The sequence below is a fragment of the Tenrec ecaudatus genome, chromosome 1 (genome assembly GCF_050624435.1).
Source record: "Tenrec ecaudatus isolate mTenEca1 chromosome 1, mTenEca1.hap1, whole genome shotgun sequence".
Taxonomy (NCBI): Eukaryota; Metazoa; Chordata; class Mammalia; order Afrosoricida; family Tenrecidae; genus Tenrec; species Tenrec ecaudatus.
This window is the reverse complement of record NC_134530.1, coordinates 223860884-223913526: the sequence shown is the minus strand read 5'-3', so window position 1 is coordinate 223913526 and position 52643 is coordinate 223860884. Positions and strand designations below refer to the sequence as shown.

The window sequence follows — 52643 nt, the reverse complement described above, 5'->3', positions numbered from 1 at the left end:
TGAAATACCATTCTCATCTCTGGCTGTGTTTTTCCTTCCGTCTTTGATGTGTCGCCATGGAAGGTGGGGAAAGCGGCTGTGCCAGCTAGTTCAAGGGCAGATTCCATGGTGGGGGCAGATTATTTGAGGAGGAAAAAAAATAATTGACAAAACAATTGGGAAGTGATGTTGGTTATTTGGGTTTGGGATGGGCGAAGAGGGAGACAGCTTGACTCTAAACAATCGGCCAAGTATGCGTTGCTTCCTACCCGGAGTGGTGGCCCTTGGCCACTGTTGGCCTTTGAGACTGGGCGTTCTCCGTTGTGAGGGCTGCCCTGTGCAGTCTCCTGGGCCCCTGCCCATGATTAGATGCCAGTAGCTTCCTCACAGCAGTGACAAACAAAACTCTCCAGACAAGGCCAAATAACCCTTGGTCCAGAAGAGAAGCACTGATCTCCATGTTTCCTGCTGATTCTCGCTGTGTCCCGCACCCCCCCCACCCCGCCCCCTGCCTCCTCCGGACCCCTTGTGATTTGGCCTCACTCCACAGGGCTTTTCTGAGAGCAGGGAGGGAGGCTGGCTGCATCTGACGGAGCTCAACCCTTGGTCCCATGGGCCTGCCAGCTCAGAGCAGCCCAGGAAGCACCTGCTTTTTCATCTGGATGCTGCTGCCCACTGGACTGTCCTGCCTGGACCACATGCTCTACAGCTGGTCCAGGTCTTGGGATGCTCATGGCCAGGGGTACTCCTGCCTTGGCATCCGCCCCCCCAAAGCAAGCTCCCAAGTCAACATGATTTGAAGGCGATGATTTCACATATCTCCCCCTGCCACCGCACACCCCCCCCACACACACACACCGGCAGTCACTTTCTCTCCTGAGTAGGATGGTGGGTGTATGTGTATGTGCCTGTGTGAGAAAGAAGCAGAGTCAGGGTATCAAGTGTCTGTGTGACTTGGGGGGTGGGAGACGGCCCGGAAGGGCGCCATCTCACGTCTCTGGAGCCCTCCGCTGTCACTGTGCTCATGCTCCAAGGCCCTCTCATTTCCCCAGGCTAATTACACGCCTCTTTAATGAAAGGAAATCGTTTCTCAGCTGAGCTGGGAAACCCAAGTCCCTGGTGCCCCCTCACCGGGGGTATCATGGGAAGGCTGGGGAAGGAGGCAGCTGCTCCTACCTCTCGAAGGAGTGCCCAGCCCGGAAGTGGGGAACACTCCCTTCCTCCCTGTGTACCTGCCCACCCCCCCACCCCCCCACCCCACCCCCGCTCGCTCAGCGCACAGTGTGGCTGGGAGGTGGATGCTTTGACAGGAGGGGTGGCGGGGACTCGCCCCATGTTAGAAAGGCCCTGAGGAATTCGGGTTTCTGATGCACTGTTGGTGGGGGAGGGAGTGGGACTGCCCTCCACCCTGCTGGGTACAGCTGCTGGGGAAGGAGCCTGGCTGGCCGTCCAGAGGAGGGAGATTGGCTGAGGGCCCAGCACAAGCTGCCGGATTCTTCTCTCCCCTCAGGGACTCCCTCAGCAGCACGGTTGGTCGGTTGGTCGGTGGTTGGTCAGTCGGTCCATCTGGGAGGTAGCTTTGGGAAACGGGTCCATGTAGGATTATAGGTGAAGGCGATGGGGGCAGGAAACAGCTGGCCTGCTGATTCCCTAGAGAAGCAGCTTCCAGGATGCCAGGGCTCTGGGCACCTTTCCTCTTTCCACTACTGAAGGGAAAGAGGGAGAGAGAACATCACACCCCCATGCCTGCCCTGCCACTTCGGAGAGACATGGGCCTGTGGAAACACAACAGAAGCATTCACTCTCACGCCTCTTCCCTGCCCCCATCTCTGGCCTCTCCTCTCAGGCTACCCCAAAGTTCTCAGTGCCTTCCGCTGACCTCTCTGACCCCCGACTTCAGAAGGTAAGGAAAAGGGCCAGGTGGGGAGCCTAGACTGACAGCGATCAAGGGATCAGGGAGGGGCCTGAAGGTGAACTTGAATGTGGGGTCCTTCCCTCACCCCTGTGGCAATCTTGTCCCCAACAGGCATCGGGTCACTTCTCTCATTTATTCTATTTTCACAGCATCCAGCCCAGCACCCGATGAAGAGATCAAAGGAGGACATGGGGAGACTCCATGGGGACAGGGACATTGGGAGCTCCTTGAGGCAGATTTGTCAAGTCTTTCTTTTCTGTAGGGAAACTGGGGCTGAGACCAGGGGAGCCTCCCGCATTGTGGTGTGAAGCAGTCTACGGAGAGCAAGTGCCTGCACTCCCGCTTGCCTTCCCCAGCGCCAGGCACACGGACCCCAGCCGGGGAGCCAGCCAGAGTGCGCCTGCTTTGCATGGTTGCTGGAGGAACAATGGGTTCCTGTCGGGGTGAGATTTTTCTCTTGCAGGGTACTAGTCCCAGTAGACTAGAGAAACAAATTCATAGACACTCATGTGTGTATAAGAGAGAGCTTTATAGACAAGAGCAATTGAACATTGAGAAAACAGCCCAGCCCAGTCCAGATCACGTCCAAAAGTCTGATATTAACCCATATGTGTGATACCAGTCTATAAAGCCCTCTTCTGACTTACAAAACACATGCAATGATGCTGAGTGCAGGACGATCACTGGCCAGTGGGCGGGATGTCTTGTGGATCCAGTGGCATTGTAAGCATCTCGGCGCTGGCAGGGGTCTCCATGCGACTCAGCTCTGAGGCTCTGACTGCCACCAGCCTGTCTCCATGTGGACTGTCAGCTGCCCTGTCTCCCAGGGAGTGAGCCAAGAGAGTGTCTCCTGCCTCCAAGGAGGAAATACAGAGTTCCCAGAATCTTCAGGAGAAGGCCATGCCCACACAGAGGCCTCACTGGCTATGACCCAATTGACAGGCTGGACCCCACCCGTTCACTCTTAATCCTGTCAAACTGACAAATGATTATACAGCTGCGATGGCAGTGGTGGTTGAACATCTGGTTAATGGTGCTGAGCTACACACTGAAGACCGGTTGGCACAGCCCCTTCTGGTGATGGGTCTAATGCTGTGGTTTGGTAAAGTCAACTCAAGTCCAGCCAATAGCCACCCTTTGTGGAACAGAATGAAATGTTTCCCGGTCCTGCACCATCCTCATAATCGTTGCTGTATCTGATATCAATTTTACCCCGAGAAATGTTTTTTTTTAAGCAGCGTAAATATTCCTTCAGTTGTATTTTGAATTTGTGTGTGTGTTTTGTTCTATAGAAATGTTTTCACCTGGGTAAGGTTCATGTGACTCATAGCAGCCCTGTAGGACAGGGTGGCACTACCCCTGTGGGTTTCTGAGATTGTCACTCTTTATGGGAGCAGAGAGCCCCATCTTTCATCCCAGGAGCAGTTGGGGGTTTTGAACTTCTGACTTCGAGGTTAGCAGCCTGACATGGAACCACTACGCCATAGGATTGCCATGAGTCAGTCAGAACTGAGAGGGCAGCAATGAGTCTTGAGAGGCTGGTGGAGCCACTGCCATGGACGAGAGGGTAGGCAGCTGTGCCGGCACAGAGGGAGCGGGGTGGTTCCATGGTCATGTGCTCGGCTGCTGCCGAAGAAAGTCCTGGTAACCTGCTCCAGTGGACAGAGCCAAGAGACCCCCGAATCAGCTGTACTCTCTCCTAGGGGGTGGCCATGAGCCAGAGTCGACCCCTCTTCTAGCCTACTCCCCTACCTCCTCTTATCCCTAATTCCGGGCAGCGGAATCCTGATACACAGTGCTCCCTGAGTCACTGCTCACGCACAGGGACTGGGTCAAGTTCATGTCCCGTATGCGCCCCACCACCACCATCCTGCTCTTTAAGGGAAGTAAAGGAGTAATACCGAAAGGGGAAAAAACAAAAGCGGTTGCCATGGTTTTTCACCGTGATTCCCAGGGATCCACATGCAGCCAGAGTAGGGCTGGCTGGGTCTTTTAGGAAACAGATGCGCAGGCTTCTTCCCAGAACCCAAACCACCAGCCTTCAGTTCAGCGGCAGAGCGGGTTAGCGCTGTGTAGCATCGAGGAGCGCTGACGGAGTGGTGCTTACCGGAAGCCCTTGGACAGGCCTGGCCCAGCAGCAGCAGGGAAACCCTGAGCGAAAGTAGAGAGATGATATTTGGCTGTGGGATGGACTTGCAGCAGACACCTCTGTGGAGCGCCAGTGTGGTCTGGAGACACACAATAGGGCCCTGCATCTAAGGGGTCGCCTGTTCAGTAGCGCTGGCTGGGTACCCCAGCCTCTGGCTCTCACTACAAGGTGAACTTCGTGTTTCATCCAGGCATGGACAGCGACAGCTCTCCCTGGCCCGAGGGCTGGGGCCCCCTGGGGAAAAAGCCCAGGAAAACCATTCACCAATCTGCCCTCCCCAAAAATCCCAAGCCCCGAGCAGCCAAAGGCCTTGGTGCCTCCAATGCCTTCCAAGAAACTGCCTCACACCACCTCCTTTCAGCTACCTTTGATCTGGCAAAGATGCTTAACCTTTTGATCCCATCATGAGCCTGTCCCCAGCCTCAGGCCACTGAAAAGGAGAAAGAGAGCCTTCTTTCCTGTCCCCACTCACATTTCCACAGAAGAAAGATCGCCTCTCCTTTTGGCTCTCCACTGTGTCAGAGAAAGGGAATCAGGGCCTCTTGACATTTTGTCAAGAGAGGTCTGGGCTGAGCCAGAGGCCAGAGGTGGCCAGAGGAGAGCCTGTGGCCTTGGAAGCCGGTGGCCGTGGTGGTGACGATGCTCCTCAACCCATGGCCTATCTCACTGTTCCCTTCCCACTGTCTTTGGGGCCGTCAAGAGTGATGGCCGTCAAGAGTGATGGTCCTCCTGAAGTCAGGGTGGGGAGGGAGAGGTGGAAGTCCATTTCCCTTGGACTCAGCCTGTCAAAATGAGCTCGCCTCTCCCCATTCAGGGTGCCCGAGCCACTCTAGGGGACACAGAAGATGTCCTGTGCTGCTCCAAGGGCACTGGGTTCATTGAGACTCCCCCTGCCAGAGGCAGGCCACCGCCCAAAGCGATCTTGTACAAAGCTGGTGCGATCAGGTCCATTGCTCTTCTCTTCGCACCGGGATGGAACTCCTGCCATCTCGGCCCACTCCGGCACTCACCTGTCTGAAAACTGGCCTGACTTTGGGCCTTCAGACTCTGTTGTTCTGTGTTTCTAAGGTTTTCCTCTCCGATCTTGATGGGTTGGCTTCTGTGATTCTCAGTATCCATATCACTTGCCACCTCCTCAGGGGCCCGTCCCCCAGCCCCCCACGCCCCCCACTGGAGGCCCCCCCGCCGCCGAGAGCATCAGCTTGTTCACTTGCTGTGCAGTCGTCCGCAATTACTCAGTTTTGAGCCTGTTTGGTGTCCCTGCTAGAACCTCTTCCACAGCAGAGGCCTTCCTCGTTGGGTTGGCCCATGTGCCCCAAGCCTCGACAAGGTGACTCTCTGCAGTTGAAGTAGGGCTGGGGAATGTCCACTTCATGGGCAGGATGCTGGCCGGAGAGGCCCGAAAGAAAACCCATCTGGATTTGAATTTGAGGGGCCTTCCAACAGTTGCTGGAGAAATGAAGCTAAAAAATCATGGAATCTTTCCACTGACTTCTTGAAGGCCCCGCTCCCCACCGCCCCACCCTGCCAGCGCTGTGTATCACAGTAGATACATTGAGTTTGATTTTACTTCGCTGTCAAAATGAAAGCGCTACCCCGCATCATCTTGAGGACGAGGAAATCAGTAACACCACCACCTAGATACAGACAAAGAACCGGGTTAAAAATAAACACGCACGGTTAACTGAGGACAGGCAACACACTGGGGGGCGGGGGAGGGTGGGTGTGGTTACATGCTAATCTTGATTCCTTCCCTGTAATCAACGAGAGATGGGGGCTGCCTGGGGCTGCGGTGCTGCGTAAGGGATTGCTGGAGCAGGGGCAGGATTCTGCATGCTGCTGTCACCGCGGGTACAAGACACGCTTGCCAAAACGCACAGGGCTGTCCAGCCCAAAGGGCGAAGGCGCACATAAAGTGAGTTTTCACGCGTTCCCGTGAAGAATGGCATCTCAGTATCGGTGTGCAAAGGCAACGCACTAGGGCAAGCCGTAAAAAGTGGGGGACCAATGTAGTATGCAGGACAGACAAGTGTACAGAGACCAAAGTCTGCCGGTGGTTCCCGGGCTGGGCAGAGCCTCATGCCACTGCACACAGTGTCGATCGGAGTCGGGACTGACCGAAGGGCATCTAATCTCCAACCGGGGCCGAGGAGGGACGGAGAGAGCATGTGTGCAGGCGGCTCCGCTAGCTTCTGTTGGTCTGCGGAGTTGTGTCATGTATGACCGCCCTGGGGATCGAAGACAGGCGCGCGTGTGCGTGGGAACACCCCATACTAGTCAGACTAGTCACTCGTCTTCCTCCGCAAATCTCACACGGTTCTGAACAAGTAACTGAAGCCCACCGACAGAAAATCAGTCCACCTGCTTCTCTGGAAGCGTTGGCCCGTACACCTTCATTTCCTCTCCGTTCCTTCAACGAGTGCCATCATGCTTTGTAGTTGAGCTGGTGACACCAGGCCACCCGGAGGGGGAAGAAACAGAGACTCCCGCCTTCCTTTGCCCACCTCACCCTCACCCTCACCCCCACCAGGGGTCAGGCCCAGGCCCAGGCATGAAGTGTGGACTGGTACCTGCGTAGTAAACGGTGGGAAAGCACCGAGAGAGAAACACACTGTGACACATGAAAACGCCATGGAGACAAACGTGCAGTGTGTAACATCTTGTTAGACAGCGCGATCACACCCCTTTGTCTCCAAGTGGTCCCTGGTTACTGTGCGTGGTGCCCCAGAGAGCAGAGGGTGCGCCTGAGACCACGGGATTCCCAAACCTTCACGAGCTGGCTCTTCATCGAGAGAGCACGTGGACCCTGGCGGATCCAGGAAAGAAACGGCCTTTTCCTACGTGGGAGATGGGGGACAGCGCGAGCCTTCCTGCTATATCCTGAAAGATCCTGCTCCCAGGCCCACCCAGCAGCATAAGCTGTAGGGCCCCCAGGAGCCTGAGGGAGCCTGTGGGGTGACGCACATGCCCAAGCCTCTGAGGAAGGAGCCCCTTGCTCATAGCAGCTCCTGTTGCCCCTCTTCTCTTTCGGCTTAGTTTTCTCTCAAGAAGGTGGGGAGGTGGGGCGGTGAGCGTGTCCAGGCCCCTGCGAAATCTGGTCTCAGGGGCCCCCTCCTCCGAGGCTGTCACCGTGGCCAGTGCAGGCGCTCCAGTGGAGGGAGGGGCGGCAGGAGAGCTCGCCCTTTGCCTCCTGGAGATGGCAGCCTGCTCCTAATGACAGGCCTCGCTCCGTGGAACTTATAATCACCTTGGGAGGCTCCCCTTCTGGCAGAGACACCACACCGGGGCTGAGGGGGCCCAGGAGCTTGTGGGAGCTGATGGCTGGCCTTGGGGGTGGGGATGTGTGTGCAGGAATCCACTGCAGATGCAGACTCTGCCCATCCCCGAGCCTGGAGCCTCATGCTGGGGAGGGATGGGAGCTGAGGGAACCCGGCCGCTATTCTGCGAGTCAGGGCGGGGCTGAGCAGAGCCTGTCTCTGGAAAACCACCATTTCTATGAAGTCCAGAAAACTGAGGCCAAGATCACCCCTCTACGGAGGAAGAGGTCTGCTTTCCCAGCGCCTACTTCTCAGGGAGCAAAGGCACATGGTCCTGTCTGCCCTGTCCCCCACCCGGAGTGCCCAGCAGATCAGTGGGCATGACCAGAAGACTAGAGGGCGAGTCACTTAGCATGTCTCTCAGTTCATTTCCCTCCTTTTGGTCATGCCTGTCTCCCCAGGTCACTGTGAATATCCGTTGGCAGGTCACACGTGAAACTGCCTAGCAAAACATACTGCTCTGTACGGAATGTCCACCCACGGAACCAGGGCCGGTCCTGGAGGCCACCCCGATGGAAGAGGCTCAGCTCCTACACACACTAGCACACTGGTTCTCCACCTTCCTCAGGCCCGGCCCTTTCAGACAGCTCCTCATGTGGTGGGGACCCCCACCATAAACTTATTTCCGTTGCTACTTCATCACTGTCATTTTGCTACTGTTATGGATTGTCATGTAAATATCAGATATGCAGGTTGTATTTTCATTGTTACAATTTGGACATCATTAAAGCATAGTGATTCACCACAAAAATGATATGAAATTATATATTGTGAAATATTTATTCCTAATGACAAATAAATGAAATTTTGTCTTGAAGCATGGTGTGACATGGGTAACAGTCTTCACACCGGGTCCTCGTAGGTGGGCATGTCTATGTGTGGAGACAGATAGAGGAGCGGTGTCTTGGTTCCTAAGACCATCAGAAATATGTGTTTTCCGATGGTCTTAGGTGACCCCTGTGAAAGGGTCACTCGACCCCCAAAGGGGTCTTGACCCACAGGTTGAGAACCACTGTACTAGTGGGACATAGGCCAGAGAGGCTTAGCAACTTCTCAACGGCAGGAGCACAACGGCCAGACAGGCTCCAGTCACTGAGAGATCACATGCCCTCCCAGGGATGAGGGAGGGAGGCCTGTCCCAGAGCTGGGGGCCTCGCAGATGCTATCACAGCCCCCAGTGTCCCCCACGTGGCCGACAGCCCCGCTTGTGGTCTGATCTCAGCATCTCCGTCTTCCTGCCTCAACCCTGGCAGTTAGGCTGAGATCGGGGTCTGCTTCCGGCCTGGGCGCCTAGCTGCTGCTCATCTGCTGGGGGTGGGGTGGGGGAGAGAGTGCAGTTTTGAATTTGTGGACCTTGCTTCTCCACCTCTGTGTCCTTGTGTCCTTGGAAAGGGTTGATGAAATTATAGACACTTGCAGGTGAATGAACCCTGGGGAAGCCCCAGCTGGGGGGAGCGGTCCCGGGTTCTAGCGCAGCTCTGCCACCCTGTGGCTACGAAGCCCCTGAGGAGCCCCCTTTTCTCCAGTGCTGTATCCTCATCCTGTACCTCACAGGTGGACGCTTCCCCGGTTCCCCTCTCTAGTAGTGAAGAGACTGAGTTGAAGGTGGCCATTTACATGAAACCAGTAAGAACCAGTGGCCACTGGTTCCACTGTTACTCATGGCGACTGCCCGTGCGTCAGAGCAGAATGTGCTCGATAGGGTTTCCAGGGGCTTTTGATGAATCAGAACTCCAGGCCTTTCTTCTGTGGCACCTCTGGGTGGGCTTGAGCCCCCAGGAGCAGTCCAGCACAAAGACTCCGTCTGCATGCAAGGGGTGCTATTTTTATGGAATAGCGAAAGGGAAGTTGACACAGATGGAGCAGGAAGATGGGGCCAGAGCCAGGCAAGGGTTCGGAGTCAGGGGTGGGAGGGACAGAGGGAAAGGGCCAGGGGGGTGACGATTGGGCTTGTGTGTCAGGCTCCATACCAAGTGCTCTGGAGCCTCCTGCCACCCTCTGGGGAGGGCATTGCTGTCCCTATTTTTACAGGGAGAGGAACATCTGCCTGAAGTATCCAGCTAGCAGGGCAGAGTTGACCAGCCAGCCTGAGTCTGGGAGCTCTGCACCTTGTCGGATGCCTAGAGAACCCCTCCTGGGTGTGGACATGAGATGACGATGGGGCAGGAAGAGAAGAGTCCGTGGGAGCAGAGGGAGGGAGCGAACGACAGCAAGTATCCCTAAGTGCCTGGCCCTGTGCCTGGCCCACAGGAGGTACTAGGGCTACTGCTGGCCCCCACGGTGCTGTCACACGCTGACTAGCTGTCGTGGGAGCCTTGCCTCGTGGTCCTGGTGGTATGAAGAACTTGTACCACTGTCCCTGGGAGCCCTGGATGGGGCTCTGAAATGGAAGAAGCCAAGCTAAAACCAGCCCCGGGGCCGTGGAGTTGATTCCGACCCTGGAGAAGCTGAGCATGGCAGGGTGGAAGGGCTCCATGGGTCTGGCCGGAGCAGAGCACCAGGCCTTCCTATCACGATGCTGCAGGGCAGGTTCCAGTCGCCCACCTTTCGCTGGCCAGCTGAGAGCAAACCTTCTGTGCCACCCAGGGAGCTTAGAAAGCAAAGGAAGTTCAAAACCCACCGGGAAAAGATGGACTATAACACTGAAATCACCGGGGTTAGGGAAGAAAGAGGGAAAACTGGATAAAACAATGCATTGGAAAATCTTTTCAATTCATCTTTTTGTTGTGGCAGAGAATACACACAGCAAAACATAGGCTAGTTCTTCATTTTCTACAGGTGCCGTCCTGGGAAACCGATGGCGTTCAGCACTCACAGCCCGGCCTGCCTCACCCCGCAGTCGCCATCCAGTCTGTGGGGTTGCTCTCCTCACCTGGAGCTCAGGTAGGCAGGTCTGTAAAACAGCGCAGTGCTCCAGGCACACATTCTTTATCAGCTTAGCTAAACTGCTGTTGGCCTTTTTTTTTCTCTCGCTGTTGGCTTTTAAGAACTGTTCAGTGGACATTTGGGGGTTAAGGTTTAAAGATGGATTCAGGGCAGTCGTTTTGGGAGTCCATCCAGCCTCCGTGGCAGGAAATAATACTTAAATGGGAGGAGCGTCAGAGGGGAGGGAGACAGCGAGCTTGCCCTGACTCCTTCCCAATCCTCAGGTCTCTATACTTCCTTCTCAGGGCACAGGGTGTCCACACACCTGGGTGGAGTTCCTTGCTTACTTGCTGTTTTGCCTGCTGGACCATCTGCTCTGGAGGGCTGGGGATGGATGCTCTAGCATTTTCTCACTTCAAATCTTTTGGCCAAGCACGCTGGAGGGTGCTCAATGCCTTCCTGCGGGTGTCCTCGGTCTCTTCCTGATCAGAAAGGAGGAAGAGCCTCTCCCACCAATCCTTCCTGCTCTGGGGGGGTGCTCTTATCTTGGGGGGCCTGATGTCACTGGCTCAGACACCCGGGTTCAAGCCTGTTTTGTTCCTTCCCGCAGGCCCGCAGATGAGTTGTATAAAAGCGGCACCACACCCCGAGGCAAGAGGCTAGTTCACAATCTAGTTATTAATTACTCACTTGCTTATTATCTTGAGCATTGCATCAGAGCCGTGAGAATGCCTCACTTAAATTAGTATCAGCAAAACCCCCACCCCACCCCAGACACACACAGCACAAATGTCAGTTCAGTAGTCAATCCAGCCCATAGTCACCCCAACCCCGGCCTATTCCCCACAACCCCTGGCACATTAATGCCACCCCATCCAGAATGGGGAAAGCTACCCAGCCGTCTTAGACTGGGAGGAGACTAGGGGAGAGATGGCAGAGATTTTGCACCTGGCCTCAGACACCCAGACCAGTCCCTTTTTTGTTGTGACTCTCATCCTTCTTGCTGCAGTCCCAGGGTGCCTGGCACGTCCCTCCTTCTCACTGATTGAGTAAACACTATGGTGGGGGCGCTTGGTGGTGGGAGTAGCAGGCTCCTCCTCCCTTTATCCCTGCCTTACAAACCAGATCCAGTCGGACAGAGGAGAAAAGGAGCCAGACCTCCGGGCCTCTCCCCTTGTGCCCTGCTGCCCCTCACTTGACCCCTTTATTTTCTCCACTCTAAAAGACGAGAGTCTCAGCCCAGCAGCCAAATCCCCTCTGAGCTCCTCAGCCTCCTGAGCGGGGCTCTGTCCAGACCTGCTGGAGTGGCAGCTGCTGGACCGGCAGGAACACGGTACTGAGATCCGAAAGTGAGTCTGCTCAGAGCCAAGCACCCCCACGCTGCCCTTTGTGCAGAAGGCAAGGCTCAGCGCACACCAGGCCCCGGGGCCTCAGGCTCGCACTGGCATCTGCTCTGGCACCCTGGGCAAGTGATTGGAGCTGAGCTTCTCCGTCAGGGTTAATGGTGAGAGGATGCCTGCCAACGTGGTTCATAAGCCCTCCAGTACAGCACAGGAACAAGCAATGGGCACGCACTGTCACCAATGCTGTTGCTAATGGTTGTCGAGGGGATTGTGATGCATGGTGCCCCCAGGTGTGCAAAGTAGAACTGCTCTGCTTACTTGGATTCAAGCCAGTGCCCTGTCATCCAACCTGTGGAGCTGGGGGTGGGTCAGCAGTCCCTGCAGCTGCCTGTGTCGGGGAGGCCTCCAGTCTGACATCTGAACCCGTGAACTTGGATTCTGCCCATCTCTATGACTGTGTTAGTCATTTCTTTTGACCTTGACGTCGCTCGACAGCAGTGGTTCCCAACCTTCCCAATGCCGAGCCCCTTTCATACAGCTCCTCATGTTGTGGTGACCCCCACAACCATAAAATTATTTCCATTGCTACTTCATAACTGTTATTTTGCTACTGTTATGAATCATGATATAAATATCTGATATGCAGGATAATATTTTCATTGTTACAAATTGAACATCATTAAAGCATAATGATTCATCACAAAACAATATGTAATTATATATTGTGAAATATTTTTCTTTTAAAAAAATCATTTTATTGGGGGCTCATACAATTCTTATCACAATCCATACATACATCCATTGTGTCAAACACATTTGTACAATTGTTGCCATCATCATTCTCAAAACATTTGCTTTCTACTTGAGCCCTTAGTATCAGCTCCTCATTTTTCCCGTCCTTCCAGCTCCCCCAGAAATATTTATTTCTAATGACAAATAAATGAAATTTTGTCTTGAAGCATGGTGTAGCATGGGTAACAGTCTTCATGCCAGGTACTCGTAGGTGGGCGTATCTGCGTGTGGGTGGACGTGCCTGGAGACGGATAGAAGAGCAGTGTCTTGGAACTACCATATATACTCAAATATAAGCCGACCTGAGTATAAGCCGAGGTACCTAATTATTACCTGGGAAACCAGAAAAACTGATTGACTCGAGTATAAGCCTAGGGTGGAAAATGCAGAAGCTATTGGTGAGTTTCAATAATCAAAACAAATGAAGTGGGGTAATGTATTTAAATATTTATTTTAAATAAAAAACATAAATAAAAGGACAACGGTCATTTAACATTAGTAAACCATCACAGTTTAAGTGGAAAACAGGTTCAATAAAAACAATAAGGTATCAACAATGATACCTTAAGAGTACTATTCCCTGAGCTCAATCAGCAACCAAGCTAAAATGTAAAGAGTTAAAATCCTTCAAAATTGGATTCATCATCATCATCCATATCCCAATGCAGAGCTTCAGCTGGTGTGAGGTCATCATAGACGCTGTCCTCACTGAGATCCATCATCACCATCACTGCTGTCATTTTCATACAAAGCGCAGTCTTCACTGCCATCCATAGCATTACTAATACTACATTTCTGGAAGGCACGCTGCACCATGTCATCTGGAAGGTCTTCCCATGTATCTCGAACCCACTTTGCTATTAACTCTATGTCAGGCTTCATGAGATTTCCTCCTTTTGTTAGTCGGGCTTGACCAGATGACATCCATTCATGCCACATCCTTCACACACGGTCTTTAAAAGGCTTATCCAAAGATACATCCAGAGGCTGCAGTACAGATGTAAGCCCACCTAGAATAACGGCTAATGTAACTTTACTAGATTTTGCCAATTTTTTTATGTCATCTGATAGGTGGGCTCTGAACATATCTCAAACAAGTAATGATGGCTTTTTCTTTAAGGCTGCTCTGGGTCATCGGTTCCAAATTTCTTCCAGCCATTTTTTTTGTTCTGTCCTCATCCATCCAGCCTTTAACCTGTGCACGCACAGTGATTCTTGGTGGGAAATTGATCTTTTTAGGCAAGTTCTTCCTTTTACAAATAATGACAGGACGCAGCTTAGTTCCATTAGCCAAACATGATAGAACAACTGTAAAGTGTTTTTTTTTTCATTTCCTGTGGTTTTGAGAGAAATGTTTTTTTCTCCTAAACTTGCCACAGTTCTGTTGCTTGGAAGATCAAAAGTCATGGCAGTTTCATCCATATTCCCAATATCTGCCAGGTCATAATTATAAATCCTTCTTTGTTTTATAATAAATGACTGGAATGACATAATTTTTTCTTCAAAGTCTTGTGGCAATTTCTGGGATATCTTTGTTCTTTGTCTCAAACAAGTAGGCCAAACCTATTCATGAAGCGGGTACACCATCCTGCTGACGCAGCAAATTTTTCAACGCCTGGTGTTTTATATTTGTCATCCTTAGCCATTTGTAGAGCATGTATGCGATTCCCATGCGTGTTACGCAGTAACCGTTTTGACGACACTCCATAACCCATTTATGCAATTCACTCTCTAGAGCCCCATAAAAAGGCGTTAAACCACGACGAGCTCTTTTAGCTTTTGGAATCTGTTCCAAATCAGCCTTCATTTTCTACCACTCCCTCACTAGCTTTTCGTCAACACAGAATTCCCTACTTGCAATACTGTTATTGCTCTCTTCTGCTCTGGACACAACCTTCATTTTGAAACCAGCCTCATATGACTGGCGTTTTTGTTTTGGTTGAAGAGTATCCATTTCTAATAGGATAAAAAAACAAGACTTTGAAAAAGAACTTTCATGGTCATGCCCTGGCGGTGGATGCAGGATGTGAATTAACCCAGAGACCAGAGGGGAGAGACGGAGCGCAGCCACAGACACATCCTTACCAGTTCAGCTGCCGCAGTAAGTGAATCACTGCAGGTGCTTCTGCGAATTGGAGCCGTCCACGTCATAGGATGGCTCTGATTGGTTAGATGTGAGTAAACAAACATTCAGAGCCCTGCAGTGTCAGTGGGGCTTTGAATGAACAGCGGAGAAACAGCAATCACCCGCAAGATGTTACACTTCGCTGGGGTACCACTGCCCCGTGTATAAGCCCAACCCCAGTTTTTCAGCACATTTTTTGTGCTGAAAAACTCGGCTTATACACAAGTATATATGGTATGTGTTTTCTGAAGGTATTAGGAAACCCCTGTGAAAGGGTCATTCAACCCCCAAAGGGGTCGCCACCCACAGATTGAGAACCGCTACTCTACAAAAACATACATAAGCAACCATGGTTCTTACTCCTCTAGAGAATCCAGCCTAAGACAGTAGCAGCCTTGCAGCCTTCGTACTTGCTGGCATGGTGCTGGGTTGTTTCCATGCCCTCTTTTACTTCCTGCTATCTCCATGAGGGCAGAGAGTGTGTCCCTCCCCAGGCCCTCTAAGTGACACTTAGGATTCCGCCCCTAAGGCAGACAGAACAAGCAGGAGTTGAGATCCTTCTGGGAAACGATGTTTGTTATTCAACAGCCTGCATTATTCCCAAGATTCTCTCTGCAAAAAAAAAAAAAAAGTTGAGGCTCAAAGGTTAAATGACTTATTTTCAGGCCTAAAGCGGTCCAGTTCCTAGCGCAGTGCCTGATGGATGATTGTGATGTAAGCAATCTTGGCTGGATGAGCATCCGACTGATTGGATGCCCAGGAAGTGGACTTGGGTCCGAGTGTAGAGCCCATGCTGTCTCTGGGACTAGCGCGTGCCCCGTGAGAGATCTTCATGGGGGTGTGGAACCGAAGGGGGGCAATGCTTTGTCCCCACTGGCTGTCCCTGCTCATTCTCCAACGCACCCTGGTTGTCAGCCCCTCGGGCTGTCGAAGCCAGAGAGTTGACTCCCTGACATTCACAGTGACATAATCACCTCATCGCCCCAGGCATTTCAGAACCCAGCTCAGAAAACAGAAGTGTCTTTCCCACTTAGGAGATTTGGGGGAGAGGGGGGTCTGGTTTGTTCTACTCCTCTGCCTTAGTGCCCTGAACGCTCGCTGCCCAGAGTCTAACTGCATTCTCCATCCTTACCGGGGCTTCAGTTTCTAAAACGGAGCCCTTGTGGCTTCTGTGGCAGAGGGCCCCGACTCCCTAAGCCTTTTGCTGATGCCCGTGACCTGTGGGGCCCAAGTTTGCCCTCTGAGAGGGGGCTGCACATGTTCCACTGGTTTCCAGACCTTATCTGGAGCCTGAAAATCCTACAGCATCCCCAACATGCTTGCTCTTGTTATTGTGTCTGCCTAGGAGTCCACCCCTGACTTATGGCAACCCGCGCACCTCAGGGTGGTGGTCCATTGGGCTCTCCGTGGCCAATGGTTCAGAAGGAGAGCACCAGGGCCCTCTTCCTAGTCTGTCTTAGTTTGGAAGCTCCCCTGAAGCCTGGTCGGTATTATAGTGACATGCATATCTCCACCAACAGGCGTCCGAAGAGCAGTGGGCAGGCATGGAAGGCGAGCCTCCCACAGGGAGGAGGAGAGCTCAGCTGCTGAGCCACACTGTCCTCTGTCCTCGCCAGCATGCTCACGCTCCGCCCAAATGGCTTGGAGGCTTCCTGTGCCGGGTGAATCCCCTTGCAGGCCATTCTTCCTTGTCTTGACAGCTCAAGGCATCTGCCTTCCCATGAAGCTAGATGTACACTTTGAGCCAACTTTCCTGACACCTGAAGAAAAGTCACCTCTCTCCCACAGGAGGGATAGGCTCCATACTTTAGCCCCTCTGCTCTCTGCTCAGCTAGATAAGTCTCTCTGCCTTGGACAGACATCTGATCTCCCCTGACCCCCTACGGGCCTGGGGAGGGCAGCGGGGGACACGGCAGGAGGTGCAGATCCAGAGAGAAGCTCTCTTTTTAAACAGGTCTCTTACTCTCAGAGGGAAGTCCCCTGGAGGTCAGGGACCCTCACAGAACTTGTTCACTGTGTTACACGTTTCCCAGTCAAATAACAAGGGCTGGTCAGGATGGGGGACCATTTGTGCATTGCTGGCGGGGGGGGGGGCGCATTTAAAATTGGGAAACCATTTGATAGCACCTCAAAAACTAAACATAGATTTACCATATGGCCCAGCCATTCGCGACTCCTGGGCCTATGCTCCCGAAGACTTGAAAGCACTGTCCAGACAGACAGGACAGGTACACCCGTGGTCACTGCAGCCCACGTGGACGAACAAGATGTGCTCTGCAGCTTCGTTCAGCCACAACGAGGAGGGGAGCTCGGGCAGCCGTTGCACAGGAGCAGTCTGCTCAGTGTGAGAGGCTGGTCACGAGAAGATAACCCCGCTGCTACCGTGAGCTGTTAGGGTCACTCCGTGCACAACAGAACAGAACAAAATGGGCCGTGGTGAGGACCACTGTGAGGCACAGGCATTTATTAGCTTCCTTCCCACCTGGAAGTGCTGCTAAAACCTGTTCAGCTTCATAGCAACACGGAAGCCACTCCTGACAGACAGGTCGTAGCTGCACAGGAAGGGTGTTGGCTGGCAACCAAACCCGGATCTCCCCCTCTCCCCGCTCACCCTCCGCCACCAGTGCTCTGTGAGACAGCAAGAATCAGCAAAGGCAAGACAGGAGGCCACTGGTGATTTGCCACGGGGGTCACTGCTTAATGGACACTGTGCATCTGTGCCCATGGATGGTGGTACTGGTGGCCCAACATTGTGAGTGCGGCTCCTGTCATTGACTTCTACATTAAAAGTGGTTCAATGACAAAATAATCTATAAATTATCAATGGCTCATGAGGGAGGGGGGAGCGGGGAGGGAGGGGGAAAAAAAGAGGACCTGATGCAAAGGGCTTAAGTGGAGAGCAAATGCTTTGAAAATGATGAGGGCAAACAATGTACAGATGTGCTTTATACAATTGATGCATGTATATGTATGGATTGTGATAAGAGTTGTATGAGCCCCTAATAAAATGTTTTATTAAAAAAAGGAGGCTATGTCTACAAAAAAAAGTGGTTCCAATGGCACATTAGATACTCATATCTCTATCAGTCTGTCTGTCATCTATCTATTTCTCTATCTAACTTGGCTGCTAACGGAAAGGTTGGAGGCTTGAGCGCCCCTAGAGGTGACGTGAAAGAAAGACCTGGCAGACCTCCTTCGCATTTAGGGGTTTCAAAGAGTTTGGGGGCATTTTCCACTATCTTTGAAAAGTTTGTGGATGAGTGGAACGGAAAGCTAATGGGGTCACCCCAGGGCCTTTTGGACGCATAGGTCCTCACTTGTTTGGTTTTTCGGAGCCCTGGAGGTGTAGTGGTTATGCACCTGGCCACCAACTGCAAGGCCAGCAGTTGGCAACCACTGGCCGCTTTGCAGGAGAAAAGTGGGAAGAGTGACAGTCTTGGAAACTCACAGGGGCAGTTCTATCCTGTCCCCCATAAACCCTGTGGCAGTGAGCTTGGGCCCGGTTTGTCTCTAGCATGACAGGAAAAAGGTGAAGTCTCCCCTGCATAGGGTGCCACTCAGCTTGGGGTGTTCCCATCAGCCTCTGTTCTGTGTCCCCAGCTGGACAGACAACCAGGGCGATGCCAGGGCTCTGCCACTTAGCGGTGGCAGTCCAGAGGGGGCACACGTGACCTGAAGAACTAAAAGTCAGCAGTCCCTTGTCTTCTGTGGGAGGTTTCATTTCCTTCTCTGCTGCCCCACAAAGCGTCCCAGTGGGTGACTGTGGAAACAGCTTCAGATTAGGCAGTGTGAGTACAAGCCCTCCCGCCTTCTCAAATTTGGCTCCATTTCACCTCTTTTTCACGCAAAATGTTTTAACCCTTTCAGCTAAGGTACACCCCCACCCCATCCCAGGAAAGGAGTCTGACCCCACCTACCCCTTTGAACAGTGGTGGTGTGTGGGATTGGACACAGGGAGGGCAGACAGGGCAGCAGGAGCCCCTCTTCCCGCTTTCGTCCCCATCGTCCATTCGTGTCTTTGATCAATTCTTTTCTTCCAACACCCAAGAGTCATCTATAATCCAGCTAGAAAAGCTGAGGCTGGCAAAGATGCCTCCCCCAGCCACACACACATCGCTTTCTTGCTATGAGAAAACCAGCCTTCGCTTTTTGGATGATGTCGCGCTTGTTTTTTTCCCAGAGATCTACACCAAATGCCTTTTAACGATTCGTCTTGGTGCCATCGGGCTTTACGGAAAACGACTGTGAGAAGGCAGAGAGCTCTCGTACGAGACTCTTCTCCCATCCGCCTTCATGGTTCCAGCTTACAGAACTACCGCGCGGTCATCAAAAACGAACGAGGGATCTTGATGGCAGCCCATGACGGCCCCTGGGGTGTGGAGTGGGACTGTGCTCGGGGGGAGCACCTGGCAGGAGCGGCTCTCCAGGGCTGTCTCCGGAGGAGCTCCTGGGTGGGTTTGAACCACCACCCGTGGATCCCGACTCAGAGCGACTTTACGCGCCGCACACCGAAGCACTGCCCAGGCCTGCGTCAGCCTCACACTTGTTCTACGGTTGGAGTTCATCCCTGTGGCAGTCCCTCTTATCAAAGGCTTCCTTTTCCCCTCAGCCGCGCTAATTTACCAGGCATGATGTCCTTCCTCAGGGACTGGTCTTTCCTGATGACATATCCACAGGACATGAGATGAAATCTCACTGTCTTTGCCTCGACGGAGCATTCTGGCTGCACTTCTTCTAAGACAGAATTGTTTGTTCTTTTGGCAGACTCTGACAATTTCAATATTTGCACCAGCACCGTAATTCAAATGCACCAATTCGTCTTCGGTCTTCCTTATTCAATGTCCAACTTTCGCATGCAGATGATGTGATGGAAAATTCTATGGCTTGAGTCAGGTGCACCTTCAGACAGTAGTCAAGTACCTAGCTATTTATGACACTAAGGACTTGTAGGAAATGATATTAGTGAAATACTATTACTACTAATAATATAAACTTTATTGGAATTTCACTAGCTTTTCTACTATTGTTTCTTTGCTGTTCCAATACCCAGCCAGTGTGTTCCATATATGTATGTGCATCAATTTCCTCAGCTCGCATTTCCCACTTAGTAAATATCATAAAAACATTTCTCCCAGTCCATTAAAATGATCTAGGTCAACATCATTTTTAATGGCAGCCTAGTGTTCCATGGATTTTCCATAATTTATTTAGCCAGTGTCTTATTAGACTGCATTTAAATTGCTTCTGGCTTTTCATTATAAGAAAGAATGATGACATGAGTGTTGTGCATAGCTCTGATTGTTTCTGCAAGAAAAATGCCAGACATGGGATTGCTGGGTCCACGGGACCCACACCTTCTTAACCCCCATCTCTTCGCAATCCACAGCCAAGATTGATTCCTGTAACGTACGGCCCTCCTGAGCAAAAGGCCTGTTCGTCTCTCAGAGGCAGGCAGATGAAGAAGCGAAGCGCTCTCCAAGGGGACCACAGCCCTGGGATGATGGAGATGGTGAGAGGAGCCTGGAACACAAGGGAATTCCAGGACCTTCCTGGCTTTCCAGCCTTCCACAAGCCCCAGCTGGGTATCTTATCTCTGTAGGATGCTCCTGAGGATACTGGGAAGGGGCTGAGGCTGGGGTGGGGCAGAGCTCTAATGCATCTTGCCAGCATCTTTGGTTTCTCCAATATTCAGCCAGACTATTAGCAGTTCCCCAGGGATGGCCTTACTCCTCACGTCATCCCCCATTTCCTATAAATGGAAAGTGGCTAGGGAGTAGGGCATGTGTGTGTGTGTGTGTGTGTGTGTGTGTGTGTGTGTGTGTTGGGGGAGGGGTGGGAGGGAAATCAAGGGACTCCATGGTTTTCCAACCAGGCCTTCTAACTGGTTCATTCTGCTTCAACCCCCTGCTGAGAACGTACCTTCCCACCCCAGACATACTGAACTAGATACTTTGTTAAGATGTATAACACCTGGCTCCAGATCCTGTTTTCGAAGCTGACACGGTGGAGAACCAGAGCCCAGAGAAGTTACTTCCCCATAACTACATAGCTTTTAGAAAGACCAAACCCAACCCACCGCTCTCAAAGCGATTCCGACTTATTGTGACTACAGATCAGAGTGGCGCTGTCCATAGGGGTTCCAAGGCTGTCATTAAAACAAAGCAAAGCTTTTTAGGTCCGCCATTTCACATTTAACAACTTAAAAGACTGATCAAGCCCTCCAATAGCTTGCTATGCCCCTCTTGATTGGCCTCCCTCTGGTGGTATACTATCTTCTCCACTGGAGTCAACACCTGGCTCCCTACCCTCTAGCCTCTAGCTTTGCCTCCGCTCCCTTGCCCTGCCCCCATCCAAGTCTGTTACTTTTGTTACCAAAACCTTCTCTTGAGCTTTTCTTTACAGTATTTGTCCTTCTGTGATTGACTTACGGAGTCCTGATGACATAGTCATGGGTAGGGCTGTGATCAGAAAGGCTTGGAGTCTGAAGCCACCAAGCCACTCCTTGGGAGAAGGATGGGGCTTTCTAGTAGAGTTATAGTCTCAGGAACCTACAAGGGCAGTTCTACCCTGTCCTGTAGGGTCGCTGTGAGTTGGCATTGACTTGATGACATATTCTCCAGGGCTATCCATGAAAGGAGGGCTGTAATCTTTATGGAAGCAGACTGCTACCTCTTTTCTCCTGAGGAGTGGCTGATGGATTCAAACCGCCGACCTTCCGGTTAGTGGCCGAGTTCTTAACCACTATGCCACAAGGTGACTCTTAGGGAACTAGTAGTATGAAACCATACTCTTAGGACTTTCTCCTGAGATACCGGGAGGAGGATTTGCTGGCCCTGTCTTGTTTCTAGCCCTGCGATTTAGAAGGGGCTGGGGGAGTGCAGGGGGCCGGGACCCATGGGTCCGACTGAGAGAGTGCCTCTGATTGTGTATCTGAAAATGAATGGCACCCATCTCTTGGGTTGTCCTAAGAATTGAATGAGCTAATGCATGACAAGCATTGAAGACACACTCAGTAAAGGTGATCTTATAATGACAAGGCTGCACCATCAGAGCAGCCAGGCAGGGCCTGGAGAATGCTTCTTACCTGGTTGGAAAGGAAGGGTAACCTGGGTTGGGGAGGGGTGAGGGGGTAGACAGGCTGCTGGTGGGATCCAGGACCTCACATCAGGATGTCTGCCCCGTTTCCTGAGCCCTCTCGCCACCCCTTCTTCTCCCCCACAAGGTCACCAGGCAAAAGGCTTGCAGGCCTCTGGCAAGAACCCAGTAGCTGGGTGGGCGCTGACTTCTCTGAGGGGGACAACTCTCTCCTGCTCCCAGGAAGCTTTCCCAAAGGCTGGAAAATACCACGTTGACTAACTCCGGACCCTGTAATTTTCCAGCTGACCTGAAATTCCCCCATTCCTGCCCTCTTTCCTGGGACAGAGGGGACGCCAGCTCAGGGACCCAGGATTCCACTCTAATTTCTCTGTTGTGCCAGCGATTTGGGAAGGAGTGGGGGTGGGGGCTGGTGGTTCACCTGCTGGAGGTGTGCGCTCCCAGGAGGCAAAGCTCAGATAGTTTTCAAGTTAAACTTGTTTAGTGACTCGGAGGGTGTCTGAGTTTTCTCTGCCCCCTCCTCTCTCTTCTCCACTGACAGCCGGGTCCAGGGCCTCCTTGGCTCTCTATAGTTCCCTTTCTCTGCCTTCCAGCTGGAGGTGTCCTGGAGACATATCATATGGTAATGCCCCTCAGAGCCTGGGGTCAGGGCCAGTACTGGAACCCAGTGCTCCAATGTCCAGCCCAGAGCTACCAAGTCCTTCCCCGTAAAGGTAGCTTCCTGGAATTTGGTAGTAAGGGAAGGTGCACACACTTTGGGTATCTCTCCACCCCCAACAGCGTTGCCAGGAGGATAACAAGACACAGTGTGGTTTCCCCTCCCCCCCCCATGCCAGGGCCATCCTAAGCCTCCCCACTGCTCCCTCCCATCACAAGCAGGTATCTGTCTGTCGGGACTTGGCTCAGCATCCTGCACAGCACGAGGGGACATTTCACATGCTTAAGGAGAACAAAGTTGGTGTGTGATTTTCGGGGGCAGGAAAGAGGGCTAGTGGGGGCTGAGGATGCTTTTGGGGGCTCGGAGACCAGAGTTCCTAAATCGGGAAGCACGGGCCATCTCATTCCTGAGGGGTCTTGGGCAGGTGGGCTACAGATCTGCCTGGCGAGAGGCTGCCCAGAGTGGCACGCGTGGGTAGAGGTCGCACGCAGGCTGGCCGCTGGGTAGCAGCTTCGACCTCCACGCTGTGGCGGCGGGGGCGGCACGCCGTCCAGTCCATCCGTCTGTCCGGGGTAATGAGAGGGCACTTAGGGAACCGCACGGGGGCTGCCCGTCCGTCCGTCGCGACCGCGGCTACAAAGGCAGTTCTGAGACCTCCAGCTTCCCTCCCTCGGGGACCCGCCCGGGGACCCGCCCCACCCCTGCACGCCCCCGCCCTGTACCCCCACCTCCGTCCCTCCCGCCTAGCCCCGCCCCCTCTGGCAGCCCCAGCGCGCATGCTCTACCCCCCCCCCCGCGGAGTAACCTGGAGATTTAAAAGCCGCCTGCTGGCGCGCGTGGGGAGCCCTGGGGAAGCTCGCACGCGCTGGCCCCGGGTGACAGCCGCCGCCACGGCCAGGTAAGAGCGCGGCCCCTCCCCTCCCCGCCCGGCGGCCGGGGTCCCCGCGCGGGCCAGGGCGGGGCGCCGGCGGCCGAGCTCCCGCCGTCGCGTGGCGGGGGGCCCGCGGGATGGGGCCGCGCCGTGGGCGTCCCGGGCGCCGCGCTCCGCCGCCGGCTCCCCGGGGAGCCCGGCTTTCTCCCGCGGGGGCGGGCGGGCGCCGGGGGCGGGCGGGGAGCGGCCCCTCGGGTGCCCGAGCCGGAGCCCGCGGCGGCGGGCAGAGCGGCCGCACGCTCCCGCGGCCGGCAGCCTGGGCGGCAGAGTTTTCTTTGGAAAGTTGCATTTATTTTCTTCCCTGTCTCGGCTCCACCGGAAAGGGGCAGGATGAGTCACCGCGGCGCGCACAGTCCGGGGGTTTTGGGGGAGTCGGGAAAGGGGGCCGGGCGCCGCGGGGTCCCCGGCTCCGGCCGGCTTTCGCGGGGAGACGGGGTGAGGTGGGTTCTCAGGGAGCGAAAGGTGGCAGAGCCCGTTCGGGTGGCGGCGGGTGTGAGGCCAGAGTGGGCAGCGTTGAGGCTGGAGTGGGTGTGGAAGCGTTCGTCGCTGGGCTACCTCCCGGCCTCAGTTTCCCCTCTGGGATGGGACGGGGGAGGGGCGGAGAGCCAGGCGTTTCCTTCTCGTCGCTCGCCTCGCCTGCCTCCCCGAGCACGTGTGGGGACGGTGAGTTTCTGACTTTGAGCACCCTGGTCCACCTGATGTAATGGGCCTCTGATCTCAGGGCTCTGAGCTTAGGCAGCAGCACAAGCCCGCGGAGACGCCAACCCAGGTTGCTGACGGATGCTCCCAGTGAAGGTCAGCCTTGGCCAGAGTGGCCAGTTCTGCAGGCACCGGAGCCCCACGTGGCGTGGCTGGGCCATCCATCTCTGCCTCACCTTCTGGCCCCCAGCAGGCACTCTTGACCCGCTCGGCTCCATGGGCTCTCTTCCCAAGGGGCCAGGGTTGGGGGTGGGCAGGGTTTGGCATGGTGGGTACCTGGGGAGGACTTGCCCTTCAGCTGTTACACAGACCTGATCCCAGTGGAGCGGAGACTAAGAATAGCCCAGCTGCTGTGTGCTGCCCTGGAGCCTGCAGCAGGCATTGCCAGACCAGGGCCCAGCCTGAAGCACGCTTGCCCCCAGGAGACTTGCTGGGGGGCGGGGTGAGGCTCTGGGGGCCCCTGGCTGCCTTTGTCCTTTTAAAGGCAGGGTGCCTGGGAGTTGCTCACCTGCCCAGTCCAGGTGCCTGAGGAGCAGCCTGGTGTAAAGAGGCTAAGGTGGCCGTGGCCCAGGGAGGGGCCGCCTGAATGGGAAAGTTCCTGGAATCCGGAGGAAGCAAGGGCACAGAGCAACTTCCCCGAGAGAGTGAGTGGGACGAAATTGGAGGTCACAGACTCTATTGCTGGATCCATCCCATCCCCTCATTCCTCCCTTATCTCCTCCTCTCTGGGCTAGTCCTGGGGCCAGGGCTGTGTTTTTCTAAGAGGTTGCTAAGAAAATGGGGCTGTCCTCAGCTGGATGAGCTGGAAGATAAAAATACAGCTGTGGATGAATATACAGCTGTGGACACACAGACCCCCATTTAGTGGGTGTGTGTGGAGGGAAGTTTCCTATGTACTCATGGAACTTGTGGTGAGTACCCTTGGTCCCTCCTGACTCTGAGTAACCCTGGGAGTGGGGGTGGGGTGGGGGTGTCAGGAACAGCTTCCCGGCCACTGGGCAGTGAAGGGTGATGGCGTGGTGCTCTCTTCCACAAGGATCCCCTGGCCTTAGCGGCCAGGCACTTCTGAGGACTCCAGATGTGCAGCTAAGCACTATGCATGACCTGGACCATCAGAGTCTGGGAATAGCGTTGTGGATCGCAACCTAGACTGTCAACAAGACGGGATCTAAATGTTGGCTCTGGAGTGTTCCAGGCAGGTTAATCTCTGTCCTCAGTGTACCCACCTGCAGGAGAGGGTGATGACAATAATAATTCCTACCTGACAGTGTTATTGTTATCATTAACGATTAGGTCGTGAACTTAGAGAATTTAGCCAAGTGCCTGATCCACAGAAATGCTCAATCAGTGGGTTAAGCATTAGGCTGCTAGCTGAAAGGTTGGCAGTTCGAACCCACCAGCCACTTCACAGGAGAAAGAAGAGGCTACCTGCCTTGGAAATCCTATAGAGTCGTTTGCCCAACAGAGTATGTCTGAGTCTGTATGGACAGCGGTGCGTTGTGACTAGTTAGTATTCACTGTTACTTATTACCGTTGGGTGGTAAAACGATGCATGTGCTCAGCTGCGAACCCAAAAGGCTGTTAGTTCAGTCCACCCAGACGGACCCTGGAAGAAAGGCCTGTCAATCCACGTTCTGAAACGCCAGTCATCGGAAACGCTGTGGGACACAGTTCTAGAATGACACATGAGGGCACTGTGAGCCAGGATGTCTCTTACTGCCTGTCACCTCATGAGCAGCAGCACCCAGCCTGGGACTCCCTCTTTTTTTTTGGGGGGGAGACCTATTCTTTTTAAAAGTGGGGGAAACCTGCCACAGATCTTTGATTTGGAGGAGTCAGTTTGGGGAGTAAGAGAATGGGCTTTGGAACCCTGCTGCCTAGTCTGAATCCCAAATTCCTCCTTGTGCAAGTTCCTTAACCTCCCTGAGCTTCCATTCCCTCCTCTGTAAGCTGAGGAGACTAGTACCTACCTCACAGTTTGCGAGGATTAAGTGAGCTGATGTAGGTAAATCTCTAAGCACAGCAGCTGCATGTAAAAGGAGCCTGATAAATGTCAGCTGCTGCTGTTTGGTGACAATGGAAGCAATCATTGTGGTTTGCACTTAGAAGCCAGAGGTCCTTAGCAAGGGGATTGGACCATAAAACTATGTAGAAACTACAAATGACACACTCGCAGTCGAGTTGAACGTGTGGCTGGTGCAAAGAACACATCAGAACTGGTCTGTCACCTGTCAGTCATGGTGTGGTTATTGTCTTTGGATAAGTCTTGAAGCTCCTACCTGCGGTGCCTGCTCTCTGAGTACCATGAAGGGAGGCAGGCTATTGTCTGTCTTGGAAGGTAAGGTGAAGGAAGACTTCTCTGCAGAAAGGTTATTTTGTTGTGACCTGTAAGGCAGTGGTTCTCAACCTGTGGGTCGTGACCCCTTTGAGGGTCAAATGACACTTTCACAGGGGTTGTCAGATGCATAACAGTAGCAACATTACAGTGATGAAGTAGCAACGAAAATCATTTTATGGTGGGGGTGGGTCACCACAACATGAGGAACTGTATGAAAGGGTCAAGGCATTAGGAAGGTTGAGAACTGCTGCTCTAGGGAAACTGGATGCAGGGAAGGGGCCTGTGAAGTTGGGGTTCTGCTCTCCCCTTCTTCGTTCCCCAGGCCCTGGTGGTGTCTGCTGGCTTCCTGGTGTCCAGAGAAGAGCCCAGCCTGGCTTTCTCTCCACAGTCGGCGGCCTTGTTTGTTGGACAGCAAGGGCGAAAGCTGAACCAGTTGGTACCAGCCCGTGTCTCGAATGCCGATGCCACTTGACTTCCAGCAGTAGGGCTGGAGGGTTGAGCATTGTCCAGTGTATCAAGTGTCCCTGGCTGGGGGCGGGGCTGGGCAGAGCCATCACGGGATGGTCCTGACTAGTGCTTCCTGCTGGCACCCATTTTCTGCTCTGCAGTCTGTGCACGCCTCCATCGTGCCCCTGACCCCAAGTGAGTGACTTGAGGGGCTCCTTGGCTCCTGATGGAGGAGGAGATGGGCCAGCTTACCCGCTGGCGTGGCTGCCAGTGTCTGTGACATGGAGATGATGACACTCACCTTGCGGGGATGCAGTAAGATTCCATGTGATCGTGCGCCTAGTTAGCAGAATGCCTGTGCAGACCCATCAGGTGCTCGATGGGTGTTCTCACCCCCTCTCTGTTCATGGTGGAGGTGATTCTTTCTGGGCGGTGCGGTGAGCCCACAGCCCCTCTGTCACTGAATTCAGCGGGGTTCCCCCCTTTCCTCATGCTCAGTGTCAGGTCCCTCCTTACTTCTTAGCTCATGTGGACTTTGAGCCTGTAAATAGTGTCAACCAGGAGCAGTTCCCCCCCACCCCCAATGTGGCAATTGAGCTTCCCACTGAGTGCCTGCCTTGAGCTTGGCCCTGCCTGATTTTAGGCACTGAGACCAAAACACATCTGGCAGGAACCCGGGCTCGGCATCACCTCTGAGCAGGCCCCTGAGCAAGGCTGTGGTCTCCGCTTTGAAGGAGCTGATGGCCTGGTTTGTGGCAAACCAGAGACCATGAGGACCAGGTGCTGTTACTGAGCTCCAAGGGGAGCCTGGCAGTCAGGACTTGGGGGAGGGTGGTCCTTGATAGTTGGGCTCCCAGGGAGCCCTGGAGGAGGTGTGAGGTTTGAGCTAGACAAGATGCAGGGGAGAGTGAGAGGTGGACCAGAAAGGGAAGTCACTGGAGCCCGGGGACCACTTTGGAAGCAAAGGGAGCCCAGTGCTAAGGGAGACTTCTACCCGGGGAGGGGTGGTGAGCTCAGGACAGCTGGGCCAGATCTGAGCTACAATCCCAGGCCCTGGGCTTTGAGTCTGCTGTTCTATCTACTGGAAGACTTGGGGGTGGGGTGCAAAAGGATTAGCATGTCCCAAGGCTAATTAAAGGGAGGTTTGTGCCTCTTGGAAAACCTGGGAAGCAAGGCCTGGAAGACCTTGTGGAACACAGTTCTCAGTCACCCCATCAGTCACTCACCTGCACGGGCGTCACCCCCCACCAGATTTCATCTAGAGGGCCAAACCTCTGTGTGTGTGTGTGTGTGTGTGTGTGTGTGTGTCTTTCTCCACACAGTCCTACCTGCTCATCTTTCCAGGCTCAGCAGTGTGGCCACCTCTTCTAAGAAGCCATGGGAGAACAGGTGCCACACCTCGGACTTCTATCTTAGCACCTGCTCTGTCTGGATGCACTGATGGCATGTCTGTCTTCTAGCCAGGTGAGCTGTGAGTAGTTCCATATCCCTGGCACGTCCCTGGTAGGCTTGCACGGAATTAGGACACAATCGGTGGGTAAATGGATGGGTGGGTGGGGGATAGGTGAATGGATGAATAGGTAAATGGATGGTTGAATAGAGGGATAGGGGATAGGTGGGTGGGTGGGCAGGTGGATGGATGGATGGATAGGTGGGTGGGTGGACGGACAGATAGATAGATGGTTATTTAGATGGGTCTCAGTGCTCCGACCTTCGTTATGGTAAGTGAGGTTGCACACTTTGAAGCATACTTTCCACAAAGGTGGGCAAACTATGACTTGTCATTTAAAAATGTCTCTTTGGGAGGCCCCCTCTCAACGTACCATTGAGTGGCTTTTTTAGAGGACACACTTTCATCAGGCCTGAGTGCTGATTTAGAGGGCCCTGGGTGTCCACGGGGCTGGTCACAATTCCTAGAGGGTCGGAGGACTGACTAGCAAACTGTGATCCTGGCTAGGAGGGACACAGCAGAGTTGGGACCAGCATCCCGCCCTTCTCCTAGCCCAGGTCGTTGCTGGTTTGCAGCTTAACCCAGATCTTCAGTTCCTTCGTGTCTCCTTCCTGAATTGGCTGGGCAGGAATGGGGACTCTGGCCTTATCTGACCTGGGAGGTTCAAGTTCACTAGGAGAGAAGCTGTTCGGGTTTCATTTTGCAGGAGCTGTAGCCCAAAGTGGGAGAAAGGGGGAGGGAACATCCATCCCAATGGCCTAGGTCATCAGTTCTCAACCTGTGGGTCGCAACCCCTTTGGGGGTCGAACGACCCTTTTACCGGGATCGACCGATTCATACCAGTGGCAAAATGACAGTGATGAAGTAGGAACAAAAATAATTTTATGGTTGGGGTCACCACAACATGAGGAACTGTATCAAAGGGTCGCAACATGAGGAAGGTTGAGAACCACTGGCCTAGAGACAATGCCAAACTCTCATTCTGTCCCTCCCACGTTTTTCCTTTCCCCCACCCTCCATGGAGGTATGTCTTGGTGCTACTTCCACCCTGGGCAAGGAACCATTTATTGTGGCCCAAGGAGGGAAAATGTTGAGATACTAATTTCTGCCAGGAACAGAGTCCAACTTGGGGAGGGCGTGGGGAAGAGGCAGTTCTGCCCCCAAACATCCCAGTCACCCTTCACTTGAGGTACTGTTGACCTTGGCACTGGCAGGCAGGTTAAGGATGGGCTAATGTAGCTAGGAGCCCAATTCTCTCTGGCTCTCCTTGCTGCATTGCTGGGACGATAAGAACCACTTTCCCCTCTTCCCGCTGTGTACTTGTCCCCGTCAGTACCCTGTGTGCACCTGGGAGGACACCCGGTCCGGGGGCAGGGGAGTGGGGTTGATGGCTGTGGGATCACATAGCATCGGAGCTCTACAGAACCTAAGATGTCATCTCATCTAACTCTCATTTTACAAGCGTGGGCACGGAGTCCTGAGGGGCAGTGGCTTGTCCACATCTCACAGCTCTAAAAGCAGTAGAATGAGTTGGGAGACCAGGGAGCAACAACTTGGAGAATACACACTATCCACCACATTGTAGGTGCAGACTTTGTTGACACGGTGTGTCCTTCGCCATGTAGGGGCGCTCTCTCTCTCTCACACACACACACACACACGCACGCACGCACACACACTCCAAAGTTGCTGAGACACGACTGTACGCTCCTGGCTCCCAGAAATGGCGCATGGTCTGGGTGTTCTGGTTCAGCCACTCTGTGCTTGTGCAACCTTGGACATGTTAATTTTGCTGTGACTTCCCATTACATCTTTCTGAAAACTGGAGTCTTAAAGACCTGCTTTGCGCGATTTGCTGGATCAGTGAGAGCGGAGGTATGTAAAGCACTTAGCCCAGGCTGGACCCTTTGGGGTGTCATCCACCTTCATTATTTATCCTGTGGCGGGGTACCACCCTGTCTCTAGTGGTCAGATGTCTGCCCCACCCCCACCTCGCTTCCCAAGCTTCTGACACCAGACAGGTCTGCTGCAGTGACCTCCCCTCACCTGTTGGAGCCAGCACCTGGGGAGGTGTTTGCATTCTTGCCATTCCTGTTCCTGTTGGGGGCCCCAAAGAGGCATGCTCAGAGGCATGCTAGTTCTGGCTGCGGGAGGCCATGGGTGACAGGCCTGAGGGAACTGGATCCTTGGGAGCAAAGGCAGCTTTGTCTCCCTCTGATCATTGCTGTTTCGGTTCAGGAATGAGAAATCCTGTCTTCTCCACCATGAGAAAGCTTCCCCACAGCCGCAGACAGACCCGGCCCTTGGTGTGTCACCCACGATGGCAAGTCAGAAGGTGTTGCTACCAGAGGTCCAGTTCATACATGCACCCGTTTATTCCAAACACACGTGCTTACGCCTTTCTCTGTGATCAGTGGATGGCTGCAGACAAGTTCTCTCAGTGACACACCTGTCTGAGTCTCTGAGGGTCTTCACGAAAAAAGCGGGGGGGGGGGGGAGAGATCATCTTTCTGCCATGGGAAAAATGATTTTGAGGTCAGGATTCGTACAGTTTTAAAGAAAACGCAAGTGGATAGCTTCCCAAACCATTGGAACCTTGCGTCGTGTTTAAGGAACGGCTCCCCACACGCCAGACAATGGTTTCTAGATGGAGCCAGTGTTTTCAGGAAGGGGAGGGAGGGAGTGAAGACGTCATCCTGGACGAATGAAACAGCCCTGTCCAGCCTCCAGAGACTGGTGGAAGACGACTGCGGGGTGACCGCTGATGGGGCAACGTGGAAGTTGAGCATCAAGCCTTTCGGCATCTTCTGTTTGAAGTGCGCTTCTTGGCCTGAGCAAGCTTTCGGCTCAGCCAACAAAGGGCAAAAAGTATGTTGGAAGATCAGCTGGCTCAGATAGCAAGATGGAAGCTAATGAAATGATTTTATGGAACAAGTTGTAACCGGGGATGAATCTTGGATTTGCCAGTACAATCCAGAGAGCAGGGTCCAATCAAAACGGGCTTCTGAGGTGATCCTCTGGGCCAGTTAAATTGAAGGCAGACAGGTCAACTCAGCAAGTTTTGATGAAATTGTGTGTGTGTGTGTGTGTGTGTAATTTATCGATATATATACATATTTGGGATTTACACATATAACATGGAATATATATGTATATTCCATTGAGGTATTTAAAAAATCATTTTATTGGGGGCTCATACAACTCTTATCACAATCCATTCATACATCAATTGTGTAAAGCACATTTGTACATTCGTTACTCTCATCATTCTCAAAACATTTGGTCTCCACTTAAGCCCCTGGCATCAGTTCCTCATTTTCCCCTTCCTCCTTCCCCCATGAGCCCTTGATAACATAAATTAGGATTTTGTCATATCTTACACTGACTTGATGTCTCCCTTCACCCACTTTTCTGTTGTCCGTCCCCCAGGGCGGAGGTTATATGTAGATCCTTGTCATCCGTTCCCCTTCTTTACCCCACCTTCCCGGTATCGCCACTCTCACCACTGGTCCTGAAGGGATCATCCGTCCTGGATTCCCTGCGTTTCCAGTTCCCATCTGTACCAGTGTACACCCTCTGGCCTAGCCAGATTTGTAAGGTAGAATTGGGATCATGATAGTAGGCAGTAGGGGGAGGAACCATTTAGGAACTAGAGGAAAGTTGTATGTTTCATCGTTGCTACCTTGCACCCTGACTGGCTTGTCTCCTCCCCGAGACCCTTCTGGAAGGGGATGTCCCGTTGCCTACAGATGGGCTTTGGGCCCCTACTCCGCACTGCCCCTCATTCACATTGATATGATGGTTTGTTCTTTGATGTCTGATACCTCATCCCTTGGACACCTGGAGATCATACAGTCCAGAGAGGTGTTGTCGATAGATTTTCCCGAAAGGACACAGGATAAGGTCGGGGAGGTTGGGAAGAAGTTTTGGGAAAATAAACTGCATGGTGAGAAAAATCAGGAATGTCACACTGAAGGATATTTTCCCCCTTGTGACAATGCACCTGCTCATGTTGGGGTAGCAGGGGCTGTCCTGTGAGAATTTGCTTGGGATACCTTACCCCATCCACTCTACAGTCCTGACCTTACCCCATTCAGACTTCTTTTTGTCCCTCAAACTCAATATTGAAAAGAGACATTTGATATGGTACAAGTTGAAGAGTAAAGCGGATTCTTGAAGGGAAGGGTGAATGAGGTGGCATCCACCTAGATGGGAAGGTAGATGGCAGAGTGGTCGCTTCACATTTTGATAGCTCTGTTTAACAACACTCCTTTTATAACACTCTTGGACTTGCCCTTAAGTATAAGGAGCTTTGGTGGTACAAAAGTAACATGCTTGACCTTTGCACCCAACTCAGTGGCTCCTCAGAAGGACTTGCTACTCTGCTGATAACTCACTGCCGTCAAGTCAATTTCGACTCCCAGTGACCCATATGGGGCAGGGTAGAGCTTCTCCTTAGGGCTGCAGAGACTAGACCAGGGGTCCTCAAACTGCGGCCAGGCTGCCAGGTGTTTTTGCCCTGTTTTGTTTTTCACTTCAAAATAAGATATGGTCAGTGTGCATAGGAATTTGTTCATAGTTTTTTTTTTTTTTTAATTATAGTCCGGCCCTCGAACTGGTCTGAGGGACAGTGAACTGGCCCCCTGTTTAAAAAGTTTGAGGACCCCTGCTCTAGACCCTGACCAGTGTGGATAGCTTCATCCTGCTTTCAGTGGAGTGACTATTGGGTCAAACTGGGCCACGGTGGTACCACCAAGCCTCCTTCCATACAGAGCACGCTTGCAGAGACCCTGCGTGGCAGTCTGGCTTTGTCACGTGGAATGAGTCGGCATCCACTTGAGGGCATCTCACAGCACCTGAAACACACTGCAAGTCTATGTGACCTTGGCGGCATTTGCCTAAGTGTCCTGCCCTGCCCTGTGGCGTACATACTAATTGTAACCCCTTGGTTGAGTGGCCGCCGGAGGACTAAACTCTTGCAAGAGTGCCTGGCACAAAGCAAGCGTCAATGTTCTTAGCTCCATGATTAATTGCAGACGAGGAAACTGAGGCTCAGGAGGGTTAATTAACAAGGTCACGCAGTTACAATAAGTGGTGTAGCCTGCGTGCAGACCCAGGTCAGGGTGACTCCCTAGCCCAGGTCACCCTGCAGGATTGGCCAGGACAGCGCTGTTCTCAGAAGTAAACCTGGGTGTCTGCACTCCCTGTCTCCATGGGATTGCCAGGTGCCCCCCTGGAGCCGGGTATCAACATCAGCCACAGCCCAGGATGATGGGCTCACTTTGGCCAAGGTGAGGGTCAGCTTGGCCTGAATCCCTGACATTGGGGAGGGGAGGGGAGGGGAGCAGGCCTCCCAGTCAGCTCCTGAGAGACTGTCTCCACGTTCCTTCCCTCCCCTTCCCCCATCTCCTCAGGCATTTGTCTCCTTTCAGAAGCTGGACTGGGGCTCTCCGACAGGGCAACAAAAGCAACTTTCCCCCAAGCCACTGCCACCTGTCGGGTTTTCACACGTTGGGGGTAAATGGGGGGAGGGAGCCGCTGCCCTTTTCCCAGTGTCTACGGTGTGGCCCCACTGCCCCCTCCCAAGGCCTGAGATTCTCTTTGCTGCCTGGTGGTGTGACAGGGCTCGGGAGCTGGAGGGGGTGGGGGCCAGCAGCAGCTGGAAGGGGAATTGAGTGGGAAGGGGCCGGAGCTGGCAGCCGGGAGAGTTTGATGGATTACTCTGCAGGCCGAGAGGTTTCTCCCTAATCCCCCTTTGTGTCCCGGCCTGCAGCCCCCACACTCGCTCTGACAAGCTGCTAAGCAGAAGGCTTCCAGGGCCCTCGAAGAAAAGGCAGCTCAGCAGGGTGAACGCTAAATCCCTGGCCTCAGGGCTCTGGGGGGCTGGGAGTGGGTGCAGGAGCTAGGGAGCAAGCCCAGGGCAGTGTCCCCACTCTGGGCCCCCCATTCTTAATGAGGATTCCCAGGAGATGGCCCGGCAGCCTCCTTCCTGGGAGGGCTCTTAGGTGGGAATGGGAAGCCTGGGAAGGTGGTGGCCCTCAACTGCCTACAGAGTGGCTGCTCTCTGAAGCAGGTCTTCAGGCTTTGAGTGTTGGGCCCAGAGCTTCCCGATTGGCCTGCCCTGTTGGCTAAGCCACACTGTTGCCCTCTCCCAGACAGCCCCCCTCAGGTCTGTGAGAGCGGCAACCCACCTGATTTCTAGGTCCAGCACATCAGGAGCTTGTCCCGACCCCTGGGGGAGCCTGCCCTGTGCGGGTACCAGGCTCGGTTCTGCAGGCCCTGTGGGCGGAGCTCACTGGGGACCCGGCGTGTGCCAGGCTGAATTTAGTGAGGCGGGGGGGGGGGGGGGGGGGGCTTGGAGTGGGAATTGACTCTATGGCTTGTTTGTGTGTGTGCTTTTTTACATCCCAGTCTCCTGGGTCTGAATCAAGGAGGAGGTGCGAGGTCATCTAACCAAACTAGAGACTCGGCTTGGGGCCTGGCCACGCTCAAGTTGGGGCGCGGGGCTCCCCTTGTCCCCCTCCATTTGGCTGCTGATCCCGGGGGTGGGGTGGCTCTGCGCCCTCAGTTCCCGGAGCTTCAGCCGAGGGTGGGGTGTGCTCGGGAGCTTGGCGGACGGACGGTGGGGGGGAGGCGGGACCCCGCCCCCTTCCCAGCTGAGTCATTATTTCTCGTGCCGCTACCCCGCCCCAGCCCAGCCCGGGTGCCTTTTGGGCGGGAGGGCACCTGCTTGCTGGCCGCGCGGAGGAGCGTGCGGTCCGGAGCGCACGGGCGGGCGCGTGAGAAAGCGGCGCCGCGGGCTTTGTGAGTGTGGCGCAGGGTCGCCCAGCCGCGGGTGGGATCCGGGTGGGGCTGCGGCCGTTTGATGTGCCCGGGCGGGGTAGGGCCGAGGCCGCATAAAGAGCCCATAGAATTGCTGCCTGCCTGCCGCTGGCCGTCCCCGGCCCCCCTCCCACCCCCCTGTCTGTCCGCAGAGGGAATCTGCGCTCGCAGCCCCACCTCGGCGTGCGGGATGGCGGGAACCCCTTTGAAAGCGCTCAAAGGCCTCTTTATTGGTCCCTCGGACCCTCCCTTCCCGCAGGGAGCGACGAGAGTGGGCGCCTTCTCCCCCGCCCCCCTCTCCTTGTTCTTTTGAATTCTAGAGAAACTTCAGGCCAAGTTTGTGCCTGTTGCTCAGTTTGGCTTCCTCCTCCCTGCAAGGGGTTCAGCGTGAAGTGGGGGCAACGTGGCAGGCAGTGGGGTGCCAGACTGTGAGAGGCCCTCTCTTCTGACCTCTGGCCCTAAGCCCATAGGAATTTGATTCCCGGGCTGGCTGGGACTGCAGTGCCCTTGGGGTGTGTGAGAAGTGGCTGGTGTATTTGCACCGCCAACCTTGCACTTAGCAGAATGTTTATCCAGAAGCACCACCAGCACCTTTGTGTTTGGGCATCCCTGACACCCGGTCCCCAGCCTTTGGATGCTCATGTTGGGCAGGTGTAAGTGTCGCTTGGTGAACTTGGCCAAGGGTCCCCCTAGGGGTGGGTCTGTGCCTCCAGGGATGAGGAAGGATGGGGCCAGGTGGCCCTGGGCAGAGCACCTTGTCAGTGGCCGAGGGCTTGGGTTTCCTCCAGCTTCCTTACTGTCCTGCCGTCGGGGGTTGGGGTTGGGGGTTGGGGAGGCGATATTTGGAACTTGAGAGGAACCTGCCTTCCTAGAAGGCTGCTCATTTTTGAGGTTAGCCCAGGCTGCCTGTCTGCACCTTTTCTTCCCTCCTCACCAGATATACCTGTGAGTGCCAGCCTGCAGTTGGTTCTTCTGGCTGAACCCCTGTTTGCCAGACAGACGGAAGGCTCCCGGGGCAGTGGGACAGACTGACTTATGAGGCTGGAGGGGTAGATAAAAATTAGACCCTGACTCCTTGTGTCCCCAGGAGGACAGGCAGGGCAGCGCCCCAAATGTATGTGTGTGCCCAGTTTGCAACTTTCCGGGATGTGCGTTTTGGGGTGGTAGCCAGGAGTGATCCTGGAAGGTGCTGCTCTCTCTGGGTTCTCTGGGAGCCAGACTGGACCGACAAACACACGCTCACCTGCCCCCTGTATGCAGCCCTGGAGGTGGTGGCTTGGGGATTGGCACTCTTGGGGAATGCTTTGCATGTCCTCCACCCTCAAGCTGAAGTGGGGTTCAGGGGGCAAGGAGGCAGGCACTGGGGGACTGGAGACTTAAAAAAAGAGAGTTGGGGGGGCATGGAATTGGGGTCCTCAGGTAATTCTGGGCCAGGGAAGAGGAAAGGCTGAGCCTGACAGGCGTGCTGGCCTCCAGAGCCAGGAACAACTCATCATGGGGTGGGGGTGGGGTGTCAGGAACCTCAGAGCAGAGGGGCCATGGAGCAGACTGGGAGCCCTCTTGTTTCCTACCCCACTCCTGACGATGTATTCTTTACCTGGTCCAGCTCCTAGCAGCCAGTGGAGAACCTCTAGGGGTGAAGGGGGTACTCAGAGGCTGAGAGGATGAGGTAGCATTTCCTCTCCTCATTTTGTTTGCCTGCCCTCCCTGTGGCCACGCAGGGTACCCCTCCCTCCTGGGAGGATCAAGGAGCTGGGTTCAGGGAGGCCTGTAGGCAGGCAGGCCGGCGGGCCCGAGGTGATTCATGCTTGCAGGAGAACTATGATTTATTTTAAACAACAGGAAAAAGCTGGGGTCTGGGCAGGAGGGCCACTGTGGGTGAGGCCAGGTTGGGCAAAGGCTCTGTTTATTCAGGGAGAACCTGGTTCTCTGCTAGCCCAGAGCAGGTGAATGAGCACGCAGGGCCCTCCAGGAACCTGGGGCTGGGAACCTTTTCACCTAGGATCCCTCCCACAGGCTGGGCTGCACTGCAGCTTCCTGCTTTCGTGATGGGAACACTGTGGACGTGAAGTGACCAGGAGGGTTGTCCCCCCCCGTTGAAAACACACATGCCCCAGCCCACCCCCGACTCCCTTGGCCAGACCAGTGCCATGTGAGGGTCCCCTGCAGGTTGCTCCTGTTACCTGAAGTCTTTCCCTCCTCATTCACCAGCTGCAAGGGGCAGAGACAGCAGGTCAGGTCATCACAGCCACCTGTTTCCCTTGTAGCTGTGCATCCTGAAAGGTTCAGTGTTATTTGTTCAGAATTCCAAAGGATAAGGTGTGGTGATTGGGGGAGGGAAGGAGTGAGGGCTGGGGTGGGGTGGGAAGAGGGAGGGCCGGGCCCAGCCTCAACCTCCTGGCCTGGCACGGGAGAGACTGCTCCCCAGAAGCATCTCTGAGCCCCAGTTGGTAAAGAAAAGGAAGACACTCCAGCTTCTTGGAGACACTGGAGACAGACGGAGAGCCCTCTCTGTCGTAGGAGTTAGCTCACGTCCTCCTGACCACAGCCTCTAAGACAGTCATTGCGTGGAGCAGAGGATGGAGGCTTAGCCTAGTTTAGTGACTAACCCAACCAAGCTGTGGGCAGCCTTTCCCAACATGGGCATACTGCTCCTGGGTGGTGGTGGGGGCCCTGGAATATTGCAGGCAGGGGGCTGTATTTCCCCTGGCTGGCTTGATTTAAGTGGAGTAGACAGAGGGCCGGGCCTTTTCTCAGAAACCAAGGCCTGGCGAGCCCCTGCAGGGATAGGGGGCACCACAGGGTGGCACTCACCCAGAGGGATCCAAGCACAGGGTCAGGGTCAGTGGGGAGGGTGTGGAAGGGAGAAGGGACTAACTTGGAGCGCAGTGCCTGGCTGCTCAGGGTGGGCACTGACATTGTTACAGGTGCTGCCAGGCTAGGGCCTGCGGTCTCATGGGCAGGTGGATCTAGGACCTGGGACTGGTTCCACTGCCCGTGACAGTTGGGCAACAGCTTTTGTGGGACTGTTTCTTCCCCTTGAACACTGAGCAACAAGGGGTAAACTCAGAGTGTTTTCAAGCCTAGCTTCTTCCAAGGGAGCTATCTCGAAGTGGTTTCTGTGACAGGTTAACCCAAACTACAAACCGCAGGCTCTCCTCCCTGCCTCACCACCTCATCCTGGCGGGGGGGCGGGGGTCTGGTACAACTCGGCACCCTGCCAGGCAGTGCAAAATAGGAAGTGTTACTTTTGACTAAGGACAATTGACCGGCTTTGTGAAGTAGAGAGAAAAGGGAACCACCCAGGCCTGCCAGAGACAGAGGGTCTCCGGGCACCTTGCTAGCAGGTCCCGGGGAACTGGAGATTCGGTTGGCTGACTGATTTTATCTTCCATACTAGCAGACAAGGACAATTGTCAAGGTATTTCAAAACCAAGTAGCCCACATGCATTTGGCCCTGGAGTGTGCTGAAGTTTAAAAATCTTATTTACCTGATTCATTACGCCAGCCCTCGGCTAATATTAACATGCATTTCCTGATAGGACTGTGGGAACTGCCGGGCCAGGCTTCTGCTGACCACCCAAGAGTGGACAGAATTCAGAGGCCTCACAGAACAAGCCCTGGGGAGCTGGTGCCCAGGGAGGGCTCATGCTTGTTGTCCCTGCTCTTTCAGGACCCGGAGGATGAGATGTGGCCCCACCGAGGTGCCCCAGAACACCCGCCCTTCTGCACCGTCTGAGAAGCTGGACCTGAGAGCCAGCTGCAATGGGCTCCCAGCAGGATCCTAGGCCGCTGGTGGCAGCAAGCGGGCGAGGCCCCGGAAGCGGCAGCGTGTGGAGCAGGGCTGGGAGGAGGCAGGACCGGAGTGTGTGAGCCGGACCCTCCCGCTGGGCCCACCATGGTGCAGAGACTGTGGGTGAGCCGCCTGCTTCGGCATCGGAAAGCCCAGCTCCTGCTGGTCAACCTGCTGACCTTTGGCCTGGAGGTGTGCCTGGCCGCGGGCATCACCTACGTGCCCCCCCTGCTGCTGGAAGTGGGGGTGGAGGAGAAGTTCATGACCATGGTGCTGGGTGAGTCATGACATCCTCCTTCCGGCTGGCTCAGGGGCACGAGCTGCCCAGAAGTCACCAGGCAGAGGCCTCTGCTGGGGGTGGGCATGGGTGGTGCGCCGGGAGAAAGGAAAGGAGGGGCCCCTCCCAGGGCCGGCCTTGGAGAAATGGCTCTGTGTCTCCTGACAGCAGCCTCTGAGACAGCCATTGCACAGAAAGAGGATAGAGACTTAGCCCAGCTTAGTGACTAACCCACCAGGGCCGTGGGCAGCCTTTCCCAAAGTGGATGCGCTACCGCCCCCTGTGGGAAAGATCGAGGAGCCGCCGCAAAAAGCAGATCTTTACTCTTTATCCTGTGCTAGGGGCTATGGTTCTGGTGGGTTTTCAAGGCTAGGGGGTGGGGGCGGGGCGCCATGTGTTGTTGTTAGAAAGGGGCGGAGGGCACATGAGCTTGGGCACCTGTGCTGTAAATGGTCGAGGAGATCAGTTCTCCCGGCCAGGGCTCTTTTTACTGCTCCAGGCAAGGGTAGGCCCCTGACTCCACAGTTCTCTAAGCACTGCAGGAGACACGTTGCAGACCGCCTGTCCCGCCCCCGCCACCCAGGAAGCAGGGCCTGTCAGGATTGTGAGCTCCAGAGTCAGACTGCCTCAGGTGTGACTCTGCAGGCATCACTATCCGTGACCCCTGCCGCAGTTTCTCCATCTGAGGATGCGGCATGGGGTTCGTGATACCTAAGGAATCTTGGGGTGATAAAAACCGTTAACAGGCTGGGCTGCTGGGCTACTAGTAGGTTGGGGGCTTTCAGCCCACCCAGAGGTGCTTGAGAAGAAAGGCCTGGCGCTCTACTTGCGAAAACCCAGCCCTTGCGAGCGCCGCCTAGCCCAGTTCTGCTCAGCCACTCAGGGGCGTCCGCTCCCTGGCAGCTGTGCTGCTTCTGCTCGTGTGTCTGCGGTGGGGCGTGAGCAAGGGTGTCCATGCAGTGCTGAGCTCAGTGTCTGATGGCCCCCTTACCCTCCCCACCCTGCTCAAGGAGGCTGGCCTCCCTGCCCTGCAGGCCATGTCCTCTGACTCGCTGCTTGTCCTCCCGCAGGCATTGGGCCTGTGCTGGGCCTGGTCTCCGTCCCGCTCCTCGGCTCGGCCAGTGACCACTGGCGCGGGCGCTACGGCCGCCGGAGGCCCTTCATCTGGGTGCTGTCACTGGGTGTCCTGCTGAGTCTCTTCCTCATCCCGAGGGCCGGGTGGCTGGCGGGTCTGCTCTCCCCGGATGCCAGGCCCCTGGAGCTGGCACTGCTGATTCTGGGGGTGGGGCTGCTGGACTTCTGTGGCCAGGTCTGCTTCACCCCCCTGGAGGCCCTGCTCTCTGACCTCTTCCGGGACCCAGACCACTGCCGCCAGGCTTTCTCGGTCTACGCCTTCATGATCAGCCTCGGGGGCTGCCTGGGCTACCTCCTGCCTGCCATTGACTGGGATGCCAGCGTACTGGCCCCCTACCTGGGCACCCAGGAGGAGTGCCTCTTCGGCCTGCTCACGCTCATCTTCCTCACCTGCACGGTGGCCACGCTGTTTGTGGCCGAGGAGACTGCGCTGGGCCCTGCCGAGCCAGCCGAGGGGCTGCAGGTCCCCAGCAACATGCCCCCCCACTGCTGCCCGTGCCGCACCCAGCTGGCTGTCCGGAACCTGGGCGCCCTGTTCCCCCGGCTGCACCAGCTCTGCTGCCGCGTGCCTCGCACCCTGCGCCGCCTCTTCGTGGCTGAGCTGTGCAGTTGGACGGCCTTCATGACCTTCACGCTGTTCTACACAGACTTTGTGGGCGAGGGGCTGTACCAGGGCGTGCCCAGGGCCGAGCCAGGCACCGAGGCCCGGAGGCACTATGATGAAGGTAAGCTGCTCCCTCCCAGAGGTTGGGACAGGTGAGGGCGGGGAAGGAGGTACCCACGGCTTGGGTCTGGGCCGAGCTCTGGCCTCTCGGGGCCTCGATGTCCTCCAGTGAAAAGTGGGCTGGAGCCCTTGTGTGGCGCCAGCAGCTCCATGTGCCACACCTAGGCTGAAGGATGGTGCCTGGAACCCACCCACCCACCTGCAGGTGCCGCAGAGGCCAGGTGTGGCAGTCTGCTTCTGGAAGGTCACTTGGGCATGAACTCCCTATGGGGCAGGGCGATTCGACTCTGCAGACCTGGGGCCCTTGACCTGAGGGCAAGCAGCAGTAACAGCAGCAGCAGCACAGGCTGGTCTGGATGCAGTGTGCCCAGCCACCTGGAGCGAGGGATCTGGGTTCATGTTACCAACGGACATGAGGGGAGGAGTCCAGGCTGACTCTCAGGTCAACTCTTGGCTGCTGTCTGCCCTGCTTCAACTTCCTGAAGGCCTCTCCCTCCCGCACCTCTGGGCTCACACTTGGGTGCTCCGTCCTTAAGCCGGTGGCAGAACCACCTCTGTTCCCTCTCACCTTTCCCTCCTGAGAGGCCAACCTCCTCCCTTGGAGCACTTGGGGAGGGACATGCCTCAGCCTGTGGCTTCAGCCTCATCTCTGTGGGTCAGTGGGAAGGTCTGCAGGCTGGGCGGGAGGGTGCCTAGCTCACCTCTGTCTCCCTCCGCAGGGGTCCGGATGGGCAGCCTGGGGCTGTTCCTGCAGTGTGCCATCTCCTTGGTCTTCTCGCTGATCATGGACCGGCTGGTGCAGCGATTTGGCACCCGGGCAGTGTACCTGGCCAGCGTGGTGGCATTCCCGGTGGCGGCCGGTGCCACGTGCCTGTCCCGCAGCGTGGCTGTGGTGACTGCCTCAGCTGCCCTCACTGGCTTCACCTTCTCGGCCCTGCAGATCCTGCCCTACACGCTGGCCTCCCTCTACCACCGAGAGAAGCAGGTGCTTTCCATGGCTGTGGGGTGGGTCATGGGGGCGGCGCGCACTTGGGAGTCTGGCCAGGGGTTTCGGAGAAGGCATTCTTTGATCAGAGAGGAAGCCGTCTGAACCCCAGAGCCTGGAGCGCCCGGCTGCGGAAGAAGGGTTTAGATCAGACTCCTGGAATGACTTCCTGCTGTCAGGACTATAAAGCACTTAAGTGGGTGATTGCAGGAAACACACACTCCTTCCCCGGGAGCCTGGACATTCAGGCGCGCAGGAGTCCTGGGTGTGGGCTGAGCCAGGTCCTGCCCTCCGCAGAGGCAGCAGAGGCAGCGGCCTAGATCAGATGGCCTCTGGGCACCTAGCGTCAACCTGTGGTCTGGCCTTGGTCACACGCCTTCCTTGGCTTCTCTGGGAGAGTCTCCTGACTACCCTCTGCCCTTCCTTGCCCTCAGAGCTAGAGGGGGGCACTTGCTGCCCCTCTTTCTGCTAAAGCTTCCTTTTTACTTTCCCACCCCACTCCTTTGCCTCCATCTGCCCACCACCCCTACTTTGGACCTCTGGGCAGCCCCCGGGCCCACTGCCTACCTCTCTCAGTTGAGAGGCTTCCTTCTTGCCCAGCCTGAGCACCAACCAGCTGCCCATGTGGCTGTGGAAGCCCCCCAGCCTGCTGCATGGTCATCTTCCTCTCCCCCTGCATCTCCCCAAGCTACGATGACTCTGGGTGCACACCCTGCAAGGGAGAAAGAGATGGGGGTGCCAGAGCCCAGGCTCCCAACTGGGGCGAGGACTGGGACTGGACAGCTGTCAGCACGGTATCGCTGGGAGGCTAGGGAGCTGGGGGGCCAGCCCGTGTGTTCATTGGGTTCCCCTCTCCTGTATGCGCTCTGGCCTGAATACACATGGTGTGCTGGGTGGGCACTGCCCCCAGGGCAGGAGGCCTGTTCAGACCTGGCCCTGTCCTAGACCAGCCCCGGCTGTCCCCTCATGAGTTTCAGAGCAGGTCGCCTCTCTGCAGCACAGCCAACTCGAGAACCTTTGTGTCAGACTGTCGGACACTGGGGACAGGGTCGGATAGGACAGGCCTCAACCTCACAGAGGAGGCGCTAGGCTGTGGAAAAGAAGCCCTGGGTAAGCTAACCCAGAGGTTGGTGGTTCCCAACCCACTAGCCTCCTGGAAATGAGAAGGATGAGGCAGTGATCTTCATACAGATCCACAGTTCTGGAAACCCCCGGGACCCCTTCTCCTCTGTCCCATTAGGTCTCTGAGTCGGAATCCACTCGGAGCCCCCTGAAGGCAACAGGACGGGGCTGTTAGGGCAGGAGCTGGATGGGCACGGCCACAGAGCTGTGGTCTAAGGCAGCCAGGGAGAAGGGAGTAGAAAGCCTTCAGTTTTAGCACAGACGGGCCGGTGGGGGCTGGGAAGGAGTTTCTCCCCACATCCTCCTTGCCAGAGCCCTGCCTGCCCAAGACAGGGTGCAGCCAAGAGCCCCTCTTCCCCTGGCTGCCGGCTGCATCCTGGGTCTCTCTACCACGCACTGGGCCACCAAAGGGGAGTGGCTCTCTGCTGCCACCCTGTGACAGTGAGGTGCATAGCGACACCCACAAGGCTAACAGCCCCCTCTTTCTTCTTCAGTGGAGCTGGCTGAAAGCACTTTCCAAATGGGCCTCATTCGGGTTTTCTTTGGGAGTCCCAGGAAGCAGGGCACCATGCACGTGGGGGGCGGGGGGACGGGACAAGAGCCTCTGCAAAGGGGTTGCCAGGCGAGGGGCGAACATCTAGTGTCCAGGTCAAGTCCGACCCAAAGAAGGAAGGTGGGGAGCTGTGAGGGACCTCACCATTAGGCAGCACCTGCAGTTAGAGGCCTGGGTACCACTGGGCAAAGTGCCCATTCCTGTGTGGGCAGTGAGCCTTTCTGAGCATCTGAGGGTAGAGCTGGGGGCAGGAGAAAGGGTGTGGGTTTGTGGGGGGGAGTGGTGTTATTTTTAGATTTCATTCTTCTTGCAAGTCTCTCCTCTCCCGGCTCCATCCTGCCGGGGCCCTTTTCTCTGCCCGAACTACAGGCCAGAGGAGCCCCGGCTTGGGGCCTGATTTGCCCTTCCCCTTCCTGAGCAGCACCCCTGCCCTGCTCTATCCGTGACCAGATGAATCCGAGTCTGCTGTTTTCCCACTTGCTGCCTGGTTTCCAGTTAGCACCCCTGCCTGATTTCTTTACTCACAGCACACCCACCCCACCCCACCCCCAGGATTGAAAGGTAGGATCTGTCCTCCTTGTTGGGGGAGCCCTGGGTTCATGCCAGCCCTTGGCACCTTTTCTCACCTCAACAGGTATTCCTGCCCAAGTACCGAGGGGACCTTGGAGGTGGTGGCAGTGAGGACAGCCTGACAACCAGTTTCCTGCCAGGCCCCAAGTCTGGCACACCCTTCCCCAATGGACACATGGGTGCCGGAGGTGGCCTGCTCCCATCTCCACCCACACTCTGCGGAGCCTCGGCCTGTGACATGTCCATGCGCGTGGTGGTGGGCCAGCCACCTGAGGCCAGGGTCGTCCCTGGCCGGGGCATCTGCCTGGACCTCGCCATCCTCGACAGTGCCTTCCTGCTGTCCCAGGTGGCCCCGTCCCTGTTCATGGGCTCCATCGTACAGCTTAGTCAGTCGGTGACTGCTTACATGGTGTCGGCCGCAGGCCTGGGTCTGGTCGCCATCTACTTCGCCACTCAGGTCGTGTTTGACAAGAACGACTTGGCCAAGTACTCTGTGTAGAGTGCTTCGAACCCACCCAGGGAGGATCTGGCACATTGGCCCCCAGCTCCTCCTCTTCCAGTCTCAAGATAGCCCCCAACAAGGAGCCCTGGTGGCATAGTGGTTATGCATTGGGCTGCTAACCACAGGGTCAGCAGTTTGAAACCACCTTTCATTCTGAGGAAGAAAGACGAGGCTTACTACTCCCAGCAGAGTGCCAGCCTCGGACACCCACAGGGGCAGTTTTGCCCTGTCCTCGAGGGTCACCATGGGTCAGCATCTCATGGCTGTGGCGATGAGAGGGCTTCCTGCTGGCCTTCCAATGTGGTGGGGCTCTGTGCTGCTACTCCGTGGCGGTGAGGTGCACAGCAACACCTGGGGCTGGGGTCTCTGCCCCACCCCTCCTTCCTGACCGTGGGGCTGCCTGACAGCCCTCCAGATGGTTTTCAGTCTAGACTTCTTCAGGGAGGCCAGTCAGGCTGCACCTTTGATTAGTTCTGTGCGCTGGAATGCACGGTGAATTATACCTGGGTGCAGGGTGAGCAGCTGGGGTCCCAGTGAAGGCATACCTGGAGGTGGAATTTGGGGAGCCGGGTGGACTCTCAAGTCCCTGTACCCTCCTACGAGCCACCCTCCGTATTGCTCTTGCATTGGGGTGGGGTTTCAGAATGATTTTAGAGTTCTGAGGGAAGAGGGGCTACTCCCTTGCTCCCCACCCCCCACAGCGCTGCCTTTCTGCTGATTCCCCCCGCCCCCAACATTTGGTCAGGACATGGCTTTTGTCCCTGTGTTGCCATCATAGGGAAAACAGGCCTTTAAATACTTAACTTATTTATTTAACAAGGTGGAAGGGAATGGATTCCCCGCTCTGCCTTGTAAGTTGGTAGGGTGGTCCCCAGTCATGGGCCCCTACGATACCTGGATGGTGGGCTGAGAGCATTGCTGGCCCCTCCTGCGGTGATTGGTCTGGCCCCAAAACCGCCTCCCCAAGGAGCTTGGAAACTCCTGTCACCCCAACTGAAGTCCCACATCCTGGGGAGCCGGCTACCGGGCCCTGTGGCCTCCTCACCTCCCCTTTGCCCTGCCTAGCTCTGGTCACCCACTGTCAGGGCTCATGGACTGCCCAGCCTTCTCTAGGGACCAGCAGCACAGGTTTGCGTCAACCTGGCTCTGCCCATCAGCCCCCAGGGCACATCTGTGATGGAGGGATTCCCTTCCTGCACAGAAAACTCAGGAGCAACCCTTCGCCCTGGGCTAAGGAGACCTTATCTCCGGGGCTTAAGTGCCGTTTGCAATAATGTTATGTCTTATTTATTTAGTGGAGTAAATATTTTATACTGTATGTGAGCAATCAGAGTATAATGTTTATGGTGATGAAATTAAAGCCTTCTTATATGTTTAAATCGGCATGAGTTTGTCTTTTTTGAGAGGAAAGGACCAGAACTTAAAATTAAAAAAAAAAAGTATCCCCCAGTCTGTTCGTAACAGCTTTTTGGCTTTTTCCCACAGAAACTGGGGTGTTGGGTTTGGTTTGGTTTGGTTTGGGTGAACTGTTGGTGGTCGTTGCTTCAGGTCCCTGTCCTGGCCAGCAGATGGAGCTATAGACCAGCACTCGGCGGCTGACCAGAGCCTGGGCGTGGCTCTGCCACACCCCCTGGGTCAAGTCCTTTGCAAGCCCTGGGGAGTGGGAGGGGGCTAGTAAAGTCCGATGCAGGAGAGGCGTGTTTTCCTTCCAAAAAGGGCTTACTGTGTGGCCAAGGAGGTGGGTGGAACAAACAGCCTATTTTCAACTGGGGCCACAGCAAGAGAGCACTGGGCAGGTGTGTGGGAGCATTTTACCACCGCGATCCAGGAGCCCAGGTGGCAACAGACTCACAGTCCTCCAAGAACTCCCCGGCTTCTGCAAGTACAGTCAGTGCTGGGGGTTCCGACTGCTGCTGCGCCCCACTAGGCCTTGTGTCTAGTTCTTTTCAGAGGACGCCGCTAGGAAATGGGCTTTTTTTGTTTAGAAAGATGCAGAAAACATAATAGAACACTCAGTAAGTTCATACTAACATCCGCAGGCCGAAGAGACTGCTGTCGTTTTCTCTCTTATTTGTGTTGCTCGTTAGAACTTTGGGCCCCTAGCCATCGAACAGAATGAGTTATTTGCCTCATCCTTCAATTGACGCGACAGTTTCCAAAGTAACCATGCCAATACCATTGCTTACCAACAAGGCCGTGCAGTGCAGTGGAAGATGTGGTGGTGGTTAGTCAGCCTTTAGGCCACAGCTGAGTTAGGGGTGAGTGATCAACGTGCTCTTTGAAGCTTATCATGGGAAATAGCGAGTAGAGAGAATGATGTGCGTGTGGACACACCCACCGCCCAGCTTCAACAGTTACCAGCCCCTGACCAACTGCTTCCTCAGCACCCCCTGCGTCCCCACCAACCCGCTCCCATTCCATCTTAAAAATAGACTTTCTTTAGGGGATGAAAACACACACACAACAAAACATGGACCCATTACCTCAACAGAAAAAAGGCATTAAACATTAAAAATGGGCAGAGAGCACAGACAGACACTTCATCAAAGGCGACTTTCAGGCAGCCAGCAAACAGCTCAGAGAAAGACTCGCATTCATCAGACCCTGGCCGACTGCCAATGAGTGGATTCCGACTCGGTGATGCTGCAGGGCAGAGCAGGCCTGCACCATAGGGCTGTCTCTCTATAGGCGCAGACAGCATCTTTCGCCTGTGGAGAGGCTGTGGATTTCAATCACCAACCTTGTGGTTAGCTGCCCAACGCTTAACCACAGGCCAGCAGGACTCCATTCGTTAGCCATTAAACCAAAAAGCCAAACCCGCTGCCCTGAATCCAGTCTGACTCATAGCAACCCCACAAAGGGTTTCCAAGGCGGCCCAGCTTTAGAGGAGCAGACGGTCAACATTCTCTGGCAGAGCAGCTGGTGGGCTGAACTGCTGACCTTGTGGCAAGCAGCTCAGCTCGAAGAACACCGCTGCGCATGCCATCCAGACTTCCTTCTTAGTCACTAGAGAGATGCCACTCCAGACAGCAATGTGCCACCCTCCCACTCCAGCCACCACAGCCAAGTTCAACAGGACAGGAGACAGCAGATGCTGGTGAGGGTGCAGCGGGGCTGGAACTCAAGAGAACCACCGGTGGGCCTGTACGATGGTGCAGCCATTATGGAAAACGGTTTGGTGCTTCCTTAAGATGTTGGAAGTAGAAATACCATTTGATCAGCAAGCCCACTTCTGAGTATACATGAAGTAACAGGAGCCGGGACACAGACAGACAGAGGTAACGTAGAGCCACATTCGTTGCTGCATTGGTCATTTATAATACCAAAGAGGTGGAAATATGCGAAGCACCCACGTGACAGAATGGATGACAAGTTAGGGGACATATACTCTATGGTACACTGCAACCTCAGAGAACCCCGGAACACCCCACACCATGGATGAACCTGGAAGACGGCATGCTGAGCGAAATCAGTCAGCCACAAAAGGACAGATGCGTCTTGTATGCGTCCACTGTGAGTCAAGGAGAGGTTTGTAACATAGGGAGAAAAGCGGTGATTTCTAGGGAGGAGAGGGAAGGACAATCACTAACGAGACAATAGACATGAAGGAGTTTGGGGAAAAAGCGGGCAGCATACGCTCCAGGGTGACCCGCAGAATCACAAAGGCAAAGGAAGACGTGTTTATACACGAAGGCAAATACCATTACCCACACCTGCGTGATCAGTGGTGACGTTCCACCACTTGTCGGTTGGTTGGCCACACAGTGGTGGCTTCAGTGTGGCTGTGATGGCGGAAGCGATGCCAGCAGGGTCACCCAACGTGAACGGGTTCAGGCAGCTTCCAGATTAAGAAGAGATCATGAAAGAGGAATAGGTGATCCATTTGTCAGGAATAACCACAGACAACCTTATGGACGGAATCGAAACCATGTCAGATACTGCAAACCTCATGAACAGAAGGGGAGGTAGGCCGGCCCGCGCAGCGTCTCATTGCGTTCTACATTGGGTAGCTGAGTGGGAACCATGTGATGGTGCCTAACCACAACAGCACACTCATGCAGGATCAGTAACAGCCAGCATTAATCCACACCCAGGAGTACACAGGCAGACGGCAGGAACAGGTGAAAGGGACTGCAGTCACAACCCCATATGGTTTGGCAGATGGTATTTCTACCACCTTATTTATATATGCTATAAAGATACCTGTGTTTATCATAAAAGTGGGGAAGGACATGGAAACTTCTTAGCCTTGAGGGGATGAGTCCTGGGTTTGGAGACAGGAGTGCTTGCAGGGGACATCCGGGTCAATTAGCATAACAAGCCAAAAAGCTAATGGTCCACGTTCTACTTTGGCGAGCAGTGATAGGCGTCTTTAAAGCGTGTGAGATGCTGTTTCTACATATGATTTTGAGTTTCATACCACATTTTATCCCACTCTACCCAGGGTCGTGGTTTATGACTCCTTTCAGAGCCGGCAGCTTTGGTAGTTGGGCACCATCTAGTGCTTCTGGTCTCCAAGGCTGAGGTTCACGTGGTCCATTGGACTAGCTGTTTTTTTTTTTTTTTAATTTTTTAAATTTTTTTGGACTAGCTGTTTCTATGTGTCTTTGGTTTTCTTACCTTTTCGTTGCTGAGATGGGGAGACACCAATCACTGCCCTTCTGTCTCTCACAAGCGGTCAAGACCCCGGTGGTCCCTAAGATGGTCGCTCACTTCAAAAACTCCAGTGGCCTCTCGCAAACTTTTAATGGTGGTAGTCTACTTTGGAAACACCTCGCCAGGACAGTGGCTCTCCTTTATAGAAGTGAGGAATGTAGTGAATGTCCCTGAACTGTAAAGGTGGGAGTTGTATTGACCCCTGCCTTGGTGTGGGCGCCTTCACCTTCATACCCACGAAGTGTCTGAGCCACCTCACCACCGGCAACGTGCACCTGCCTCAGGTTCATTTAGCAGTGGTGGGGGTGGGGTGGGGGTGGTTAGGTGCCCTCAGGTTGCTTCTGGACTCACAGTGACCCCATGTGACAGAGTGGAGCTGCCCCACGGAGTTTCCTAGGCCACAGGAGCAGATCCGCAGGTCTCTCTCCCTCCCGGGAGTGTGACTGGTAGGTGTGAGTGAACTGCCAACTTTCAGTTAACAGTCGGGGCAGAACCATTGCTACACCGGGGCTCCTTAATCAACTATTACTGTTTCATGATTGGCAGGGACATGACAGGAGCCCTGGTAGCGCAGTGTTAAAGCGCTCGACTGCTAACCTCGAGGTCAGCGGCTTTCCTTGCTGGAGAGAGGAGTGGCAGGGTGCTTCCGTGGACTTTCAGGGGGCATTTCTGCTCCAGCCTGCACTGCTGCCCAGCCAGAATCGACTGCCTGGCAGTGGGCAGGTCTAAGGAACCCCTGGCTGGTGGCGACAGTTACGCCCGCGACTTCTGGCTGAAAGGTTGGCGTCTCGAACCCGCCCAGAGGTGCCTCAGAAGACAGCCCTGATCTGCTTCGGAAAGGTCACAGCCTGGACCCCTTGGAGCAGCCCCTTTCGGCACATGGGGAGCGCCCAGAGTGGGAACTGGGCTGGCAGCAACAAACCACCCTTTCTTTCCTCCTGAGGGTAGTGGTGGTTCACACTGCCCGGAGTGAGACCTGATGGGGTACACCTCACGGCACCTCACTGCAGCCGCTAACCACCCGGAAGTGCAGGCTTGCGTGTTGCTGTGCCACTCAACAGTTTTCCCTGGAGTTCTCAGACGAAGGTGGCCGGGAAAGGCCTGGGAGCCTACTTCTGAATAGCAGCCAATGAGCATCCTCCAGTCACAGTGGCCCAATCCCCATGCGGTGGGAACCTTGGTGTCAGCCAATGAGCATCCTCCGGTCACAGTGGCCCAATCCCCATGCGGTGGGAACCTTGGTGTCAGCCAATGAGCATCCTCCGGTCACAGTGACCCAATCCCCATGCGGTGGGAACCTTGGTGTCAGCCAATGAGCATCCTCCGGTCACAGTGACCCAATCCCCATGCGGTGGGAACCTTGGTGTCAGCCAATGAGCATCCTCCGGTCACAGTGACCCAATCCCCATGCGGTGGGAACCTTGGTGTCAGCCAATGAGCATCCTCCGGTCACAGTGACCCAATCCCCATGCGGTGGGAACCTTGCTGTTAGCCAATGAGCATCCTCTGGTCACAGTGGTCTGTGCATGGAGTCCCCCTGAGATGGGGGCGACTCGATGGCAGGTTCACAAGAGGTATAAGGCACGGTGGTTTAGGTTACTCTGGGGGTCAGGGATGGGGAGGGTTTGAAGTTTATAAAGTGCAGTCCTTGCTCTGTTCCCAGATTATCTGGGGAAAGAAAACACATTCAAGTTTTTTTTTAAAAGCTCCAATGGTGTAAGGATCAAAGGTGTACAGGAGTCTAAGGCGGGAAACGCCATTGCTAGGGATCAAAGGGCGGGGGATAAGATTAGTTCCTCCCGTGAAACAAGTTCACTTTGGCAGTGGGTACGCTCTCCCGTCGGGGGGACGTGGGTGCCTCTCACCGCATTCGTCATCGAGATAACCACCCCATTGGGCCGGTTCTGCTTCCTTAAGTACCCTGCATCGCCGACTGCCTCACTGCCGGCCTCACAGCCCCAGGACCGACTCATTGAGCTCTTTCTCCATCTCCTTCCTGGGCTCTCCACACGCCCTGGCTTGCCATGCCGGGGTCCAAGCCTGCACGGCAGCTCTATGACTTCCCGAAGCATCGGGTGACTCCGCCTCATTATTGGGTGCACTGACTCGATTCTGACAGCACAGAGCGACCTTGTAGGACAGGTTAGAACTGTCCCTGTGGGTTTCTGAGGCTGGGAATCTTTATGGGAGAGATCAGCCTCAGCTTTCTCTCAAGGTTTCAAACTGCTGACCTTGTGGTTAGCAGCCCAACATGTAACCCACAACATGACCAGGAACCTCTTTGGAGGCTCACAGCTCGGCACATGGCCAGCAAGCTCCTTCCTACCTCTTTATTCCCTTACTTCCCACCCAGCGGCTCCCACCGGCTCCTCAAAGCCTGCTGCCTCAGTGGTGAGCTGCTACCCAATTTTCAGCCCAACCCTGCTCTTTCACACCTCGCTGACTTCTCACTGGAGCCCAGCAGCCTCTCCTCTGACTGCTGCTGTTGGATTCTAGACCATATGGCGGCCACAGGGAGCGCAGGGTCAGCAGAGTGCTCTGGGGAGGAAAGGGGTAGAGTCAGACAGCAAGGCTGGAAGGCTTCCAAAGATTTTCCCATCAGCCCTCTCCCTTGTTCACAGCCAGGCCTTCTGAGTGACCTGCACCTCCCTCTCTGGGGTTTCATGTGCATCTGGCACTGACCCATAGATACCAGAGCTCCTCCCCCGTTTACAGATGAGCAAACCGAGGTCCAAGAGGGCAAATCCTTCCCGCGTCACCTTCCACCAGCCATGCTGATGGGTGGCATGGCCTCCACTGGAGACAGTCCCGAATGAGAAATAAAACACCCGGGGCAGTTTTGCTGCCTTAGGAGATTCAACTGCCCTTGGAGGGCAGTTTTTCTGGAGAACAGTGTTTGATGGGTAAAGACGAGATTGCTCTGCTGGTACACCTTGCTTCTGGGACAGGAGGGAGACAGGACACAGGAAGGTCAGGGCAGGACCAGTGACCTCACCTTCCTTATCAACCCGTCCAGAGAAGTCCGGACCCCTGCTGTCCATCCATGTGACCTGTGAAGTCATGTCTGTGCATACCTGGAGTGGGCTGAATGGCTGGCTCCTCAGGGAGCTCACAGGAGGTCTCTGGAAGTGCACTTGCATCTTTTAAAAACAACGTGCTTCGTGCCGCCATCTGTCTTCCTGCCTAGGGGATGTGTTTGGGTACAGGGGGCAGCGGGGCGCTGGGAGCAGTGAGCCAGGCAACCAGCCGCCCCTTTGTTGTTTCTGTCGCTGCTGCTCACAGCTCACCGGCTAGTTTTCTCTGGGAAACACGGGCTCCATCCTCTCCCAGCCGACCCCAGCCATGACTGCCCTTCCTGATGGTCCCTCCGCCTTAACATCATGGTGAAGGTACTTGGAATCT

General features: G+C 55.0%; 1 protein-coding gene across 1 annotated transcript; it reads left to right on the top strand.

Moving 5' to 3' along the window:
* Positions 1 to 23038: 23038 nt before the first annotated feature.
* On the top strand, positions 23039 to 45940 carry SLC45A3 (solute carrier family 45 member 3). Its single transcript, XM_075529375.1, has 5 exons — positions 23039 to 23136; positions 38599 to 38995; positions 40066 to 40854; positions 41573 to 41838; positions 44148 to 45940. The coding sequence occupies exons 2-5, from the start codon at positions 38824 to 38826 to the stop codon at positions 44580 to 44582; spliced, it is 1662 nt and encodes a 553-aa protein (XP_075385490.1). The 5' UTR covers positions 23039 to 23136; positions 38599 to 38823; the 3' UTR covers positions 44583 to 45940.
* The last annotated feature ends 6703 nt before the right edge of the window (positions 45941 to 52643 follow it).

Bases quoted from the DNA above. Each gene is read 5' to 3' on its own strand.
- SLC45A3 (XM_075529375.1), top strand. From the start codon at position 38,824: ATGGTGCAGAGACTGTGGGTGAGCCGCCTGCTTCGGCATCGGAAAGCC. The intron at 38,996-40,065 runs GTGAGTCATGAC...GTCCTCCCGCAG, and splicing joins GTTCATGACCATGGTGCTGG to GCATTGGGCCTGTGCTGGGC. The intron at 41,839-44,147 runs GTGCTTTCCATG...TCACCTCAACAG, and splicing joins TCTACCACCGAGAGAAGCAG to GTATTCCTGCCCAAGTACCG.